The sequence below is a fragment of the Daucus carota genome, chromosome 2, assembly GCF_001625215.2.
Source record: "Daucus carota subsp. sativus chromosome 2, DH1 v3.0, whole genome shotgun sequence".
Classification (NCBI taxonomy): Eukaryota; Viridiplantae; Streptophyta; class Magnoliopsida; order Apiales; family Apiaceae; genus Daucus; species Daucus carota.
Window position 1 is genome coordinate 28,464,368 of NC_030382.2, and position 72,089 is coordinate 28,536,456.

The 72,089-nt window shown below is 38.7% G+C and overlaps 1 protein-coding gene, 1 non-coding gene and 1 pseudogene across 2 annotated transcripts; 2 read left to right on the top strand and 1 right to left on the bottom strand.

Moving 5' to 3' along the window:
• Positions 1-12,602: 12,602 nt before the first annotated feature.
• Positions 12,603-12,674, top strand: TRNAQ-CUG (transfer RNA glutamine (anticodon CUG)). Its single transcript has one exon. It is a non-coding gene; the product is annotated as a tRNA-Gln (tRNA).
• A 682-nt stretch (positions 12,675-13,356) lies between these two features.
• LOC108206293 (uncharacterized) lies at positions 13,357-23,629 on the top strand. The gene is made up of 4 exons (XM_017376540.2): positions 13,357-13,795; positions 14,824-14,923; positions 21,900-21,990; positions 22,220-23,629. Exons 1-4 carry the CDS (start codon positions 13,523-13,525, stop codon positions 23,319-23,321), a joined length of 1,566 nt encoding a protein of 521 aa, XP_017232029.1. The 5' UTR covers positions 13,357-13,522; the 3' UTR covers positions 23,322-23,629.
• LOC108207036 (cytochrome P450 703A2-like) lies at positions 16,989-18,911 on the bottom strand (annotated as a pseudogene).
• Positions 23,630-72,089: the final 48,460 nt, after the last annotated feature.

Genomic DNA, 72,089 nt, shown 5'->3' on the forward strand with positions numbered 1-72,089 from the left:
ACCCGGAATGACTGATCAAGTATATTATCAAGCAAAGGATTCAAGGAATTATTTCAGTTCGAGTCGTTCGTGAACCAGACCAGTGCACAGGACATCAGGACATACGAAAGTATTCAGTGAATTCGATCAACGAATTAATTGATCAAGTCAATAGAGCTGCTCCAGAATACATTGCTAAAGGAACTTATTAATTAGATATATATATATATATATATATATATATATATATATTAATTGTGAATATATATATATATTAATGCTATCCCTATATATATATATATATATATATATATATATATATATATATATATATATAGGGGGAGGTTCAAAAGAGACCGATGGTTTAGGAGAGACCCGAGAGACCTTGAATCTTACCGTTGATTTCATTCTCATCCTATGGTCCAGATTTTTTACATATCAATTAGTATATATACTTATATTAAGCTAGAAGGGCAGTATTTGGAAAATTAAAAATACAAAATCTGCATACATGTAACATACGTATTTATAAATTTATTTTGTCTCTGATTGATTGAGCTTACCATATCTGAAAAGATTGCGTAAAAATATCCAGCACATTCCTCCAATAGTTGCCATATATCCGATTTCAACTTCTCCATTTAAATGATTCCATATATTTTCAATCTATTAGTTACAATTGGTTTTGGAACTCATTCAAGTTTTGAAACTCAAATCATCTCTAAGTTTTGTTGTTTAGAATGAAAGATTTATGAGAGGAATCGTCAGCGAGGTGATGATGAACCCTAGTCTTTTGACTTGAAATTTATCCTTGAGTTTGCTGATTTTTAAAAATTAAATTCATTTTGATGATTGGTTTTGTTATTGACGTGAGAATAGTCTGTGATTTTGTTATTGGAATTGAGGCTCTGGAATTGATATCAGAAAATCTTAGTGGTGCAGTGGGAAGAATTGCTTAGAATACCCATATACATAAGAAAAGTGAGAAGGTTGCTGATACATGGAAGGAACTTAGGACTAACCATTCTGAATGAGAGGTTGTGAAAACTCAACAAAACAGAAAATTCCTCAATTGTCTCACAGCTTCTGGAAACGCACAAAGATTTCATGATACTTTGATAATTTTGTAGCAACATCTATGGATACATAATCGAATGAGAGGTCATTTGCAAATGAACTATTGATGGATGAATTTCTGATGAAACTTAATGAAGTAGAAAGTATGAAAACTTTCAAGGCTGTGATGATCTAAGGATATTAAAATTTTGACAAAAAGAAAATTGTAGCTAACGTGCATAGCTAGCTGTGATTGTAAAGAGATGTTGTCATCGTACTTCAAAAGGTAGCTATAGAACACTTATTAGATCATAATAATTGAACATATGTAAAAAAAATTGGACCGAAGTTTTTCGATATAATAGGAGTTAATTATAGTAGAACATTTACAAGAATAGTTCATTAGAATCTTAATTGATCCTAACAAATACTTTGTAGAACTCATGTTTAAAACTCGTTTGAATCTTAATGTTCTACTAATTCTAAAGCACCTGAACAAATTTAACAAGCTAAAAAAAAAAATATAAATATAATATTGAGATAAAATTTAATAATAATCTAATTAGAAAGATAAAATATAAATATAATATTGAGATAAAATTTAATATTTTTCCTACAGGATTTATTTAAACATGAAATTTATATAATATTCACTTAGATATTTTTATTGCGCGGTGTTCTTTAACGTTTTCACTAGTAGATTAAGTTTTTTTGATAACTTAGATTTTTATCAAATATCGTAAAATCGTTCGTGTTCTTTAAAGTGTTGTATGTATATTTTATGTATATCTAATGTATTTAATTATTTTAGTCTCACTTAAAATATTTAAATATTTACCCAAAATTATAGGAATATATAGTTAAAAATACACGTGCAACAAAATTGATAATTATTACATTATTGGCTTAAAATATTTTCCTACGAGGGTTCTCTAAAGTATTGTTTAAGTATATGCGTATTTCAATTTGTTATTCTTTGAAAATATTCTTTTAATTACTATGCTTATCAGATTTTTTATGAAATATTGTATAATATTTTATGATCTTTTATTCTTGTTCTCTTAGTTATAAAAGTTTTTTAGCTACATATTAATATTTAAAAATAAAATATTTACATATTTTTTTAGTGAGTGGATTCGTTTAAGTGTTATTAAATTTATATATATATTTAGGTGTGTAACAAAATTGAAATTTATTAAAATATTCGTTTAGATATTCTTTTTGCAAGGTGTTCTTTATCTGTTCACTCATAAATTATTATTTTTCATTGGAGTCCTTTCAAGTGTTCTTTAAAGTGTTGTTTAAAAATTAAAATTATATATATTTTTAATCATGTTTTAGGTAAGATTGTTCTATATAGTTGATGCATAAACAAAACTCGTCGAATGAAAGACTTAAATTGATTTCTGTATTTTGAGGAATAATATCACGACAAAATTTTATGCAAGATTCTATGAGAATAATTATTAAGTTTATAGATTCTACTACTAGATATACAGTCATATTATTTATAATAGAAAAAAATATACATGGTTGATTTTAATCTAGCCGGTCTCCTAAAATTAAATATAATTAGATCGATCAAGTTCCACTTAAAAAAAAGAAATGCCATCATCCTTAATCTATATATTCGTTTAGATATTCTTTTTGCAAGGTGTTCTTTAACTAAAAATATATATGTAACAAAATTGAAATTTATTAAAATATTCGTTTAGATATTCTTTTTGCAAGGTGTTCTTTACCTGTTCACTCATAAATTATTTTTTTTCATTGGAGTCCTTTCAAGTGTTCTTTAAAGTGTTGTTTAAAAATTAAAACTATATATATTTTTAATCATGTTTTAGGTAAGATTCTGTTACGTGTTTTATATAGTTGATGCATAAACAAAACTCGTTGAATGAAAAACTGAAATTGATTTCTGTATTTTAAGGAATAATATCACGACAAAATTTTATGCAAGATTCTACGAGAATAATTATTAAGATTTTATAGATTCTACTACTAGATATACAGTCATATTATTTATAATAGAAAAAATATACATGATTGATTTTAATCTAGCCGGTCTCCTAAAATTAAATATAATTAGATCAATCAAGTTCCACTTAAAAAAAAGAAATGCCATCATCCCTAATCTAATATGGAATTTTTAAATGGTACATTAAAAACATTACTGAAGAGTATTATAAAACACTTAGGAGAATCTATAAAACACTCTAGAGATTCTATATAAAAAAACTATCGAGCTACTGCAAAAGTCAGGCACTTCTAGCCTCACCTCCTGTTCTTGGTACCATTTGGGAACAAATCACCCACAAAAATATGGAGTGAATCACTCTTTGTTACACAAGAAAGTGAGACAATTCATCACACGTACACTATCAAGAACTCAGTTTGACTTTATGAATAACACAAACTAAGTCCATCAATCTATACTGGGCCATATGTTGTATATCATCAAAACAATGCTTCCTTCTTGATCAAGATGATAGCCATTTCTCCAAATTGCTAAAGTATTCTCTATTATGTTCGACACAATTTCTTACGCTTACAGCAAAGACCAGACCTCAAAATAATATGCTAGGTGTCCCATGATTCATGTCCCATGATTCCATCTGGTTACCAAACTAACGAGCTCAAATCTCATAATGATGAAGCCATTCCTGTAATTATCTACATCAGCAAAACACAGACATTAAAAGATGGTTATAGTGTAAGGATTTATGCTTATCAAAACATATTAGTCATTCAAACAAAATCTTAAAACACCTAATAGAATCTGGGCCACAAGCATGTAAAATTTTCATTACAAACACTATAAAAAATCTCGAGGATGTAAAATACATCATCAACAAGAATCTCGAGTATGTAAAAAAAAACATCAAGTACAGTACCTCAAATAGCCATTCTCTCTTCAGAGCTTTTAGTTATACTTGCAGCGTCTGTATAATTTTATTAAATTCGCTGGTATAAATTGTGTATTATAACGCATGAAAACTGATTGAATATATTAATTGATTTCCAAATATTCTTGTCATTAATGAAATCCCTAATTTCACGTTAATTCCATATAAGATAAAGATATACAGCTTGTACAATACAACAGATACATGATAACGCCCTTAAATTTTCAGAACAATTACATGATTGCCATTATTATATGTATAAACATATTTATTAAAATAGTTAATTATCAACGGTGTAGATGGTGGTCTCTTGGGTCTCTTGATCAGGGAGGTCTCTCTAGAACTCAACCCATATATATATATATATATATATATATATATATATATATATATATATATATATATATATATATATATATATATATATATAGGGGAGGGTTCTTGTACAAACTTACAAACTTACAAACTTTATTTATTCAACACATATATAACTTGAGTTCAACATTTTCTTAAGATATTTTGTTGAACATCAATTAAAATTGTGTTGGAGAAGTACATAAACTAATTTTTCAATGTAAGAACTAAGTTAAACGTATCATATAACCCATATTTATCTTTCTAGACCCTACCCATACCCCAGAGGTATAGTTTAAGCATCTTTATAAATATATTCAACACACTGATAATTAGTGTTCAACACCCTATGTTGAACCCCAGTTACAAATGTGTTGAATACACGATTTATCTGTGCGTTATTTTTAAAATTGTGATGTTTTTTTAAGAATTTTTAACATGAATACTTTCCATAACTAAGGATTAACACGATGAGAGAATAAAAAAAATTCAAAAAAAAAGTTTGTAAGTTTGTAACTTAAAAAAGTTTTTATTTGATCCTATCCCTATATATATATATATATATATATATATATATATATATATATATATATATATATATATATATGGATGAATATCAATATAAAATGAATAGTACACGTAGTACACGAATCAGTAACAGCGCAGAAATAAAAGACAAACAGAGCATCAATCGGTTGAATACATTAATTGGGGATTGAGTAGCTCACTTCTAGTTCACGGATAATGCAATAAAAAGAAAGTACACAAACAAAATAGATACAAGGATACGGGGTTCTGGAGTGCTTATCTCTAGAATTGACAGCCAAAGGATTGGTGGAACATATGAATTGCACGCCGCTTAAATCACTTGCTCGAGCAATGTAATCTACAGTGCTTGTTTCATATTAGGAAAAAAGAAAATTTCAAGAACAAAGCTACATTCCATAGCTTATCCTTATACACTTCAGATTAATTAGATTAAGTGCATGTTTGGTTTACATTTAGATTTAGATATCGGGCTCGCTAACCTGTGCCCGAGGTTAAAGTGCATTTAATACCTCGATCGTTGTTGACATTTGATGGGATTGAATAATACTTACCGCCTTCTACTTGCTGCCTTTCACTTTGTCCAATAAATATTAACTCTTCTATTTCCCACCAACTTTTAACACTTTCTTTTTTATGCTTGATGTTCTTTTATTTTTCTAAAAACCACACAATTTTACTTATATTTATAAAATTGCATGCAGAATAAAAAATTTATTTTAATATAATATTTATTATAATATCAATTTATTTATTTTTATCAAAATTGTTATTAGCCTCAAAATCATGAATATATTTATGTGCCTATGAATCACATAAAATGTATTTCACATAATTAAAAATTAATATATTAATTTATACCCAATCTTTGATTTTTTTTATAACTAGAAAAATAAAAAATATGTGTGTAAATTTATTTTAATATTTTTCATCAAGCATATAATATATATTAATTTATTGATGATTAATACACATAAGTGTATATTATATTTAAATTTAATGACAAATCTGATATGGATATATAATTAAAAATACACACCAAAATTAAGTTAAAATAAAATCAAGATAACAAATTTTAAATTTAGGTCTAAACTCGATACACTCATAAGAAGCACTTAATACACTTCATCGTTTCAAAGACAACACATGATTCATATCTTTGTCCTTCTTGACCTCAGGTTTCTTCTTTTTAGCACGACGATTGACATTGAAATTTTCTTTTCCTAGACAACTAGTAACATTGTGCCCAGTAATCTTGAAATAGCTACATTTTTTGATTTGTTTGGCCAGTTCTTTCCCACCTTTCATTCTTCCATTTTTTGGACGTCCTTTTGTTACTTAAGCAGGAGGGCATTGGATAACAAGATGTTCCCCCTTGGACACCAATATCATCACACCTTTGTTCAACACCAATGTGTTCACCCACAGAATGTGTGACTATGTTTGCTTGACATTCATCACGACGCCAACGCAATGGTAAATAGGTGACTGGAATTTGAAAACAATCTTCATGCAGAAACACATTTAATATATGACGACAAAAAATTCCCTAAAATTCAAAATTTTTACAACTGCAAGTGATCATATCACCTTCCCAAGTAACTTGATGTTGGATGATTTAGTGTAATTAAATTAACTAGTTGATCAATGTAATCATAATATTACATCGAACAAGTCAGGAGAGTACGGAGTGTATGCTTTGTTCGAGTTTATTATGATTTTAGTATTAGTACTTATGAGGCATGTTCATTGGCATTAGACACATCTATTAGAAAAGAAGTGTCTATTGGTATTAGATTTGTCCATTGACATTAGACACATCTATTGGGATAAGATGTTTCTATTGTCATTAGACAAATCTATTTAGATTAAGATGTGTTTATTGTCAAAAGACACATCTGTTGACATCTATATATAGATGTGGCATTGATCATTTCAAGGGGATGGTTCATTTGAAATACACAACAAAACACATTCTCTCTTCTTGCAGAATTTCTGACTTTAACCGATTGAATTATTTGGTGAACTACAAATAACTTCAATCTGAAAGTGTTCGCACGACTTCAGAAAAATCCAAGTTACTACCATATCTACAACACTTGATGCGTTGGTGAATGTAAACTGTTGTAATACTTCACTCTGAAGGAAGAATGATCAACTTTCAATACCTTATATTGAGTGGCACGCTCAAACTGCTCTTGTAATTTTTTAAAAGAATATTTTGTGAAAATATTATATACTTGCTCCTCAAGCGGTGATAATGTCCTCAAACAAGAACCTCAGTAAGCATCCAACATGGTATGTTGTAAATTTCTCTGCTCAATATCTTCGATTGCAAGGTCAACCTAATATGTCCAAAATCAAGGAAAAATGAATAAATATATATTCATTTTGAACAAAGATAGATAAATAATATATTTAAAAAAACTTACCCGTTTAATTAATTGGGTAAAACATAACCGCGAATTCGTAAAACTTTTCACAAAACTATTAATACTTTCAGACCATCCTGTAGTTGTCATGCCACCAAAAAAATATCCGCGAAGATAAGATGGAACCCAAAAATCCTTAATTTGGTATAAGCCTGTAATGTGCTTATTGTCTTGTAAATTGTATTTTGCAATCGTGGAAGGCCATTGGTGTTCAAAATCTTCAATGTTGTCCAGCTTATAAAGCTTATAAAAATCACCACCCCAATCAAAATATTTATTTCTGAAAATTGAGGTAAACCAGCTGCTAAATTTAGAGGTTATGTGCCATATACAAAATGCATGCTTTGTGGTTGGCATCTCAACTTTGATTGCTTGTGCAATACAAGCATCCTGATCTGTAATGATAGTCTTGGGTGGTTTCCTCAGTAGTTTGACAAAAGTCTGTCAATCACAAGCATTTATAAAAATACATCAAATAATAAATTAAATACATTAATATATATATATATATATATATATATATATATATATACATTATATGTGCATATACAAATATATTACCTTCATCAACCACTGAAATGTAGTCAATGTCTCATTCCGAAGCAGAGCACACCTAAACAATATTGTTCTTCCATTATTATCAATACCAACAAATATACCAAAAGGCATGTCATAAGAGTTAACTTTGTAAGTTGTATCAAATGCAATAGCATCTCCATACTTTTGATACCAATCAAAACAATGTGCAGTGACCAAAATATATGCTCAACCAACCTTGTTCATCAACTGTATAACTATACTGAAAACGTGTATCTCCAATTTTTTCAAGTTTACAATGATCTCGTAGACTCATGACATCACTTTGTCCACTATTTTGACGGATTTTAGCCAAAAAATTATGAACATCTTTACGAAAGAAAGGAAGGTCTCCATATCGTAAATTCTTTTTTAACTCCATAACACGCATTATTTGTCGCACAGAAAGATCTGTTTCTTTATATAATAAAATTTGTTGTTCATCTACTTTACTGATTGTACGATAAGAGGGGAGAAAACGCACCTGCTCAGGTGGAAACAAGTTATGATTATGATGCTTCACGAACTTAGTGACATGTCATTCTTGAGGAAAAATCTAATTTTTTTTTAAGGTGACTCGCATGGTTGCCTTGCATCCGCATCTTGTTGATTCTCTATTTCTTTGATCCTTTTCTAGATAAACAATTTTTTTATCTGGAAAACCTTCCCGATGGCAGAAGAAGTCTCGCTTGTTTAGTTCACCAGTTTTTTTTGTGTTTAGTGAATCTTCCTTTGCGAATTGAAAATTCAGTGCTTCTGGCAAAATTTTCATAGATATTATAGGCTTCTTCTTCGTTGAGAAAAGATTGACCAATGAATGACTCATTATCCTGAACTACATGTTCATCTCTGTCTTCTCCAAGTATAACTGTTGTAATATCATCATTCTCAGGCATTTCATTCAAATCAATCATGCTTGTACGATTGATGCTACATCTCAAAAAATAAAATAAAGTAACTAAAATTTTAATACAAGAAAGTATATACATATATACATAAAGTTATAGGTACCTCTGTATATAAGAACTAATCTTGCGGTTTAGATCTCAGAAGGTGGATTTGGCTTTTCAGCCGAAAGAGTTAAATAGTTGATGGATGGGAAGATACAAATGCATACTCAATAGATACTGTATAAGACTAACCACCAGAGCAAATGAAAAGACACTATCTTTTTTGGCGTTTAAATCTTATGTTATTTTAATTTTAGTTCATATTTTGATTGATAATTTTTTAATTCACAGGAGATTAATAATTTTAGTTTACACACATACTTGTTATTTTTCTAGTTATAAAAAAAATCAAGGACTAGGTATAAATTATTATATTAAAAATTTTAATTATTTTGAAATACATTTTATGTGATTCATAGGCACATAAATATATTCATGATTTTGAGGCTAATAACAATTTTGATAAAAAAATAAATTAATATTATAATAAGTATTATATTAAAATAAATGTTTTATTCTGCATGAAATTTTATAAAAATAAGTAAAATTAAATGTTGTTTTTAGAAAAATAAAAACTAGAATAACAAGCATAAAAAAGAAAGTGTTAAAAGTTGGTGGGAAAGAGAAGAGTTAATATTTATTGGACAAAGTGAAAGGCAGTAAGTAGAAGGCGGTAAATATTATTCAATCCCATCAAGTGTCAACAACAATCGAGGTATTAAATGCATTTTAACCTGTGCCCCAGGGCACAGGTTAGCCAGCCCATTTAGATATTTAGGAAGTAATATTTGATAAAATTGTTTGGTTGAATTAATTGAAGAAGTGTAAATTCCTTGAAATTTTAAATACCTACAAATCATGGGAAGTTACTCACCTAGACCCCCTTGATAACTTGTAATTCCTGTAAAAATTCAAACCTATCTATCAACCTGACACAAATTTTAAACGGCATGTCTATGAATTTGAATGGTGTGATTGGTGTAGTTGTTGCAAATGCAGGGGTCCATCATTATTAAAAGTGTAAGCCAATCAAAACCATCCAAATTCATAAATTTTGGTGCTTGGTATATGCCCATGAGCACACCATGGAAAAACTAAATTTTAAATTCCCATTTATCATAACTAGGAACTAACTTCTTATTGATAACCATACAAGCACTAACAAGTATAATTAATTAGTTCAATTAGTTAAGCGAGGGCGATTGAGTACACCTGGTCACGTGAATATTGCTAGTCCCTTGTGGTTCAAGTAGGGCTGAAATCGAATCCGAGTAATTCGGGTTCGAACTCGGATTACTCGGATTCAACTCGTGAAACACGAATATAATTCGTATTCGTATAAAAAACGAGTGAATTCGAATTCGGTTTTATAATTCGAACGAATACCGAGTCGGATCCTACCATTATGATATTTAGACATATTTATTTAGAGTAGTTCGACTACATTAAGAGTACTCGAATATACATATATAATAAAGATACTTGAATCAAATTCGTAAATCATGTATATTATTATGTATAATATACATCATATAAATAATGTATATATATATACACACACTACAACTGATTTCATTTTAGTTATAGTAAATAATTATACACGTATTCATAATTTTTTTAATTATCTTCTACGAATTCGAATACGAATGTACAAAAATGAGTAATTTGGTATCCGTTCGAGCCGAGCCAGATCATATACGAATATTGATATTCGAACTCGAGTCGAAACTGAACAAACTTATATAATTTTATTTCGAATCCGGACCGAAACCGAATGAGTAAATATACAAAGTGTAATTCCTTTTCATTTACAAATCTATACAATACCATTAAAGCCGAAACATTAAAAGTTTGGTCGGTGGGTACTTGGGCCGAGTTATGGGCCTATTTATATAATCAATTAAGCATCCTTTTTAACTAAAGATATTATCTTTTTATATTTTCTAACTAAAAAAACTCAATTTTCTAAAAATAATATTGGACAACATGGCAATTACCCTTTCTAACTAAAACAGATTATCTTTTCACATTCCTAACTAAAAACGGATTTTTCTAAACATAACACATGGAACATACGTATAAAAAAGACAATATTATTATATATCTATACTATATTATTAAAAGTAAAACATTAGTTGATAACGGGCCAAAATACGGCCTATCTATATAACCAATTATTCTTTGTAACTAATATAAAGTATCTTCTTTATATTTTCTAACTAAAATAACTCAATCTTCTAAAATAACATAGAGCAACATAGTAATTACCTTTCTAACTAAAACACATTATTTTTTTTAGATTTTCTAATTTAAAAAGGCAGATCTTCTACAATTAACACGGGCGACACATACATAAAACTATAATATTATTATATATAATTATTAATAAATAACCGGTGATATTCTTCAATTAAAATACACTAACATTATTTTTTTAATACTTTAATGGTCTCACTAGGGAGAGAACCCTTAGAACCATTACCTTATTTCTAGTATTAGTCAGGGTTCTGCAGCAGAACTCTACATGAAAAAAAATGTCTTATTTATGTATTATATTTTGAAATTATTTTTGAACACACACAACGATGAAAAAAACATGTATTTAGATTTAAATCCTGAAATTTTTTGAAAATATAGGGTTCTGCAGCAGAACCTTAGTGGTTCTATGGTTTTATTTTAAGCATTGGTTCTGTCTTGAGCGCGACTCTATAAATCTATACTATACTTATATTAGAGTTAAGTTCAATGGAGACCACATTTTTTTTGGAGACCCGGAGACCATCTATGTTCGGCAGTTAAAATATTTCATAAAAACATTGCAAAACGTATAGTTTTGCAAATCATGTTCTACGAAATCATTATTTCATTTAAAATCTTGAATATCATATAAGTTTTACATGTGGAACATTACAAAATGTTTTGTTCTATGAAATATGTTTAGTTTGCAGAACATTTGTTCAACTTGCAGAACATACATTATCAACTTATTAAACATAGATGATCTTCAACAATTTTAATGAATACATGATATTTGTAGAACATATTTTACAAAATAATGTATTTTATAGTGTTTTGATTGCAGAACATACGTGGTCTTCGAGGTCTCTGATGAAATAGCGGTCTCCACAGAACTTTACTCACTTATATTATTATATCGCTAAAGCCGAAATAGGAAAAGTTCAATTGGTCGGTCGGTCGAGCTTGGCGAGCCGATTGGTATTCGACCCTGGACCTCTTTAATTTATAACATATTATAATATTTTTTTTTTATTTTCTAATTAGACTAAAATATTATAAATTATATCAGTATGATGGGTCGATATTTGAATTTACACGTCTCTTTAACTTATAATATATTCTATACGATATTGTTAATCATGAATAACAAAATATTGATTGGTTGATATATATATATGGGTTTATAGGTCTTCTTAAATTATAACATATAAAAAATATTTTTAACATCCTCATTAAAATATATATGTTCGACGTAATTTTTAATCCGCTATTTGACAGATTTAACTACTAAGAATTTATTCGGCTATTAAATAAAATTTTTATTTAATCATATTATTCTATCAGAATTTTATTTTCAAAAAAAATTGTTAAATTTAAAATATATACAATAAAATAAAAAATATTATAACCGACGTGCGTTGTACGGGTTATAAGCTAGTTGTATGGGTTATAAGCTAGTTATTTAATAAATGTATAAACTATATAGAGAATACGCTAAATGAAATGGAACTAGCTGTCCGTACCGTTACTGAATTTGTTATAAATACTTGCTCATATTAACATGTGGTTCCATGGTCTAGCGGTTAGGACATCAGACTCTGAATCTGGTAACCCGAGTTCAATTCTCGGTGGAACCTTTTTTTCCCGTTTCTTTCTTTCCACGACCTCTTATTATTATTTATTATTGGTATTATTAAACAATTAATTTAATAAAATTTGTATCAAACTCATTTATTTATGATTTTCTTTTTGTATTTTCTAACCCTCTTAAAGATGTATATAAGTATTTTTTCATCAATTAATTAAAATATTTTTAAATAAATATATAAATAAATAATTTATTCAAAATAAAAAAGAAGTTTAATATATATATATATATATATATATATATATATATATATATATATATATATATAACCTTCCTTTCTTTTTTGAAATTATATAGGACCTTATTCTATTATTATTAAACGAATTCTTTTTAAGAAATGACTATTATTATCGATCAATCTATCAAAGTTTGTATTCTCTTATTTTTCTCATTCATTTATAATATTTAATTATTAAATTTTTAACCTTGTTATGTACTCCCTCTGTTTGGATTTAATGGACGTTTTAGAAAACTTAACTTGTCATTTAATAATAGTCGCTCTCATTTTTCAATGCCAAGCACTACTCCCACTTCCTGTATTGACCCTATTCAATGCTTCAATTTCACATCAATTCAAGTAAGTATATAAAGACTATATTCAATTACACCGGGGTATAAAAGAAATTTTGTTGAGCATTAATGATAGTCCACCTGAAAAGTTATTTTTTCTTAAGAATCGTGCATAAATCTTAAACGACTGTTAATTCATAACAGAGGGAGTAATATCTAAGTATTAAATTTTTTATCGGGAAGAAAAGTGGTTTAACTATGTGAAACTTTGTATGTATCTGCTTACTCCGCGCAGTACTGTTTTGAAGTTTGTGGAAACTGAAAAGAATGGCAACGGAAGCGGAGCGCACGAAAATCGAGGAAGCGGTGGTGGAAATCATAAGAAACGGCGACCTGGAAACACTGAGTGAGTTTAGTATCCGAGTTATGCTCGCCGAGCGACTCAACATCGACTTTAGCGGCCTGGAATCGAAGCTTCTAGTACGTCGAATCGTGGAGTCTTATTTGCTTTCGTTACCGGATGAAACAGAAAACGCGGTGGAGGTCGTCAGAGAACAATCGAATAAGGCGCCTCATTGTATTAGCTATAACATTTGTGAGGTCAGTATTAATTTATGTTTGTGAGAGAGATATTGTAAATTAGGCTTGCTAATTGAACTTATGAATTATGTTTTGTAAAGCTGAAGTTGTTAAATGAAAGAGAGAGAGATATTGTAATTTAGCTGTGCTATTTAAACTTATGAATTAGGTTTGGCAAAGCTGAAGTTGTTATATGAGAGAGATAGATTGTGATTTAGCTGTGGTACATGTACTTATGAATTAGGTTTTGCAAGGCTGGAGTTGTTATGAGAGAGAGATAGAGATTGTAATTTAGCTGTGCTACTTGAACTTATGAATTAGGTTTTGCAAGGCTGAAGTTGTTATATGAGAAAGATGGCGGATACATAGTGTTGGCAATTGGATGCTAGGATATGTTATTTGATTGGAAATACTCCCTCTGTCGTCGCCCATGATACATAGTGTTGGCAATTGGATGCTAGGATATGTTATTTGATTGGAAATACTCCCTCGTCGCCTTTTATATGACCATTTTGACTTTTGACTGGTCAAATTGATTATACTTTGATTGAAATTTATATGTACTCCCACTGTCCCATTTTAACTGATGTTTGACTTTCTAGCACGTATATTGAGATGTAAAAAAAAATATCTACACTTAATAAAATAATTCAATTCTTATATCAAATAAAAGTTTAAGTTCTAAATTTTTATTTGATATAAATTTTATAAAAAATTATTATATTTAGATGTGACTTTTTTAACATCTAAAAATACGTGTAAAAAAGTCAAAAGCAGTTAAAATGGGACGAAGGGAGTATTAAATAATTATGAAAAATAATAAAAATTATATCATTAGAAAATATATTCAGTCTATTTAGTATGTATCTTTCAGATTTTAAAAATAATGAATATATAATTTGTAAGGTTTAGTCAAAAATAGGTCAATTTGACTCCTTGAAAACCAAAATGGACATGTAAAAGGGGATGGAGGGAGTATTAGGTTTGTTTTTTCTAGTCATTTTGGTCTGTCATTGAAGTAATTTGTGTACCTTTTTTCTTATTGATAGCTGTCGAACAGGAGGAGCGTGTCAGTTAAGAAATTTCGAGGAGATACTTTGGTGTGGTTCAGTGATTTCTATGAAAAAGATGGAAACCAGTTTGATGGAGGTCAGGACTTGCATCTTTTCTTTATTTTTTGTGTTTTTTCAGCTGTTTTGGTTTAAGTTTGATCTTAAAATTTTGTTATTCTTCTTTAGTAGTTTGTGGGGAAAGCTATATTAACTTTTAAGACTTATTAGTGGGCAAGGCATCGAGGTACCCACTTAAGTGATAATATGCTAGCCTAGCAAGCTGTTAGCAAGCTGTTAAGGAGAATGCTATTATAACTTCTAAGACTTATAATTCTAGATGTTTACGAAACTATCAGAAAATAGTGCCCACTTTGGATCTCCATTGAAGCTATTTATTAAATATCACGATTCTTGATAGGTTTTGAGTTGTATATAATGTAGGATAGCATATGATCCTTTTTTTGCTTTTTACATGCTAGCTATATTGTAACCACGTGACTGAGCAACAGTGTGAAAGGTTTTTGGGACTGGTGGCTACTTGGCTGCTTAATGTAAGGTTTTTGGGACTGGTCACTACTTGGCTGCTTCATGTTGCTGTTAGTTACCCTGCGTCTGTGTAGAAGGGGTATGCTAGTTTTGTCTTGCAAAAGTTTTGGGCTACACTTAGCAAAAGAAAAAAGGCTGCGCAATCTGTAGCTGTGCTATATGTTTCTTCTGTAGGAGATCGAGAGTAAATGGATAATGTTAGCCAAATCAAATCCTCTTAACATATACCCTCATGTGATCATATATATGTAGATGTAACCTTGACTCGTAATAATGCCTGATGCTTTCAATTATGAATGGCAAACAAGTTCGTGTTTGGCTACAGAACTCCTATAAAGGTATAGTCACAACTGTAATTACCTACCACTCTTCAATATTTCTTTTACGTGCACTAAATGGAAATATCTTGAAATCAACTCCATGGTTTATCTCAACTCGGCTCCCATCAGTTGGTATATGCCTGTCCGGTCGGAACTCATTAAATTTGTCCCATATTTTTGAGTTTCGGCCAAGTCAATGTGTGTTGATGAAGACACGTGTCTTTGCGGGAATATCATATCCATTAATTTTGGGGCACGTGTGGATTCATGGGTATAAGAAACGGTCCTGCTAGATGCATGTGGAAAACTTCATGGATGACACTGTAGGTAATTTAGTTGAGATAAATTAGATTCCAAGACCATTATATTCAGGCCTACAACTGAATCGAGCTCTTTTTGGATCTTGAGCATGACACGTGGATGCTTAGTCACTTCAGCCATAGCGCATTCATTGGTCACGGACTCACGGCTGAAGTATTCGTAGCAACTAGGGATGAGCATGGTGCGGTTTGGTTCGGTTTTGACCGAAAACCAAACCGTAACCAAATTTATGTGGTTTCTAAAATCCAAAACCAAAATCAAACCAAACACCGTTGGCGCGGTTTTGGTTTTTAATTTTGGTTTCGGTTTGTTATGGCGTGATTTCGGTTTTAAAACCAAGTGCCTCGTCTAGATCTTCTATTTTGTGCCAAGTTCTTTTTTCAAGTACTGAAATTTAACACAATAACATGTTGACAGAATGGGGGAGAGTAAAGTTGCAAAGTTGAAAATCTAACCAAATAACATGTTTCAACCTTTTTAAGCAGAAGGTTTGATAAGTATTTGTGAATGCAGGCATAATAGATAAATGCAAAGGAATATGGAGGTCAGAATAAGATGAATGATTGAATTGGATTTAACCCTTTTTGATCTCATACACTCTTTTAGTTTCAAAGCCTCTACTTTATAGATATTTATGCAATCTCTAGCAACCGTCCATCTAGATGGCATTTTAAACAATGGTTGTGCTTCAGTCATTAATTCAACAAATCCCTCATGTTGCACAATACTAAAGGACATGTTATCTTTAATACACATCAAAGCAACTTTCTTTCTCAATCTTTCTTGATTATAAGTGCGGGCTTCAATCTTATGACTTTTACCGACCTTATCCAGCCCCTCATTAGATAATTTTGAAAAGCTCAATTTTTTTTTTTTTGATTTTTATCTAAACCAACACGTAGAGGAGATCAAGGACAAGTATGTTTTAAATGACCCATAATGATGACGTACCATTTGCTTGTGTGTTACAAGAGACTATAGTTTTGCAATACTCGCATTTTGCCTTCTTCCCACCCTTTGCCTTGGTTGGTATTTCATCAAAGTGCATCCATGCTTGTGAAGCTCTCTTTTTTCACTTTCTTGAATCTTTATCATCCTCTACGTTTAATGGATTCATAAAATTTAAAGTTTTCGACAATTAAATCCCAACATAGCACGAGAAATAAAAATATAAGTATGTAAGATTGTAAGTATATACCTCTTTTGTAGCTTCTACATTTTTCTCATTTGTAACTTCCAACGGGGTGTGCTCCATTCCGATTCAATTGAGTGTTTTTGAGTTTTAAACTCCAATTTGGCAGAAGAATGTAAGAGTACACGCAGTCACGCAGTGCAGCAAGAGACGAAGCAGAGTGCAGACTAGAGTGGAGAGTATAAAACCTAACCTGAAATTGTCCGATCTGATGGATGGTAAACAAAGCTACCGAAGGCCTGAAGCAGTGGCTGGGCTGGACTTCAAAATTAAGCCATATGAAATTGTAAGTTGTAGCCTGTAACTCACTAACTGTGATTCTGTGAGTAATTCAATCATTAAATATAATAAAATATTAATATTAATATTATTATATATATATATTTTTAAATTTATATAATTAATGTAATTTGGTTTGGTTCGGTTTGTATTTGGTTTTAATTTTTTAAAACCAAACCGCAACCATATTATTTATTTGGTTTTTATTCGGTTCGGTCTTTAATTGGTTCGGTTTTTAATGGTTCGGTTTGTCCGGTTTTGGTTCTGGTTGGGTTTTGCTCATCCCTAGTAACAACACCTATCATGTCCTACATTAAAATAAAAGTTATAGAAGATTCTCCATATTAACATAAGCCATGTGTCAGTGTGTCACAAGTATATACACAGTCAGAGACCATGAATGAATCATGCGCCATAATTAACTTCAGACAAATGATTTTTTTAGCTAATAAGTTGGGTGACTGTTGCATATGAATTGAATGAACACATTGAATAATGACAAAGAAATGATTATCGTGATTGTTGGAACTATTAAGAACCAAAAAATAGATTGAATTCTATTTTAGCTAATGCTAGCTATAGATTTCTTGCACTATATCACATATTAATACTTTTTAAGACAAAGGAGAATGACCTAAATTAGTGCCTTGATTTCAACATCATCCATGTGGTGTTTACCATTTTCTCATGGTAAAGACAATAAAACATCAACGAAGTCCATATCTCCATCATCTACGTGTCCTTTAATTTATTTCTTTGTTCTATGTTCTTTAATTATCCTCTTATGAAAATTATCTACTCTTTTTTCTACTTCCCTCATTTTTTTCTCAAACTCGTAAGGGTATACTAATATCCATATTGGTAGATAGTCACGCAGGTAAATTAGTCCCCAAAGCCAAAACAATTTGTGGGTCATGTGCATAAAATCCGTCGATTTCTTCTAGGCTTGCTGATCCAGCACCAAAATATTATTTTCCAAGTAAAATCCTAGTTACATTATTCATTGGAAAAGCGCCCAAAACTTTGCGTGAGTTCACTGGCTTACCGGTTTGAGCCAAGACCCATACATCCTGAACAAGATGTTGGGCTTCATCTGTTCGATGCTTAGCCAAAGAATCAAGCCTCTTTGTTGTGAGTAAGTTTTCTATACAAATACTTCGCATCCACTTCCACTTTGGGCCAAGTGGCGCTAATGCTACATCACCACACCCATAAGCAAGATGAATGGCATCTAAAGTCCGAGGTCATGGGGCAAAAACATCCTGCCGAAGAAGTATTTCATGGAAGATATCAGGATCAGTGGTGGTAATGCCATCAACAATACTAGGTACACGAACGGTCCATATTCTTACGAAAGGAAGCAATGTCTCGATGTGGTAGCTGGCCCAACCGGAGTGGTTACCAACAATGGGCCATCTTGGAGGCCGGGAGGGAGTTTATATTTGGTTTCAAGTTTAAACTTCTTGTATGGATGTAATTTGGCTACCAAAATTGAAGAAAAAAAGAATTGAAGCTAAGAAAAACTGTCATATTTAACTCTAATCGAAGTACCTACGAAAGGAAGAATAGCCACGTTTAGCTAGTTTATAAGATGAAACTAAGTCACAGTATTGACATGAGTTTCGCTTCTTGGTAATCTGAAGCTTTAAAATAGGAGTGCATTAGCTTAACCATATTCTTGGCATGGATCATAGATGATTTAGATTCATACTTCTTTTGTGTCTTAGAAATTAGGAATAGTATTAACCAATAAATAAGCAGTTGACAATTTTGAATGAAAATTTTTCTCTACAAATGTTAGAGTTTTTTGTTTTTTATTTTTTAATAACTAATCAAACACATTAGTCCTATTGTGTAAAATATATATGCTATTCACGTAGCACTATTGTGTGTGTGTGTGAGAGTAATTAGCACATCACATGTGGAACCTTGTAAACCCGAGTCCATTCTTACTTAGACCTTACACCCTATATAGTATGTCAACATGATTCCCTTGCCGGAAAAAGCACTGTCAGATGCTAATATGCTCTGATGTGGACTTTCATTTGTTTAATGTAGATTTATTGTAAATAGGGACCAAATTTACTAATATATGCTCGTTTTACAAATTCATTGGTATAGTCAAAAGTAACCAATAACAAGAAGAAAGTTTTTCTCTGCTTCGAGGAAGTCTTTTACTGTTTTATTCTTAACAAAAAACATATTACAATTCCCCAAAGATTTGTTCAAAATTGAAAAAAAGTTATGATATGGAAATGAATTGTTTATCACAATAAGTACTTAACTAGAAATTTCATGACTACAGAATTTCCAGAAAACTTTATTGTTATATGAATAATGAATTAATGATTTAGGCAAGATTCAAAACGAAGAACATTAAAAATACATCACCGCCATACCATTAAAGCTTAATGCAGCAAGTATGACTCTAGAGGCCAGTGTGTCGAACTCAACCTTGACAATTTTGACACCAATTTGGAGGTTTAGAATCAATACTATATATATATATATATATATATATGGGTTGCACTCCACACAGAACATTTTAAAAAAAGAACAACACGGAACACTATCATAACACTTCATTTTTCACGAAAAATGATTTGTTAAGACTATAATTACATAGTTAGGAACCATTTAAACTTAATATATGAAATCTAACATCCAAATTCATCCACATTATTAATATGAAATATTATGGAATCCTGAACAGAATCCAAAATAGAATCCGGAATAGAATCACATATATATTTTTTCCACAATTAATTTTACATAGAATCATGTTATTTTTAACCCCAAATTTATTTTTAAACATGAAGGATACTATTATTATTCATAATAAAACATTAATCAACTTAAAATTTGAAAGTAATTCAAGTTTTAAATGAGATTCTATATATGATTCTGAAGTGTTCTGTGTTGTTCTTCTTTTAAGAGTGTTCTTTTTTGAGCAATGGCCTATATATATATATATATATATATATATATATATATATATATATATATATATATATATATATATATATTGATAACTCTGTTGAGCTTGTGAGCTTTGGGCTGATGAAGAGGTCTTTTGCCTCGTTACTGCCTTGTAGTTTGATAATACACCTTTGTAGAGTTGTCAAGTCGGTTGACTAGTCGCGACTAGTCGATTAAGCGATGAAGGGATGTCGAATCAACATGTCAACTAGCTAAATGTCGATATTTCGGTCGCCTGCGATCGACTAATCAATTTGAGCTGCAGATTGAGCATTTTGTTTTTTTTTTATTGCCGACTTCTTATTGTTTCCACTTTCCTGCAGAATGTGTTTACTGATATGTTAATTGTTGCACTCTTCAGTTTTGATTTCTGTGATTGTTTGTTCTGCACTTTTGCAGATTTCTGCTCTATTTTCTGCAGATTATTGCCTCCACTCTGTTTATTTGTATTCTGTATTGTGCATAAATAATTCTGCTGTATAATTTTGTTGTGCACTGCACTACCAGTACCATACTTAATTACAAATTAGAGCATATCACAGTATCACACAATTGTTATTTGTTAATTGTTACATATTTTACATGATCACAAGTACTTTGCTTTGTTGTTATTTGTTAACTCTTTCCAATTTTCCATCACTCTCTTCAAGTGTTAGATCTTTAATTCCTTAGATTCTGGAATATAATATTGTGAAGGTGTTAGAACTTAGAAACCTAAATCACATAATGTATATATATTATATTTAATATATAATAATATATTATTTTTTACCGATTGGTCTGTGGCTAGTCTACAACTAGTTGACTAGCCGAAGGTCCATCGACTCGCTTCGACTTACCGACGTGACAACCATGATAAAAATTTGTTGAATCTTTTGCACCTGTGATGCTTATTTTAACTGCTGGGAGCCCTATCATATGATCACATGTGTGGTAGGCGACTGATTTCGCTGGCTGTGGTCATTCGGGCTATTTTCTATGAGCTCCCAGTTGCCTGTTTTGCATTCTACCTCAAATTAGACACTCGGCCTTTGAGGCCAGTTCTGGAAGGGCATCTGGTGTTGGGTATGTTGTGGTTTGCCAGATTGCTTACATAAGGGGAATATGTCACACACATGGGTTTAGGAACCTTTAGCAGGAGAAGAGCACAAGGCTATTGGAATTGAAATTTGTATAGGCAATTCAGGCATCTGTGTTAGTATGTAATGTGAGAAAATACTGTGCAGAAACTCTAAAATCGCATGTACATATGCTTAAACACAAATATAAACGTTCACATGGCCAATGTCCATATGATGAATGATTTGACATTTTTGTTCTAGGATTTTACAAGAAGTCAAACATTTACTTTTCATTCCAGCCTTGTCCTATTTTTTTTAGTCAGTTATATTTTTTTTATTAGCTCTAATATTGTGATCTTGCTGCTCTCATCTCAGGGATTAGTTTGACAGAAAGCCAGTGGTCTGCATTTAAACAAGGCATCTCTGCTATAGAGGAAGCCATTCTGAAGATAAACTCGCAAAAAAGGTCAATATTTGTTATTCATGAAACCACCCATGTTTATAGGGGTGAAAAGATCATGGAATGATGGTTTTTCATTTATAAAATTGATTTTGGTTTCTGTTAACATGTTTTTACCTGCTTGATGCCTTGATCTTGATTTTTTTTGATAGTAGTTTGAGAATATGGAAACATTTTTACTTACACTTCAGCTAAAGAGTATTTACTTATATTTTGCTCTTTCAATCAAGTTCAGAAAGTGTGAGGTAAAAAAAAAGTGCGAGGCAATATCTAATGAAGTCTCGGCTGTTGCTCCTCAAGGGGAAATTTCTATTGAAGGGAAAGAGGCTAATGTAAATAATAAAGTCTCTATTTTTACTCCTGGAGGAGAAATTTCTACCAAAAGGGAACATGCAGAAGCAGGTGAATCTAATGCATCAACTGCCTCTGGTCTTGAAGAACATATTCCTTCCATGCGACACCAGAAGCATACGGATCCACCTGATTCAGTCGCTAATATCTCTCCTAATGGGCAAGGGAAGTATAATTCATCTCCCGCCTTTACTCCTCAAAGAATCATTCCAATTCCAAATACCCGTCTCAGCGGGAGAAACTATAGTTGCTGGATGCGTCAGATTTCATTTGTCTTGAATCAATTGAAAATCGCATATGTGCTCACTCAGCCGTGTCCAGACACTACCCCGCATGATGAGGCATATAGTGAAAAAGCTGCCCAAGCCAAAGCTGCTGCAAGAAAGTGGGTTGATGATGACTATCTTTGCCGTTTGACCATCTTGAACTCCTTGTCTGACCATCTTTACGATCAGTATTCAAAGAGAATGCTTAGCTCTAAAGAACTGTGGGAAGAGCTCAAGTCATCTTATGATGAAGATTTTAGAACAAAGATTTCTCATGTTAGCAGATATATGCAATATCAGATAGTTGACGGGGCCTCAATTCTTGAACAAGTCCAAGAATTTCATGAAATTGCAGATGCTATAATTGCTTGTGGAATGAGGATTGATGAAAACTTTCATGTTGGTGCCATTGTTTCTAAGCTTCCACCATCGTGGAAAGAATGTCGGATGAAGCTGCTGAAAGAGGATTGGTTACCGTTAAGCAAGTTAATGTATACCTTAAGAGCGGAGGAAAATTCCCGAAATCATCACAGCTCAAATGAGTCGTCCACGTACTCCAGACCTGGAAATAAGTGTGTTTCTGAAACAATGAAGAGAAAAAGGCTATGCTACATGTGCGGGAATGAAGGACACATGTCTAAGAACTGTGGTCTCCGAAAGTGGGTAGAGTCTAGTAATGGAAGGAACAATGCCAATGTACCTGTAATTGATGAAGGGTAACAAGATACTGAAAAAGTAGAGTATTTCGATCACTCGGTGCCAACCTCAATAGATACAATTATGTCAAGTTTCCCTGTTAATTTTACAATAATTTTTGTATGTCGTTCGGAAAAAAAAGTTTAAATGAAAAGTAGGGTGAACATACTGCAGATTTTGGACAGTATTTTAGTCTTTGAACGAGAAGGATTAGGGTTGCCCTGCGATTCAGAATAGATTATACCTGAAAAATTACGGGTAGGATCAAAATAAGTTTATCTTAGTATATTGAAGTTCATACATATGAATTTAAAGTGAATTTTTACAGATTATACATCTGCGGTGGTTTTGTATTTAGGAGGATCATCTCCAAACTGGCCGGTAAGAGTATTTTGAAAAGATTCATCAAATTATGAGCTATTAAATAGAAAAATAAAGTCGTACTTTTTTTTTTTAACGTAGGAACCCGCAGCCGCTACCCTTTGGGTGCGCACCGAGTAAACTCACGAGCCCAGGTAATAGCTTGTAAACCACGTGAACCAAGGTAAACTGCACTCAACTTCAAATATAGTTTCAAGTGATTTATTATAAAAGTAAAAATATTTTCTCTCTTTTATTTAGTGAGTCTTTTTATGATGGGAAAATAGATTTTTACGTCACCCAACTTATTGCGTATTTAGAAACTTACCACTAAACTATAACTTCTTTTCTTTTTGTCACTAATTTTAGGTTTGGATTTGTTTTTTGTCACTACCGTTGGGTTCAGATTTGATTATTAACACTACATTATTCTTTTTAGCATTATTATAATATAATGGTAGTCCGTAATATTATGGTAATAGATATGTGTTCAAATCTTTACATGTAGTAGTTCATATGTGCCGTAGTTTATCTTGCAGGGCGAGAGTTTGACAAGCATTTTAATGCTCTCAAAAGATTTTGTTTCATAAATTATTTTAACTTTTTTTTTGAATAAAAATTTTACGTTTGAATTTTTATACACAAAAAGGAAATCTCAAAATTATGTTATGGAACTATGTTTTATAAGAAGTGGGAACCTCGAAATACATGTCAAGAAGTGGGAAAGAAATATAAATAAATGAGATGGACGGAGGATTAATTATAATCGGGAATAATTATAATTAGAATTCTAAAAATTCATTAAATTATCAAAATCAATGACTTCAAACAATTTATCATCAACAATAAATTCTCAAGTAAAATTGAGTAAAGTGATACTATATTTTTGTGGAGTTTAACCACTAATTTAGATATCGTATAAACCTAAAATCAAAGTTAAGAAATTCTATAATTGTTCATTGTCTCGTTTTGTTATAGTATACGTCCTTATTTTTGTACAATAGTATAAATAATTGCAGATGCAATCTAACCTTGATTTTTATAAAACAATATATAATATAGAGAATAGAAAATCATAATTTTTATTCAAAGATAAAATAAAATAATTTATAAACTAAATTTTTTAGGAGTTGTAAAAAATGCGTCTCAAACCCTCGCCTCCAAAGTAAACTACCTAGAAAACATAGAGTATTATATATAAATGTAACGCCCCTAGATCTGTATATCCCGGATTTAGGCCGTTACACTAGTTTAGCATACCTGTCTTATGTTACGTAACTCATCCCACAAGTCCAGGGTCGATTTTACACTTTGACACAGTGTATCATATTGTTGTGAGAGGAATTGATACAACACCCCCAGAACCGTGTGGCACAATTATAGGGATATCTATTACAACTACGAAAATCACGGCTAGCTCTTAGGGGCTACCGTTAGCACAAACTAAGAAAAACAAATGAGAAACAAGTGTGTTTAAGGGCTGAGCTTGCAAAGAACCAAACAACGAGGCCGGAATTATGGAATTCCGCCCTACGATTGCCCGGAAATATATGTCACAAAGGTTACACGTGCCTCTCTTTAGAGTGTAGAACTCGTGAAAATGATCCAAGTCCCTTTGCAAGGTGCCTACATACCCTATATTTATAGGGATCAAGCCCATGTAGTTCTCGATTTAGGACTCTGAAGAGATAAGCTCTTATCCCCTCTAGTTTAGGATAAAACAGCCTTCTTTCAGTAGTTATCCAGCGGTATCCCACTCCAAGTAGGTCACTTGAAGCCTTCATCTTCAACATATATCCAAATATTCTTGAATTATCATCCCCGATTGTAATTATCTCCATAATGCACGTATTTATCTCTTAATTTGTAGATAAATAATAGCTGATACACTCCCAATATGCCTCCAATACGTCCCCCTTGAAACAAGGAAGAAGAGTCCTGTTTGGAGTCTGCCTGCCATTCTGCCCAGGCGGCGGAAGCCCTGCCAGCGGCATCCCCTAGCTGCAGCCCCGTAACTGCAAGCCAGGGTGCACTTAGCGGTAACCCCTAGCAGCGGTAACCCCTAAAGCGCCTTCAGGTGCAACCCCATTCTGATGGCAGTCTTCATTGTGCTTCCAATGCAAGTCCATATACCTTCTTGTATACCTTCAATGATCCACCCAGCCATGGTGAAGCCCATTATTCTTAACCAAATGATTCCAATAAGCCCAAGTGAAGCCCAAATAATATGATGGGCTATAAAATAAGCCCAGGGAGATTTTATGACACAACAACTACCCCCCGGTTCCTTGAAGTATTAAATACGAGAGGAACCTAAGAACGGTAACCCTCAATCAACCAGCTGCAAGCCCCTAAATTATGTCAGAGATTAATCGTAAATTATTTCTAAGCTTACGTGGGCGTAGCCCGGTGTAAGAAACAAGAAATAATTTAGACATAATTCCCACACATAATTATAAAACCAATTATATTAATTCAATTCAACCACCGCAAGCCTTGAATATTTATTCCCAAAATAATAAAAATTATTTTCCACGAATATGTCCGAGCTTCCGCAATTTTTATTCCACCTTTCTAGTTTCCCGCGTGTGCCATGTCAGTTTGTGATAAGGCTAATCCCAAAGATTTCGGGGTTTAATTTAAATTCAAATTGGTTTGAATTGCAACAGAAAATCCCTAATTAGGTGGTGCAGCCGTAGAGTCCTAGCCTGCCTCTACCTCTTCAGCCACCCACCTAGGCCTCGGGATGCCCTGCGTCATCAAAGCCTTCTCCACGCCCAGCCAGTCACGGCACGCCACCTGGCGTAGCTGTCCCCCACTTCTCACTGCTATATATACACTTACACACAGCCTCGTTCCACTTTTCTTTTATCTCTCAAACACTTCACTCCACACTCTCTCTTCCGACCGAAGCACTTCTAGGCACGCCTTGCTCTTTCTCACCGGCGTTCACTTCCCCGTCTCCGTTTCCAACTTCCTACCAAAGGTATGCTCTCTTCGAGCCTTCGTTTTTATTTTTCTTTTACATTTGCACCATGTCTGCAACTAAACGTTTATATGATCCATGCCTGTTTGTCTCTTTTTCTCTTGACTGTTCACCTCGGTATGCGTGCGCACACTCACACTCGCCTTGCTTGATGTTATCATGCCCGATTAAACTGCTAATTTACTCTGCATGCTTGTATAATCGAATGCACACACTAATTCTTTGAATTTACACACTCCACTGGTTTTAATTGATTCCAATTAGGCCCTGATTGTTTCCCAACTGGGTTATCGCCCTTGGTGTTGTTGCATTGCTTTGAGGCCATGATCGTAGCCCTAGATTGTAAACCCTAGGTTCCCAATTGCCTCCAGGGGGAACCCCTCTTTCACAATCGAACCCCCTTTTCGTGCCCTTTATCTGCCGTGAATGTATTGTTTGCGTGATTTGCTTGCTATACTTGCTTAGCTGGTATCTTAGGATTGTGATTGGGCGTTGATTGTTGTGGTTGAGATTAGGGCTAGGATTAGGCTTCCCGCTCTGGGTCCCTTGTTGGGCTTCCCGAAGAAGATGAACCGTCATCCGTGGCCTGTGCTGCTTCCTGTGAGGGATGTAGTCCCCTTATACTTTAGGGCTCCAACTGAAGCCTTTTCATTCCTTCTTCGCACCCGTAGGGCTCCACCTTTGCAGCCCAATCTTCCGCAAACCCTTTCTCCTTCTCCCTTTTTGTTTTTCTTTCTTTTGACCTCTTCACACCTTGCTGTGTCCTTTCGTTAACCCATCCTTTCCTCTTGTAGATGTCTCAAGGATCCACGTCCTCACGTTCTTCACAGTCTGCCACAAGCAAGGCTCCCGTTGTCGTCGTTGACGCGGGATCCTCTCCTAGCCTGGACCTTCAGCCTGCTCAGCCGAGTTTGGGGGTTAGCTCCAGGACCCGCTCCAGGCGCAGCTTAGTGGTGAAGGAGCTCAACTGGACCACCTCTGAGTCCAGTCAAGCGGATATAACCCCGGGCCTCCCGCTGGACCCTGCTGCTGAAGCCCTCGAGGGGAGCCCCGAGGAGGCTGAACGGGAGGCTGAATCTTCCGTGGAGGTGATGGAGCCTCCAGCTATAGTCCTGGCTTGCGAGCACATGGACTCCATCATGACTCCTGCGAGGTTGCAGTCCCTCTTGGAGTCCTGCAACCCTGGCTGCACCCTGGGGATCCCGAAGCCAGGAGAGAGGTGTCACCGCTTCGACACCCTCAAACCGGGCACCGGCTACCCCAAAGCCGTGCTTTCCGCTCAGTTCTTCAGGCTGGGCTTGTCTCTCCCCCTCCATCCTTTCAATCTGGAGGTCTTGGACTTCTATGAGGTCTCCCCCATGCAGCTTACCCCCAACTCCTACCGCATGGCGGTTTGCCTCTACATCCTCTATGACATCCACCATGGGGTGAGGATGTCTGCCTTGGAGTTGGGTTGGTTCTTCCAGCTGAAACTTACTGGGAGGACCCCAGGGTTCTTCTACCTCACTGCCTGGAATACCCATCACAAGAAGGGCATCAAGGGTAACCGTCAGTCGATGTCAGACTGGCAGAAGCTCTTCCTTTACTGCTACGACTGCCCAGTCTACAGAAAGGACTTCAATCTCTCCCCCAGTAAGCCAGTTTTTTCCCTCGTTCATTGTCTAGTCTAGCCTTTTAGGGTTCCCGTTTAGTTTCCTTATGCTTGTATTTGTTGTAGACATGCCAGTGCAGACTCCTTTGGCGGGGGAGTCCCTTGAGAGGGCCGAGCACGTGTTGGGGCTGTCCACCAAGCTAGGTGACGGCTCCAGCCTGCTTACCCCAGAGAACCTGGAGAGGCTCGGTTTTTCCACTACGGTGGTAGATGCATCCCCCGTTGACGAGGGGGGTACAGATGTGGAGGCGACGGGAAGCCCAGGTTTCCTCTTAGCTTGCACCCTTGAACTTATTTTCCTTATATGATATTCGCTTTATAAATTTCCTTCTTGCATGCTTTATAATTTTATGCCATCTGCTATGCTTGCATCCTGCCGTTTCTCCATTATTAATTGCATAGTTTCTGATTGTTTTTCCTTGTTTCTTTCCACAGATATGGCTGCCAACATTCCCAGATTTGTCAAGCGCTCCACCAAGTATGAGGACCTCTTCGGAGAGGCCTCCGGTTCACAGACTCCTCTTCCCGTCAAGCCACTCTCCCAGCTTCCCGCTCCTTCCCTCGACCAGAAGAAGGCTTCTTCTGGGAGCCGCAAGAGGGAGACCTCCAAAGCTGGGGAGGTAGGGTCTTCAGCTGAAGGCCGCTCTAAGAAGCCCAAGGTGGCCTTGGCGCGTAGCTCTCCTGCCTCCTCCTCTTCTCAGAAGACTCAGCTCTTCCAACGGATGCTCTCCGATCAGATCCCTGAGGCCACCATCCGGGAGTGGGATAGACTCTCCATTGCTGAGGCCACCCGCGACAAAGTGGTGGCCAATGCTAAGAGCCTGTTCCTTGACCTGAAGATGGGGGAACACGTTGCTGATACTGCCCGAGTCAACGAAGCCACGAGGGCAGAGCTGAAGCAGGCCAAGGTTGATCTGGCCTCCACCGCCAAGGAGAGGGACGCCTTCCAAAGGGCTAACCTCAAATTCAAGGAGGCAGAGACTAAGGCCCAGCAACTGAAGGATAAGGAGGATATGGTGGGAGGGGGCTAGAGGAGGAGGTTGATGGCCTGCGTAGGCAGGTTAAGGAGCTGGAGTTGCAGGTGAAGGGGCTTCAGGATGCGGCAGCCGCTGTCAAGGCGGGCAGGAAAGACCGGGAGGCTACCATCTTCGAGGCTGGAGTCGCTGCAGGCATCAAGGACTGCGTTAAGTCGGCCTACAGGTTCTTTCCTGAGAATGACTGGGCGAGACTGGGACCCGATGCTGCGGTAGCCCTGGAGGAAGCGAAGGCCGAGGATGAGGCCGGCATAGATAAGGCCCTGGCTGCTTCTCAGGGTCTTTCCGGCGATGGCGGCGACAAGGGGGTTACGGCTGAAGACGAGCCGAAGCCCGCGGAGCTGGTTTCTGCGGGTCTTGTGGTGACGCCCCCGGAAGGGGTTCCGGCCGTAGCCCCTGCGGTAGCCTCGCAGGATCCCCCAGCCGTTGATGAGAAGGACTCCTCCTCCCCTGCTGCTCTTTGACCTCCTTTCCCCCTATTTTAATCAACCTTTTTAATTACGAATATTGAATTTGTGCTTGGCGCTTGTCGTCACGAATTGAATATTTTTTGGATGAGGGTGCGGGCACCTCCGAATGCTCCGCAAGACATTTTTAAGGCTACAAGGGCCTCCCCCTGTTGGTGTGGGGAGGAATTTCCCCTGTAGTTTATTTTCTATGTAGTCGCTTTCACTTCTTCATTCCTTGCCTTGTATGCCTTTCTTGTATTTCCTTGGATATTTTTGTGTTGGTCGCTTAACTCTTCCATGCAGGTAAAAAGAACGAATATAGGGGATAGCCCTTTGGTCGAAAGCGTACACATTGTTCGCTTTCTGGGGGGTTATGATCCTTGGGACTTTGTTCTTCAAGGTCGTTTCCTTCTTTGCGAATGTATGTTGATGTATATGTTTGTGTTAACTCCCCAATAGCGTATGTAAAAGCACTTAGTCTTTCCTTGTAATAATCCATTTAAGCACAGTTGAATCTGATCTCACATGCGTGAGAATCTAGGGACACCGTTGGATGTGAGCCTTAAAACGACCCCTAAGTGTAAGCCTTTAGAGTAGTCTCCTCGTATAAGTTCTGGGGCAACTTTACAACGTAGGCTTTGCGATAATTCCTCCAAGTAAGTTCTGAAATAATTCCACGAAGTGAGCTTTCTAGTAATCCCACCAAGTTAGCCTTGTAATAACTTCACCAAGTAAGCCTTGTGAGCCTGGATAGGCTTTAAACTCGAAAGCCTCGATAAGCCTCGACGGGCTTTAAACCTTGAAGGGCTACTGTAAGCCCAAAACCATGAAAGCTTGAAAAGCTTTAGCCTTGAAAGCCTTGATAGGTTTGAAACCTTGAAAGCTTTGATAAGCTTTAGCCTTGAAAGCCTTGATAGGCTTGAAACCTTGAAAGCTTGAAAAGCTTTAGCCTTGAAAGCCTTGATAGGCTTGAAACCTTGAAAGCTATGATAAGCTTTAGCCTTGAAAGCCTTGATAGGCTTGAAACCTTGAAAGCTTGGAAAGCTTTAGCCTTGAAAGCCTCGATAGGCTTGAAACCTTGAAAGCTTTGATAAGCTTTAGCCTTGAAAGCCTTGATAGGCTTGAAACCTTGAAAGCTTTGATAAGCTTTGATAAGCTTTAGCCTTGAAAGCCTCGATAGGCTTGAAACCTTGAAAGCTTTGATAAGCTTTAGCCTTGAAAGCCTTGATAGGCTTGAAACCTTGAAAGGCTTGAAACCTTGAAAGCTTTGATAAGCTTTGATAAGCTTTAGCCTTGAAAGCCTTGATAGGCTTGAAACCTTGAAAGCTTGAAAAGCTTTAGCCTTGAAAGCCTTGATAGGCTTTAAACCTTGAAAGTTTTGATAAGCTTTGATAAGCTTTAGCCTTGAAAGCCTCGATAGGCTTGAAACCTTGAAAGCTTTGATAAGCTTTAGCCTTGAAAGCCTTGATAGGCTTGAAACCTTGAAAGCTTGAAAAGCTTTAGCCTTGAAAGCCTTGATAGGCTTGAAACCTTGAAAGCTTTGATAAGCTTTAGCCTTGAAAGCCTTGATAGGCTTGAAACCTTGAAAGCTTTGATAAGCTTTAGCCTTCCCACCGGTGCAGCCAAGTTATCAAGTTGTGTTCACGAGTTTTAGTGTTTTCGATTTCCAATTTCAAATTTAAGCTAAGTAATGTTAATGATATGCCTACTACTACCCCCCGAGTTCTTTAGCATAATTTTAATTATGGTGGAGAACTAGATGCAATTGAAACCCTAAATACTTTTTAAAGCATACATGAAGTATTCAATTAACAATCATGGTAAGCAAGCAAGCATATACAACATTTTCGTAACGGAAAGCTGCGAAATTTTATTGAATCACATGGTAAAAATTGACATAGCATAATATTGGGGGGTGTAACGACACTACCCCCCGAGCGTCCTAGCAAATTAAGCAAATAGTAGCCTGATAATTTTCCTAAAAGCATAGCGATTACAACTAATAAATCGCCTTTATTTCCTGACCCTTAAGCCGAAGCCTACAGAAATACTACCCGGGTGAAGCTACTGGTAATACCTCTTTAAGTGTTGGGCGTTCCATGCCCGTGGTATGAGTCTTCCATCCATGTCTGTGAGGTGATAGGTACCTTCCCAAAGCACTGTTTTGATGATATATGGGCCTTCCCACTTTGCACCGAAGGCTCCATGAGCGGGAACCCTCATGTTAGGCATCATTTTTCTGAGAACTAGGTCTCCCGTTTTGAGGGGTCGAACCCTTACTTTCTTATCAAAATATTTACGGGTCCTCTGTTGATATGCAGCAAGTTTCAACTGAGCCGTATCCCGTACTTCTTCAATCAGATCTAAGTAGAGCCTGTGGTTGACTTCATTATTCTCAGGGTCGTAGTTATCCCTTCGAAGAGATCCTGCTCCAACTTCTACGGGAACCATGGCTTCACACCCGTATGTTAGGGTGAACGGGGTTTCGCCAGTGGTAGACCTTGGAGTGGTATTGTAAGACCACAACACCATGGGGAGTTCCTCTGGCCAGCATCCCTTTTTCTCTTCCAGTTTGGCCTTCAGGGTGTGCTTAATAATTTTGTTTACGGCCTCCGTTTGACCGTTGCTCTGGGGGTGGCACACTGCTGAGAAGCCATTCTTTATGCCAAGGTTTTCACAGAAATTCATCATTTCATTGCTGTCAAACTGTTTCCCATTGTTTGATATGAGCTTGTAGGGAACCCCGTATCGACAGACGATCGCACGATAAACGAAGTCTACCAACTTCCTTGTAGTAATGGAAACCAGGGGTTCAGCTTCAGCCCATTTAGTAAAGTAATCTACAGCCACGACTGCATATTTCACCCCTCCTTTCCCTTTTGGTAGTTCACCAATCAGATCTTACCCCAAACAGCAAACGGCCAGGGGCTTGTCAGGGTCTTCAGGGGTACCGCAGGGCTCTTGTTTGTATTAGAGAATCTTTGGCAACTGTCACAGGCCTTGGCGAAGGCATGAGCATCCTTGTGGAGGGTAGGCCAGTAGTAGCCTTGACGGAGGATTTTGTGAGCGAGGGAGGCACCCCCCGAGTGATTCCCACAGATTCCTTCATGCACCTCGCGCATAATGTATTCACATCTTACCCCAGCAACACACCTGAGGAGGGGCCGATTGAATCCCCTTTTGTAAAGGATTCCATCATAAATTACATACTGGGCTGCCTTGTACCTCAATTTCCTGGCCTCATCCTTGTCTGTAGGCAGGGTTCCGTTGGCTATGTATTCATGGATTGGGGTTGTCCAAAGGTTAGTTTCATTAGCTTCAACGTCCATGACTTCAATTTTGGGAATGCTAGGCTGATACTGGATTTCGAGGGGGATCACCCCGAGCATGTGTGCATCCCTCTGAGAGCCTAATTTGGCTAAGGCATCGGCATCTGCATTCTCAGATCTTGGTATTTGCTCTAGCTTGATTTCCCTGAATTTCCCAATTAGTTCCTGGGCATACCGCATATAGAGATCGGTGCGGGGACCCCTAGCTTGGAAGCCTCCTCGGATGTGCCAGACTACCAGCATAGAATCACTGTAAACATGCATGTTTTCCACTCTCATCTCCAAGGCCAGCTTCAGGCCAGCTATTAGGGCTTCATACTCCGCGTCGTTGTTGGTGGCTTTAAAGTTGAAATGAATGGAGCTTTGCAGCTTATGGCCTTCCGGACTGACTAAGACAATGCCAGCCCCGACCCCATTTCCATTTACAGCCCCATCGACGTACAGGTTCCACCAAGGGGAACAATTCTCGGGTATGGCTGTTGGAGACTGGGGTTCAGGTATGCATTCCATCCCTTTGACTTCAAAAGTGGGTGGAAATTCCAAGATGAAGTCAGCTAGCGCTTGCCCCTTTATGGCGGTTCTTGGCTTGTACTCTATGTCAAACTGGCCTAGCTCGACTGCCCATTTCATTATTCTTCCAGAGGCTTCCGGCTTGTGCAAGACCTGTCTGAGAGGGAAGGATGTTCGTACTTCAATCTTGTGAGCCTGAAAGTAAGGCCTTAGTTTGCGGGAAGCCAAAATTAGTGCGTAGGCTAACTTCTCCATGTTTGAGTAGCGGGTTTCAGCATCAAGTAATCTCTTGCTCACATAGTATACTGGCTGTTGGGCTTGCTCTTCCTCCTTGATCAAGACAACACTAATTGAGAACTCGGAAACCCCTAGGTAAAGGATCAAGGCTTCAGGAAGGCAGCCTCACATTCTGTCGTCCATTCAAATTTTTGCCCCTTTTTTATGGCTGCAAAAAATTCTCTACATTTATCTGAGGATTTTGAGATGAACCGGTTTAGGGCGGCAACCCGGCCTGTAAGGCATTGCACCTCTTTTACATTCCTAGGCGACCTCATTTCAATTAAGGCCTTGATCTTCGCAGGGTTAGCTTCGATTCCCCTGTGATTGACAATGAAGCCCAAGAACTTGCCGGATTCAACCCCGAATACGCATTTTTGGGGATTCAACTTCATCCTGTAATCCCTCAGTATGTCGAACATTTCTGATAAGTGTGTAACATGATCATAAGCTTCCTTTGATTTTACTAGCATGTCATCCACATACACTTCCATCGTTCTCCCAATCTGATCCTTAAATATCTTATTGACCAGCCTTTGATATGTAGCCCCAGCATTTAGTAAACCAAACGGCATGCCTATATAGCAATAAAGCCCCCTGTCAGTGATGAAGGAGGTGTGTTCCTGATCTGGTTCGAACATGGGGACCCGATTGTAGCCCGAGTAGGCGTCCATGAAGCTTAACAGTGCATGCCCCGCAGTGGAATCCACCAATTGGTCAATTCGAGGGAGCGGGAAGCTGTCCTTAGGGCAAGCCTTGTTTAGATCAGTAAAGTCTATGCAAGTTCTCCACTTTCCGTTAGGTTTCTTCACCAACACTGGGTTTGCTAGCCATGTGGGGTAAAAAGCTTCTTTCACTAGGCCTGCCTTCAATAGTCGGTCTACCTCTTCTTGAAGAGCGACAGCCCTTTCCCCACTAATTGGTCTTCTCTTCTGTCTGACTCCCTTCCTGTCTGGGTCAATATTGAGGTGGTGGCACATGACTTCCGGGTGGATCCTGATCATATCCGAATGGTTCCAAGCGAAGACGTCTAGATTATTCTTTAAGAATGCGGTCAGGGTTTCCCTTAGGTCCGGCCCCAATTGCTCCCCAATTTTTAGTTCTTTAGTGGGGTCGGACTCATCCACCAAGATGGACAGGGTATCCCCAGCTGCTCCAGTCTTCACCTGGGTTTCCGGCATCCTTGGGTCGAGGTCGATCTCAACGGTAACCTCTTTGTTGCCACCCTCTTGGGGTTGCGTACCCAGGATTTCATGAACGGGAAGCCGTGTTCGGTTTCCGAGTTGATAGGTTACCATAGCACTATTGAAGTCACAAGGTGCCTCACACTCATTTTCTTGCTTTTTATTTTGGGGCTGCTTTTGACCATCCCCTTCAAAGTCACTGTCAGTAACATCTTCCACAATCCCTTCAACCAGGGTTTCAGCTGTATCAATGTTTTTCACTGGGAGTGCATCCGTGGATGCAAGCCCTTCATGCACGGCATGTGAGGCTTCTAGATAAGGGTCTTCCCCCGGATGTTGCACGATAATCACCATGTTGCAGGTTGCTTTCACAAACTTTATTAAAACCCTTCCCTGAGCCTTGGTTTCGGGTTCCTCTTCTATATCCACTTGCTTGTAACAGCTTTCCGGGATGTCTTCATCCATCTGTTGGGCTTCTTTACAGGCTTTTACTGCGGCCCTCAAAGCCTTGCTGTAGCATTCCCGGGAGTCAGCTTGACATCCCCGTACGCATCCTACCCCATTGGGGGTTGGGAACTTCATTGATAAGTGGTAGATTGAGGTCAAGATTCGCATATCCCTTAAGATGGGTCTGCCCAGGATCCCGTTATAGGAGATGTCTTCATTGACTATCATGAACTCTGCAACTTGAGTGGTAGCCCGGGGTTCTGTTCCAAGGGTGATCGGGAGTCTTACCCTTCCAACAATCTGGACGGCATTTCCCGTGAAGCCATACAACTCATTATAGCAAGCCATCATATCTTTATCCGCCATTTTCATTCTTTGGTACGCACTGTAGGCCAAGATATTGACAGAGCTTCCGTTATCTACAAGAAGCCTGTGTACATTGACATTTCCGATCACGGCTGTTACCACAAGGGCGTCGCTATGAGGATGGTGTACCGCGCGCGCATCCCCCTCAGTGAAGGTAATGTCCATGGTCTCCCCTTTGAACATTTTGGGAGGCCTTTCAGACAGATGGCACACATTGGTTAAGGGCGGCCCTCGGGCTTCCCGTACATATCTCTTCATAGCACTGCGTCCCTGGCCTCCCACGAAGGGTCCTCCGATGATCATTCGTACACTACCAGCCCGGGTGTTACGGTTGGCTTCCTGGTTATTTGTCCTTTCATCTTTCTTTTCCTTATATTTCTTAGCCTCTTGGGCTACAAACTCCGTCAGGTATCCTGTTCTGATAAGATCCTCTATGTGGTCTTTAAGATGAACACATTCCGCCGTGTCATGTCCGTTCAAATCGTGGAAAGCACAATATTTTCCCTGATCTTTCTTTCCAGGGGGTCCACTTCGAAAGGGCTTCCGGAAGAGTCTCGCCTTGTCTCCGACCTCAAAAATGTGATCTATAGAAGCTGTCAGTGGTGTGTATTCGTGGTACCTCGCTTCTCTTGTCTTCCTCATTGTCAACCTTGACTTGTCGAAGCCCTGCGTGCTGGTTGTGTTCACGGTAATGGGCGAGGTCTTGCCATCTCGGCTCGAGGATTTTTCACCAGCAGGCCTTACGTAGGGATTCCTCTTGTAGGTGTTCCTCCTATCTGGGCTGTAAGACCTATCCCTCTTGTTTTTCCAACTGCTACGGCTTTCAGACTTTGACTCCTTCTTCAACTTAGCTAGGGATTCCTCGATCACCTTATGGGGTTCAGCCCTAGCAAAGAAGTCAGCTAGGGTTTCAGGCTCCCGCCCTTGCAACTCCTTCCAAAAGTCTGTTCCAGGCCTTACCCCCGTTATCAAGAAGTTCTTCAGGGTTTCCTTTGAAGTCGGCCTAACCCGGGGTACCTCTGCGTTGAAGCGCTTGAAATACTCTCTCAATGTCTCATGTTCCTTTTGCTTAATATTAGCCAGAGTGTTGGCAGGTGGGGCGTAAGTGACGGAAGCCCTGAATTGTCCCACAAACAGTTCGCACATTTTCCTCCAAGAGCTGATGGAATCAGCGGGAAGCCTCTTGAACCAGTGATGAGCGTCATCCCTGAGGGTTGCAGCCAACAAGCGACATTTTGTGAGGTCTGGAATCTGGTAGACCTCCATCTCAGTGTCAAACCGGCTAAGATACTCCACGGGATCCGTGGTTCCGTTAAATCGCAGGTCACCAACCCCCCTGTAGATGCGAGGTAGGGGTGACTCCCTAACCTTCTTAGTAAAGGGTGACTTTACGGTAAGCTCGGCTTTCGACTTCTTATCGGCTTTCACCTTCTTTAGGGCTTCCAGCAGTTCTTCCATCTTGCATTTATCATCCCCATCATCAAGTGCAACCTCATAGTCATCATCCAGGGGCTGATCTTTCTTTTTGCTTACTTCATTATCATTGTGCGACCCTGAGCTTTCCTCATCGTCATGAATGGAGATAACCTTTGACGGCCTTTGGTTTTTATCCTTTGACTGAGCTTCGGACATGGGCTTCTCATGTCTTTGACTGGGAGGAGCCCTATGTTGCGAGCCTTCAGGTCCATCCCCGTTAGGGGCCTTGTTGCCAAGCCTGTGCCGCAAGTCTTGCTCGGTCAGTTTCCTCCCAAGGCGGTCGAACACACTAGCAGCCTGCGACTGCTCTCTATCATCCATTTCGGGGTTAGCTTCTTTCTCAGGGTTGCCACCTTCCTTCCTGCCGCCTTCTCCACCGAAATCTAGTTTGGTGGGAGTCACCTTGCTAGCCTTTTTCGACCTTGCTGACTTTCTTTTCAAGGAGGCAATCCTCCTACTCATTCTCTTCATTTTTGCCTTCATCTCTTCGCGGGTTAGTTCCCCGCTTGGAACATCACTTTCATCCTGCGTAGCGCCTTCCGGCGTCTTGGGGTTTTCAGTGTTTTCGGGAATTTCTGTCATCTCTCCTCTCTAAGATCAGTAACCCCCTCCTTCTAGCGCCAAAAAGTGTTGTGAGAGGAATTGATACAACACCCCCAGAACCGTGTGGCACAATTATAGGAATATCTATTACAACTACGAAAATCACGGCTAGCTCTTAGGGGCTACCGTTAGCACAAACTAAGAAAAACAAATGAGAAACAAGTGTGTTTAAGGGCTGAGCTTGCAAAGAACCAAACAACGAGGCCGGAATTATGGAATTCCGCCCTACGATTGCCCGGAAATATATGTCACAAAGGTTACACGTGCCTCTCTTTAGAGTGTAGAACTCGTGAAAATGATCCAAGTCCCTTTGCAAGGTGCCTACATACCCTATATTTATAGGGATCAAGCCCATGTAGTTCTCGATTTAGGACTCTGAAGAGATAAGCTCTTATCCCCTCTAGTTTAGGATAAAACAGCCTTCTTTCAGTAGTTATCCAGCGGTATCCCACTCCAAGTAGGTCACTTGAAGCCTTCATCTTCAACATATATCCGAATATTCTTGAATTATCATCCCCGATTGTAATTATCTCCATAATGCACGTATTTATCTCTTAATTTGTAGATAAATAATAGCTGATACACTCCCAATATGCCTCCAATACGTCCCCCTTGAAACAAGGAAGAAGAGTCCTGTTTGGAGTCTGCCTGCCATTCTGCCTAGGCGGCGGAAGCCCTGCCAGCGGCATCCCCTAGCTGCAGCCCCGTAACTGCAAGCCAGGGTGCACTTAGCGGTAACCCCTAGCAGCGGTAACCCCTAAAGCGCCTTCAGGTGCAACCCCATTCTGATGGCAGTCTTCATTGTGCTTCCAATGCAAGTCCATATACCTTCTTGTATACCTTCAATGATCCACCCAGCCATGGTGAAGCCCATTATTCTTAACCAAATGATTCCAATAAGCCCAAGTGAAGCCCAAATAATATGATGTGCTATAAAATAAGCCCAGGGAGATTTTATGGCACAACACATATCATTTCAACAATAAGTACAAACTACTGTTATTATTATCATAAATAAATTTCGCACCCTTGAAAATTATCGTACTATTTACTATTATTTTTCACTCTTAAAATAATCTGAAACAAATACTAATAACTTAAATCATCGACTCGCGCAAAATTGAGTAATTAAATATATAATCGCGTAATTACGTACTTGAAATTTTGAGGTCGTTACAATAAGGATACAAATATATATATATATATATATATATATATATATATAATTTGCTAGTAAATTTCCCGATGAAATACTTGACAAAACCCAACTTCAAAGATTTCTAGGATCACTCAACTACATAGGAGAATTTTATAAAGATCTTAGGAAGCAATGTAAACCATTATTCGAACGATTGCAAAATAATCCCCCGCCTTGGACTTCTATCCATACTTCTATTGTCCAAGATATTAAAAAATATGTTAAGACTCTTCCTATATATATATATATATATATATATATATATATATATATATATATATATATATATATATATATATATATATATCAGATCATCATTATATTGCAGATTATCACTACGTTTTAATAATACTAAAAAAATAACATAATGTTAATAATCAAATCCAAACCTAACGTGACGTAAGAAAATATAAACCTAACTGTTGTGCCATAAAATCTCCCTGGGTTTATTTTATAGCCCATCATATTATTTGGGCTTTATTTGGGCTTACTGGAGTTATTTGGTAAATGATATTGGGCTTCACCATGGTTGGGTGAACCAATGACATTGTACAAGGAGGTATGCGGATTTGCATGGGAAGCATAATGGAGGCTGCCATCAGAGTGGGGTTGCACCTGAAGGCGCTTTAGGGGTTACCTCTTCTAGGGGTTACCACTAAGTGCGTCCTGGCTTGCAGCTACAGGGCTGCAGTTAGGGGATGCCGCTGGCAGGGCTTCCGCCGCCTGGGCAGAACGGCAGACGGACTCGAAGCAGGACTTTTCTTCCTTGTTTTTAGGAGGACGAATTGGAGGTGGATTGGGAGTATATCAGCTGTTATTTATCCATCATTTAAAGGATAATCGTGCTTATTTGGAGATAATTCATGAATATTCGGATATACATGCAAGATGAAGGCTTCAAGTGACCTACTTGAAGTGGGATGCCGCTAGATAACTACAAGAGGAAGTTGTTTTATCCTAAACTAGAGGGGATAAGAGCTTATCTCTTCAGAGTCCTAAATCGAGAACTAAATGGACTTGATCCCTATAAATAGGGTATGTAGGCACCTTGCAAAGGGACGGTTGGATTCATAAACTCACGAGTTCTACACTCTAAAGAGAGGCATGTGTAACCTTTGTGATGTATATTTCCGGGCAATTGTAGGACGGAATTACATAATTCCGGCCTCGTTGTTTGGTCCTTTGCAAGCTCAGCCCCTAAACACATTTGTTTTTCATTAGTTCATTTTAATTTATGTTAACGATAGCCTCTAAAAGCTAGCCGTGATTTTCGTAGTTGTAATAGATATCCCTATAATTGTGTTATACGGTTCTGGGGGTGTTGTATCAATTCCTCTCACAACACTTTTTGGCGCTAGAAGGAGGGGTTTACAGATCTTAATGAGGAGAGATGTCTGAAATTCCCGAAAACGCAGAAAATCCCAAGACGCCGGAAGGCGCTACGCAAGATGAAAGCGATGTTCCGAGCGGGGAATTAACACGCGAGGAGATGAAGGCAAAAATGAAGAGAATGAGTAGGAGAATTGCCTCCCTGAAAAGAACGTCAGCAAGGTGGCAACCCTGAGAAAGAAGCTAACCCCGAGATGAATGATGGAGAACACTCACAGGCTGCTAGTGTGTTCGATCGCCTTGGAAGAAAACTGACCGAGCAAGACTTGCGGCACAGGCTTGGCAACAAGGCCCCTAACGGGGACGAACCTGAAGGCTCGCAACGCAGGGCTCCTCCCAGCCAAAGACAGGAGAAGCTCGTGTCTGAAGCTCGGTCAAAGGATAAAAACCAAAGGCCGTCAAAAGTTATCTCCATTCATGATGATGAGGAAAGCTCTGGGTCGCACAATGATGAAGAAGTAAGCAAGAAGAAAGATCAACCCCTGGATGGTGACTACGAGGTCGCACTTGGTGATGAGGATGATAAATGCAAGATGGAAAAGCTACTGGAAGCCCTAAAGAAGGTGGAGGCCGATAAGAAGTCGAAAGCCGAGCTTACCGTCAAGTCACCCTTTACTAAGAGGGTTAGGGAGTCACCCCTACCGCGTATCTACAGGGTGGTTGGCGACCTGCAATTTAACGGAACCACGGATCCCGTGGAGTACCTTAGCCGGTCTGACACTGAGATGGAGGTCTACCAGATTCCAGACCTCACAAAATGTCGCTTATTGGCTGCGACCCTCAGGGACGATGCTCACCACTGGTTCAAGAGGCTTCCTGCTAATTCTATCAGCTCTTGGAGGAAAATGAGTAAACTGTTTGTGGGACAATTCAGGGCTTCTAATACTTATGCCCCGCCTGCTAATACTCTGGCCAATATTAAATAGAAGGAGCATAAGACATTAAGGGAATATTTCAAACGCTTCAACTTAGAGGTGCCCCGTGTTAGGCCAACATCAAAGGAAACCCTGAAGAATTTCTTGATAGCAGGGGTAAGGCCTGGAACAGACTTTTGGAAGGAGTTGCAAGGACGGGAGCTCGAAACCCTGGCTGACTTCTTTGCTAGGGTGGAGCCCCATAAGGTGATCGAGGAATCTCTAGCCAAGCTTAAGAAGGAGTCGAAGTCTGAAAGCCGTAGCAGCTGGAAGAATAAGAGGAATAGGTCTTACAGCCCAGAAAGGAGGAACACCTATAAGAGGAATCCTTACGTAAGGCCTACTGGCGAGAAGCCTTCAAGCCGAGATGGCAAGACTTCACCCATTACTGTGAATACAACCATCATGCAGGGCTTCGACAAGTCAAGGCTAACGATGAGGAAGACAAGAGAGGCAAGGTACCATGAATACACGCCTCTGACAGCTTCTATAGATCATATTTTCGAGGTTGGAGACAAGGCGAGACTCTTCCGGAAGCCCTTTCGAAGTGGACCCCTTGTAAAAAAAAGACCGAGGGAAATATTGTGCTTTCCACGACTTAAACGGGCATGACACGGCAGAATATGTTCATCTTAAAGACCACATAGAAGACCTTAACAGAATTGGGTACCTGACGGAATTTGTAGCCCAAGAGGCTAAAAAGTATAAGGAGAAGAAGGCCGAAAGGGCAAATGACCAGGGAGCCAACCGCAATACTCGGGCTGGCAGTGTACGGACAATCATCGGAGGACCCTTCGTGGGAGGCCAGGGACGCAATGCTATGGGGAGATACGTACGGGAAGCCCGAGGGCCGCCCTTAACTAATGTGTGTCATCTGTCTGAAAGGCCTCCCAAAATGTTCAAAGGGGAGACCATGGACATTACCTTAACCGAGGGTGATGCGCGCATGGTACACCATCCTCACAGCGATGCCCTGGTGGTAACAGCCATGATTGGGAATGTCAATGTACACAGGCTTCTTGTCGACCACGGAAGCTCTGTCAACATCCTGGCCTACAGTGCACACCAAAGAATGAAAATGACCGACAAAGACATGATGGCATGCTATAACGAATTATATGGTTTCACAGGAAATACTGTCCAAATTGTTGGAAGGGTAAGACTCCCAATCACCCTTGAAGTGGAACCACTGGCTACCACTCAAGCTGCAGAGTTCATGATGGTAAACGAGGACATTTCCTATAACGGGATCCTGGGCAGACCTATCTTATGGGACATGCGGATCACAATCTCAATCTACCACTTATCGATGAAGTTTCGAACTCCTAATGGGGTAGGATGTGTACGAGGATGTCAGGCTGACTCCCGGGAATGCTATAGCAGGGCTTTGAGATCTGCAGTAAAGGCCCGCAAAGAGGTCCAGCAAATGGATGGAAGCATCCCAGAAAGCTATTACAAGCAAGTGGAGATAGAGGAGGAACCCGAAACTAAGGCCAAGGGAAAAATCCTGATAAAGTTTGTGAAAGAGACTTGCAACATTATGGTCATTGTGCAGCACCCAGGGGAAGACCCATATCTGGAAGCCTCACATGCCGTGCATGGAGGGCTCACTCTCATGAATACACCCCTGGTGCAAAATGTTGATACAGCTGAAACCTTGGTCGAAGGGATTATGGAAGATGTTACTGACAGTGATTCAGAAGGGGCTGGTCGAAGGCAGCCCCAAAATAAAAAGCAAGGAAATAAGTGCGAGGCACCTTGTGACTTCAACAGTGCTATGGTAACCTGTCAACTTGGAAACCGGACACGGCTTCCCGTTCATGAAATCCCGGGTACGCAACCCTAAGAGGGTGGCAACAAAGAGGTTATCGTTGAGATCGTCCTCGACCAAAGAATGCCGGAAACCCAGGTGAAGACTGGAGCAGTTGCGGATACCCTATCCATCTTGGTGGATGAGTCCGACCCCTCTAAAGAACTAAAAATTGGGGAGCAATTGGGGCCGGACCTAAGGGAAATCCTGGCCGCATTTTTAAAGAATAATCTGGACGTCTTTGCTTGGAACCATTCGGATATGATCGGGATTCACCCAGAAGTCATGTGCCACCACCTCAATATTGACCCAGACAGAAAGGGAATCAGACAGAAGAGAAGACCAATTAGTGGGGAAAGGGCTATCGCTCTTCAAGAAGAGGTAGATCGACTATTGGAGGCAGGCCTAGTAAAAGAAGCCTTCTACCCTACATGGCTAGCGAACCCGGTGTTAGTAAAGAAACCTAACAGGAAGTGGAGAACGTGCATATACTTTACTGATATGAACAAGGCTTGCCCTAAGGACAACTTCCTGCTCCCTTGAATTGACCAACTGGTGGATTCCACTACGGGGCATGCACTGTTGTGCTTCATGGACGCCTACTCAGGCTACAACCAAATCCCCATGTTCGAACCAGATCAGGAACACACCTCCTTCATCACTGATAGGGGGCTTTATTGCTATATTGGGATGCCGTTCGATTTGCTGAATGTTGGAGCCACTTATCAAAGGCTGGTCAACAAGATGTTTAGGGACCAGATTGGGAAGACCATGGAAGTATATGTGGATGATATGCTAGTCAAATCAAAGGAGGCTTATGATCATGTAGCTCACTTATCAGAGGTGTTTGACATACTAAGGGATTACCATATTAAATTGAATCCCCAAAAATGCGTATTCGGGGTCGAATCTGATAAGTTCCTGGGCTTCATTGTCAATTACAGGGGAATTGAAGCTAACCCTGCGGAGATTAAGGCCTTAATTGAAATGAGGTCGCCTAGGAATATAAAGGAGGTGCAATGCCTTACAGTCGGGGTTGCCGCCCTAAACCGGTTTATCTCGAAGTCCTCAGACAAATGCAGAGAATTCTTTGCAGCCATAAAAAAAGGGCAAAAATTTGAATGGACGACAGAATGCGAGGCCGCCTTCCTAAAGATGAAGGAGCAACTTGGGAGCCCGCCGCTGTTAGCAAAACCAACGGGGGATGAGGCCTTAATCCTTTACCTAGGGGTTTCCGAGTTCTCAATTAGCGCTGTCCTGATCATAGGAGGAAGAGCAAGCCCAGCAGCCGGTATATTACGTGAGCAAAAGACTGCTCGACGCTGAAACCCGCTACTCAAACATGGAGAAGTTAGCCTATGCACTAATTTTGGCTTCCCGTAAACTAAGGCCTTACTTCCAGGCTCACAAGATTGAAGTGCGAACATCCTTCCCTCTCAGACAAGTGCTACACAAGCCCGAAGCCTCTGGAAGGATCATGAAATGGGCAGTCGCCATCAAAGGGCAAGCACTAGCGGACTTCATCCTAGAGTTTCCACACACTTTTGAAGTTGAAGGGATGGAATGTGTACCCGAACCTCAGTCTCCAATAGCCATACCCGAGAATTGTTCCCTTTGGTGGAACCTGTACATCGATGGGGCTGTCAATGGAAATGGGGCTGGGGCTGGCATTGTCCTAGTCAGTCCGGAAGGCCATAAGCTGCAAAGCTCTATTCATTTTGATTTTAAAGCCACCAACAATGACGCAGAGTACGAAGCCCTAATAGCGGGGCTGAAGCTAGCCTTGGAGATGGGGGTGAAAAATATGAATGTTTATAGTGATTCGATGTTAGTAGTCTGGCACATCCGAGGAGGCTTCCAAGCTAGGGGTCCCCGTACCGATCTCTACATGCGGTATGCCCAGGAACTAATTGGGAAATTCAGGGAAATCAAGTTAGAGCAGATACCGAGGTCCGAAAACGCAGATGCAGATGCCCTGGCTAAGCTAGGTTCACAGTGGGATGCACACATGCTTGGGGTGATCCCACTCGAAATCCAATATCAGCCTAGCATCCCCAAGATTGAAGTCCTGGACGTTGAGGTTGAGGAGTCTGACCTTTGGACAACCCCAATCCAGGAACACATAGCCAACGGAACCCTGCCTACAGACAAGGATGAGGCCAGAAAATTGAGATACAAGGCAGCCCAGTATGTGATCTATGACGAAATTCTTTACAAAAGGGGGTTCAATCGGCCCCTCCTTTGGTGTGTTGCTGGGGTAAGATGTGAGTATATTATGCGCGAGGTGCGTGAAGGAATTTGTGGGAATCACTCGGGGGGTGCCTCCCTCGCTCACAAAATCCTCCGTCAAGGCTACTACTGGCCTACCCTCTACAAAGACGCTCATGCCTTCGCCAAGGCCTGTGACAGCTGCCAAAGGTTCTCTAATACAAATAAGAACCCAACAGTACCCCTAAAGACCTTGACAAGCCCCTAGCCGTTTGCTGTTTGGGGTATACACCTGATCGGAGAATTACACAAGGGAAAAGGAGGGGTGAAATATGCAGTCGTTGCAGTAGATTACTTCACTAAATAGGCTGAAGCGGAACCCCTGGCTTCCATCACTGCAAGGAAGCTGGTAGACTTCTTTTATCATGCAATCGTCTGTCGATACGGGGTTCCCTACAAGCTCATATCAGACAATGGGAAGCAGTTTGACAGCAATGAGATGATAAATTTCCGTGAACACCTTGGCATAAAGAAAGGGTTCTCCGCGGTGTGCCACCCTCAGAGTAACGGTCAGACGGAGGCCGTAAACAAAATTATTAAGCACACCCTGAAAGCCAGACTAGAAGAGAAAAAGGGATGTTGGCCAGAAGAACTTCCAATGGTGTTGTGGTCTTACAATACCACTTCAAGGTCTACACCCTAACATACGGGTGTGAAGCCATGGTTCCCGTGGAAGTTGGAGCAGGGTCCTTTCGAAGGGATAACTATGACCCTGAGAATAATGAAGTCAATCACAGGCTCTACCTAGATCTGATTGAAGAAGTATGGGATACAGCTCAGTTGCAACTTGCTGCGTATCAACAAAGGACCCGTAAATATTTTGATAAAAAAGTGAGGGCTCGACCCCTCAAAACGGGAGACCTGATTCTCAGGAAAATGATGCCTAACATGAGGGTTCCTGCTCACGGGGCCTTCGGTGCAAAATGGGAGGGCCCATACATCATCAAGACAGTGCTTTGGGAATGTACCTATCACCTTACAGACATGGACGGAAGACTCATACCACGGGCATGGAACGCCCAACACTTAAAGAGGTATTAGCAGTAGCTCCACCCGGGTAGTATTTCTGTAGGCTTCGGCTTTGGGGTCAAGACAATAAAGGCGGTTTATTAGTTGTAATCGCTATGCTTTTAGGAAAATTATCAAGCTACTATTTGCTTTGTTTGCTAGGATGCTCGGGGGGTGGTGTCTTTACACCCCCAAAAATTATGCTATGTCAACTTTTTACCATGTGATTCAATAAAAATTTCGCAGCTTTTCGTTACAAAAATCTTGTATATGCTTGCTTGCTTATGATGATTGTTAATTAAATGCTTCATGTATGCTTTAAAAAGTGTTTAGGGCTTCAATTGCATCTAGTTCTCCATCATAATTGTAATTATGCTAAAGAACTCGGGGGGTAGTAGGCATATTGTTAACATTACTTGGCTTAAATAATAAAATAAAATTGGAAATCAAAAACTTGGGTAACACAACTCAACAACTTGGCTGCACTAATTGGAAGGAAAGCTTATCAAGGCTTTCAAGGTTAAAGCTTATCAAAGCTTTCAAGGTTTCAAGCTTTTCAAGATTGCAAGGTTTTGGGCTTCCAGCAGCCCTTCAAGGTTCAAAGCCTATCAAGGCTTTCAAGGCTAAAGCTTATCAAAGCTTTCAAGGTTTCATGTTTTTCAAGCTTGCAAGGTTTTGGGCTTCCAGCAGCCCTTTAAGGTTTAAAGCCTGTCAAGGCTTTCAAGGCTAAAGCTTATCAAAGCTTTCAAGGTTTCAAGCTTTTCAAGCTTGCAAGGTTTTGGGCTTACAGTAGCCCTTCAAGGTTTAGAGCCTATCAAGGCTTTCAAGGCTAAATCTTATCAAAGCTTTCAAGGTGTCAAGCTTTTCAAGCTTGCAAGGCTGCATTTATTGGAAGTAGGGCATATCAAAGCCCTTCAAGGTTTAAAGCCTATCAAGGCTTTCAAGGTTAAAGCTTATCAAAGCTTTCAAGGTTTTAAGCTTTTCAAGCTTGCAAGGCTGCATTTATTGGAAGTAGGGCTTATCAAAGCCCTTCAAGGTTTAAAGCCTATCAAGGCTTTCAAGGTTAAAGCTTATCAAAGCTTTCAAGATTTCAAGCTTTTCAAGCTTGCAAGGCTGTATCTATTGGAAGAAGGGCTTATCAAAGCCCTTCAAGGTTAAAGCCTATCAAGGCCTTCAAGGTTAAAGCCTATCAAGGCCTTCAAGGTTAAAGCTTATCAAAGCTTTCAAGGTTTCAAGCTTTTCGAGCTTGCAAGGCTGCACGTATTGGAGGTAGGGCTTATCAAAGCCCTTCGAGGTTGAAGGCCTATCAAAGCTTTCGAGTTTAAAGCCTATCAAGGCTCTCAAGGCTTGCTCCGCGGAATCACATCAAGGCTTACTTGGTGGAATTATTGCAAGGCCTACCTTGGGCATTAGTTTGAGGTTCCCACTTGGAGATTACGTCGAAGCTTACGCTCAAGTGTGTCACTCAAGGTTCGCAATTGGGGTTTATGCTTGAAACGCTGATGGTAGACTAGCGCATAGACCCAAGATTACATGTGCTTAAGTGGATTATTACAAGGAAAAGTTAAAGACTTTCAGACTACGGGGGAGTTAGCATAATCACAACCGCATTCTCGAGGAAAGAAACAACCCCCAAGGACAAGGTCTCAAGGGCCGCAACCCCACAGAAGTTGGTCAGCATACATTCTCAATATAAGGGATACCCCTTATGTTCGTTTTTTTCACCTGTATGGAAGGGTTAGACAGCAAGTACGTACAACGTCAAGGAAAAACATGGAAAAATCATACAAGACAAGGAGTGGAGGAGGAAAAGCAGTTGCATAAAAAAAATAAAGTTCAAGGGAAAATTCCTCCCCACACCAACAGGGGGAGGTCCCTTGAAATATTAAAATATCTTGCGCGACATTCTGAGGTGCCCGCACCCTCATCCATGGAACTCAATTCATAACGCAAAGCGCCAAGCAAAAATTCATGATTGACAAAAAATTATAAAAGTTTGATTTAAACACCGGGGAGAGAGTATTAAGGGGCAGCTGGAGAGGAGGAGGCCTTGGGAGTATCTTCGGCAGCTTGAGCATCTGGGGAAACCGCGTTCTGGGAGGGGGCTGCAACTAGGGCCTCCACCTGGGCCACCACATTAGATTCCGGAGGAGGTGCCTTCTCAGCCTCCTGTCGGTTTTCAACCTCAGTTTCTCCCTCAAGGGTACCCCCAAGAACTTCCTTGGCACCGGCTTCGACTTTCCCAGAGCTGGTGGCGTCTTCAACTTTTGCCTCCAGAAGGGCGAGAGCAGCATCGGGTCCCAACTTGGCCCAATCGTTATCGGGGAAGAAGCGGTAAGCGGACTTAACGCAATCTTTAACCCCTGCGGCAACCCCTGCCTCCTCTCCTCGCGAACCCTGGCTTCCGCCTCCTTCAGCTCCTGATTGGCCTTCCGCAGAAGATCCCTGTCCTTGACGGCGGAAGCTAGGTCCACCTTGGCCTGCTTCAAGTCCGCCCTCATCGTCTCATTGACCCAAGTAGTATCCGCAACGTGCTCGCCCATTTTCAGGTCGAGGAACAGACTCTTAGCATTGGCCACCACCTTATCACAGGTGACCTCGGCTATCGAGAGTTTGTCCCACTCCCGAATGGTGGCCTCAGGGATTTGATCGCCCAGCATCCGCTGATAAAGCTGGGTCTTTTGAGAGGAAGAGGAAGCGGGAGAGCTGCGGGCCAGGGTTAACCTGGGCTTCTTGCTTATACGGGCTTCCGCGTAAGACCTCGCTTCCGCCGTCTTGGAAGGGTCCCTCTTGCGGCTTCCAGAAGAGGCCTTCTTCTGGTCAAGAGAAGGAGTGGGAAGCTGGGAGATCGGCTTGGCAGGAACGGGAGCCTGGGAGCCGGAAGCCTCCCCGAACAGATTCTCGTATTTAGTGGAGCGCTTGACAAATTTGGGGATGTTGGAAGCCATATCTGCAAGAAGGGAAGACAGGGAAAGCGATTAAAGGCCACATGATTAGTAAATGGAAATTTAAAAGGATGCAAGCATGACAGATGGCAAAAAAGCTATACAACATGCAGGATGTATACCAGAAAATTCACGAGACACATATCATATAAGACAAATAATTTCAAAGTTGCAAGCTAAGAGGAAACCTGGGCTTCCCGTCACCTCCACATCTGCACCCCGCTCATCAACGGGGGATGCATCCACCACAGTGGTGGAGAAACCAAGCCTCTCCAAATTATCTAGAGTAAGCAGGCGGAGCCATCACCTAGCTTGGTGGAAAGCCCCAGCACATGCTTGGCCCGTTCCAAGGACTCTCCCGCCAAAGGAGTCTGCACTGGCATGTCTACAACAAATGCGAATGTAAGGAAACTAAACGGAAAGCCTAAAGAACTAAGCCCACAATGGACAAAGAGGAAAGCTGGCTTACTGGGGGAGAGATTGAAGTCCTTCCTGTAGACTGGGTAGTCATAGGAGTAGAGGAAGAGCTTCTACCAATCCGACATTGATTGTCGGTTACCCTTGATGCCCTTCTTGTGATGACTGTTCCAAGCAGTAAGGTAGAAGAACCTAGGGGTCCTCCCGGTGAGCTTCAGCTGGAAGAACCACCCCAACTCCAAGGCGGACATCCTCACCCCATGGTGGATGTCGTAGAGGATGTAGAGGCAAACCGCCATGCGGTAAGAGTTGGGGGTGAGCTGCATGGGGGAGACCTCATAGAAGTCCAGAACCTCCAAGATGAAAGGATGGAGGGGAGGAGACAGACCCAGCCTGAAGAACTGGGAGGAGAGCACGGCGTTGGGGTAGTTGGTGTCCGGCTTAAGGGTATCGAAACGATGACACCTCTCCCCAGGCTTCGGGGTCACCAAAGTGCAACCATGGTTGCAGGACTCCAGGAGGGATTGCAGCCTAGCAGGAGTCATGATGGAGTCCATATGCTCGCAAGCTAGGACCACAGCTGGAGGCTCCACCACCTCGACAGAAGCCTCGGCTTCCCGTTCAACATCCTCGGGGTTCTCCTCGAGGGCTTTATCAGCATCATCCAGCGGGAGGCCCGGGGTCCCGTCCGCCTGGCTGGACTCAGAGGTGGTCCAGTTGAGCTCCTTCACCACCGAGCAGCGCTTGGAGCGAGTCCTAGAGCTAACCCCCAGGAGTGGTTGAGCAAGATGGTGGTCTGAGCTGAAGGAAGATCCCGTGTCAACCACGACCACATGAGCCTTGCTGGTAGCAGATTGAGAAGAATGGGAGGATATGGATCCTTGAGATATCTACAAGAGGAAAGGATGGGTTAACAAAGTACTCAACAGGAGGCGAAAGGGTCGAAAGAAAAAAGAAGAGAAAAGAAAAAAGGGTCTGCGGAAAGCTGAGCTGCAAAAAGTGGAGCCCTATGGGTGTGAAGCAGGAAGGGAAAGGCTCCAGTTGGAGCCCTAAGGTGCAAGGGGACAGTCTCCCTCAAAGGGGAATGGTATGGGCTACGGACGACGGTTCGTCTTCTCCGCTTATCAACGGGAAGCCTAACGAGGTACCCAGAGCGAAAAGTCCAACTCCAATCCTAACCTTAACCTCAACAATCAATGCTCAATCGCTATCCTAAGCTACCAGTTAAGCAAGTACAACACGGCAAATCACAAATAACGCATTTAAAGCAGATAAAAGACACGAAAGGGGTTTCAATCGCAAAAGAGGGGTTTCCTCTAAAGGCTGATTGGGAACCTAGGGTTTGTAATCTAGGGTTACGATCAAGGCTTCAAATCAACGCAACAACGCCAAGGGCGATAACCCAGTCAGGAAACAAACAAGGTTTTAATCGAGGTCAATCAAAGCCAGTGGTATGTGAACATTCAAGAAATTGGTGTGTACAATCGACTACACAAACATGCAGAGCAAACTAACAGTTCAATCTGACACAATGGCATCAAGCAAGGCGAATGTGGGTGTGTGCACGCATGCCGAGGTGGACAGTAAAAAAAAGAGGGGCGATAATTAAGCACGGATCATATAAACATTTAGCCGCAATCATGGTACATATATAAAGGAAGAATAAAGGCGAGGGCTTGAAGAAGAGCATTCCTGTAGTCGGAAAGCGAGGACGGAGAAAGAGTCGAAAAGAACGCCGGAAAAATGAAGTGTTCTGCGCCTGGGATGCTTCGAGTATAAAAAGTGGGAGAGTGAAGAGTTTGGAGTTAAAGAAATGTGGAACAAGGCTGTATGTATGTGTATATATAGCAGCGGGGAGTGGGGAACAGCCCCGCCAGGTGGCACGCTCTGAGTGGAGAGACGTAGAGGTAGCCTTCTTGATGCAGGGCTTCCCGAGGTATAAGAGGTTGGCAGAAGGGGTATGTTGTGAGAGGAATTGATACAACACCTCCAGAACCGTATAGCACAATTATAGGGATATCTATTACAACTACGAAAATCACGGCTATCTTTTAGGGGCTACCGTTAGCATAATCTAAAGAAAAACAAATGTCTTTAAGGGCTGAGCTTTCAAAGAACCCAACAACGAGGCCGGAATTATAGAATTCCGTCCTGCAATTGCCCGGAAATGTACGTCACAAAGATTACACGTACCTCTCTTTAGAGTGTAGAACTCGTGAGTAAATTAATCCGAATCCGTCCCTTTGCAAGGTGCCTACATACCCTATTTATAGGGATCAAGCCCATGTAGTTCTCGATTTAGGACTCTGAAGAGATAAGCTCTTATCCCCTCTAGTAGGATAAAACAACTTCCTCTTGTAGTTATCTAGCGGCATCCCAGTTCAAGTAGGTCACTTGAAGCCTTCATCTTGCATGTATATCCGAATATTGATGAATTATCTCCACCCGTTTGTAATTATCTCCATAATGCACGTATTTATCCCTTAATTTGTAGATAAATGATAGCTGATATACTCCCAATATACTTCCAATTCGTCCTCCTAGAAACAAGGAAGAAGAGTCCTGCTTCGAGTCCGCCTGCCGTTCTGCCCAGGCGGCGGAAGCCCTGCCAGCGGCATCCCCTAACTGCAGCCCTGTAGCTGCAAGCCAGGATGCACTTACAAAATCCCCTCGCAGAGGTAACCCCTAAAACGCCTTCAAGTGCAACCCCATTCTGATGGCAGCCTTCATTATGCTTCTCATGCAAGCCCGTACACCTTCTTGTATGCCTTCAACGGTTCACCCAACCATGGTGAAGCCCAATACCATTCACCAAATAACTCCAGTAAGCCCAAGTAAAGCCCAAATACTATGATGGGTCATAAAATAACCCCAGGGAGATTTTATGGCACAACAACTACCCCCCGGTTCCTTGAAGTATTAAATACGAGAGGAACCTAAGAACGGTAACCCTCAATTATCCAACTGCAAGCCCTTGAATTATGCTAGGGGTTAATCGTAAATTATTTCAAAGGTTACGTGGGCGTAGCCCGGTGTAAGAAACAAGAAATAATTAAGATATACCTCATACAAAATTATAGAACCAATTATATTAATTTACTGCAACCACCGTAAGCCTTGAATATTTGTTCCCGAAAATAATTAAAACCATTTTCAAAAATTGTATCCAAGTTTTCACAAATCCATTTCCGCCTTTTCAGTTTCCCGCGTGGGTCACGATAGCTTGTGATAAGGCTGATCCCAACAATTTCGGGGTTTAATCTCCAAAATTCAAATTAATTTGAATTGTAACAAAAAACCCCAAAATAGGTGGTGCAGTCGTAGAGGCCTATCACGCCTCTACCTCTTCAGCCACCCACCTAGACCTCGGGAAGCCCTGCATCATCAAGGCTGCCTCTGCGTCTCTCCACTCACAGCGTGCCACCTGGCGGGGCTGTTCCCCACTCCCCACTGCTATATATACACATACACAAAGCCTCACACCTCTTTTCTTTTATTTCTTAAACTCTTCACTTGCTCTTCCTCTTTCAACCGTGTAAGTCTAAATGTAAAGACAATCCTATCTGTTACATAGGGATGATAACTCAACAATTAGACATGACAAGTAAATAACACTACGCCTGCACCGGAATCGGAAGATACGAAGACAAAGGTTGAAGAAGCCATCTATAGTCTTGAAGGAATAAGTTCACTGGAAGAAGTTCATTAATATGTTCATGCCTCAGTGAAGAATAAAGATTGAAGTATTCAAGATTGTGGAAGCAATAAAGATGTTGTTTAAGTACTCGGAAGATTGCAGTGCAACCCCTGAAGCAAGATAATTCTATATATCTTGGTTGGTTATTTATAATCAACAAACTGAAGTATAAATTAACCCGAAACCGACTGATCAACGTTTGCTGACAAAGACGGTACAATGTTTGACTTCAGTGTTAGTCGCTTGTGAACCAGACCAGTGCACTAAGCGTCAGCACGTACGGAGTTTGCAAAGCATTTATCAATCGAAAAATTGATCCAGTCATAACAAGTCACTTGTTCCAAAGCCAATCCAAGCCAAATGCCTAGTCTCCATCAGCTATGCAAAAGCTTACTGCTCAACTGCCATATGTCAAGCTTCCACAAAAAGCCATATCAGGAAGTGACCTATATTATATGTGTGCACTTATATATTTGTATATGTACAAATATAATTATATATGTATATATGTATATTTAATTAAATATAATATATATAATATATATGAATATATGTTTTTAAAACATATTTATATGTATATATATTTAAATAAATATATATGTATATAGTATATGTATTATATTTTACATAAACACTTATATATTTAAGTGTGTATATATATATATATATATATATATATTATATTATATTATGTGCATAAATATATCTATATTTAGAGAGAGTTATATATATCTTTATATATATATATTTATATTTATATTTACACATACTTATATGTATATTATATATTTAAATCTATTATTAAATATTGATGGGTCCCACCACTTTACCTACTTTTAATCTAACTTTACTCATTTTTCATACATTGTCTTAGTCTCCGTGTCCCCCTCCAATGTAAACAATTGACGGGGACGGAGGGAGTATATGTTTATATAAATATTATATATATGTATATATTTATATATACTTTTATTTATATATTTATGTTTATATTTATATTTATAAATAACTATATATATCTCTATATATATTTATATATATTTGTATTTATATTTATATATAATTATATATTATATATATTTAAATATATGAGAATATATTTAAATATATGTACATATATATTATTATATGTTCATATAAGTAATATATATGTGTATATAGTTATATTTACATTTATTTATTAATATAAGCACAATATAATATAATATAATATATTATATATATTTTGCATGCATGGAGATGATGATGTCACGTGTCAACTCTACCCTAGGGTTTGCATGTGCATGAACCCTAGAGCACATGATGTATTATAGTTGTGGTATCTACTGCTAATGCATGGCGCCACTTGGAGATGGAAATAAATCTAAGGCACACTTAGTATACACCGTACATGAAGGAACAAAGAAGTGCCAACTCTCTACTGCACTGAAGGCGAAGCACTGTGACTGTGAGTGAATGTGGCGCGAGTTATGTATTAGCAAAAATAGACTAAGGCACTGCAGCATACAATATACATGGAAAACATATAGCGCAAGTTGGTTAACATGTTAACCAGGAGAGAGAAGAGTGAGTAGAGTGAAGCTCACAATCAAGGCGCAAGTTTGGAGACACGACATGGAAGTACAGGAGGCTCCTTTTAGGCGCAAGTTGGTTAAGAGATTTAACCTAGAGTGATAAGAGTGTGGTACAGATATATGGAGCGCAACTTGCATGGGCAGAATAGTAAAACCCTAAGTGGTGCTTCTTGCTAAGAACAACGTACAAGCCAACTCCATCCCTAGGGCAAACTCTAATCAAGCGCAAGTTGAAGGAGAGAGAACAGTGTGTCACTGGCGCAACTTCATGTCTCTGGTAACTATGGTAGGCGCAAGTTTGTATTCCTTGGATTAATTCTAAGTCAATACAACTTGTATATTGTGGATGAAGGTGGCGCAAGTTCAACTGACGCCAATTCATGAAGTAATCATGGTTAGTTTGTTTGAAAGCCTATAAATAGTTCTGAAGTGTTTGTCACAAATACACAACACATAAGAGCTGTTGTGCTCTGCACACTACCACACACACGAATAAATATTAGCTTATCTTTGTAATAGATATATTTTTTGGAGCTAGGATTTTGAGTGAGTGTAGTGGTAGCTCTTGTAGCCAACCTTCGGGTTTGGATTTATAGCACCCTTCGAGGTATTCATCAATATACAGATATACCTTGGAAAATATTGTGTGTTGGTTTAATATTTTCATATCCTCAGAAATCGACCCGATATATATCCGGAACACGAAACCCATTACAGGACTGCAATTTATTTATCTGCAAGATTCGACAGAATTTTAAATTGTAGTGAGTATCGTATTCAACCCCCTCTTCTACGATACTTTGGACCTAACAATTGGTATCAGAGCGAGGCTGATTGATATACAAATCAGGATCCTTATCGCACGGAAAATCAAGAACCTAGCTCTTGATATTTGATTAGGGGAAATGTTCTTCCGGTTTGTGTTGCTGAATTTGTCCGTAGACCTAAGCAAGGATTATCTGTTGGATACTGAACTTTGGACCGGGACTTATAAAATTATTCTTTAAATTTTAATAAGTTTATTTTATAAATTTGACTTAATTTATTTTAAACTTATTAATTGAGTTTATTATGAATTAATTAAATTTATCTTATAAACTTAATTAAATTTACTTTATAAATTTACAAAATTCATTTAATAAATTTGCTTAAATTTATTTTAGACTTGTAAAGTTTACTCTTAGACTTTATCAAGTTTATCATAAATTTTTATAAATTTATTATTTAAATTTGTATAGTTTATGATTTATATTTAAGTTAAAATATAAAATATAAATTTAAGAAGGTTTAACTGATTCTGGATATAAGTTCAAGTTCAAGGGTTCAATTTCGTTTGTTCTAGAAGCTATGGTTTAATTGGAGACGAGACAGTTGAATATTTTCAAAAATTAAATTTATCTAATAAGTTTTAATATATTTACTAAATGAATTTGAAATAAAGTTGTTCTAAACTTATTGAGTTTATTATGAATTTATTTTTTAAATATAATTAAATTTACTTTATAGATTTAACTAAGTTTATTTTATACTTTATTTTCTTTCATCTTTTAAAACTTATTTTTAAATTAATTTTTTTGTATAATTTAAACTTAGTTTAAATAATCAAGTCTCCCGTAACCTTTTTTAATTATTCTACTCCAAGACAAATCATATTGACATTTAGTTGAGACAGATCAGGCTGACAAATTACAAGACAAACACCGGGCTTTCAAATACCAGATTCTCAGAATCGCTGATGGAAGTAAATTGATGACCCAATCCAATTGATTTCTCAAAGTATTATTAGAAGCAGTTTTCTATGTTCGACAAAGATGATTGTGATTCGAAAAATATTCTATTGAAGACTAATTTGGTACTACTTACAGTGGATTTTGAAGAAAGTACTTCAGGCCTTGATCTGAGTAATTACTCCTACTTGATTATCAGATCACGAGATCAGGATAGGAACTTGCTTTATGTGTTGAGTGCATCTTCCCAGGGCTCGAAATATCAACTTTGAATGGTACCACTAGTAGTAGGAAAAGAGAAGTTTTTGCAGAAGAATCTTCAAGGGATTTCAATCTAACTCAGTGATTCAGGGATATACAATTAAACAGTGAATTGTATCAATGCTAAATCCATCCAGAATCAACTGAACCAAAGACAGAGTACTGTGGAGGTTTAAGGATATAATTATCGAGTTACTACCGCACCAAATCAGTTTCATGCATTAATGTCAGAATCTTAGGATTGAACAGAAGAGTTTATAGCTGTTGAATCTGAGGAAGCTCAAGTCGATGAAAGTTTAACACTTTTAAAGAATGTGAGGACAGTGCTTCAAGGATTAGTATAACACTATCTGAGAGGTTTAGTCATGTCAGATTCAGATGGAATCCATTGGTTTCAAGTGGAGACTCTTCAGGGCTCAGTTCGATAGGTTGTTTGAAAACTGAGTTGGTCAGCGCACACAATTTTGTTTGGTATTTTTAGCAAAGAAAGGTTGCTATATATATTGAAGCCTCGACAAACAAGGATAATAAGGTTTTTCTGAAATCTAAGTGGATGCTTTGAGCATCATAACAAGTTCTTATGCTACATAAGGAAAGGTGTGAGATGGATCAGTTGCTAAGGAGAAGGATGATTATGGTTATCTAGCTATCCCAGCATTCTCTGAAGATGACTCACCTCACACTTCTCAGGTACGAATTATTTCTAACTATGCAATACTTATTTCTTTATATTCAGAGCATGTTATAAATCTCTGAGTAGAATTGTTTAATACACAAGCACAAGCATGATATCATCACCATAAATAATGTTGAACTAGTATGCTAGATGATTGTTCTGGTAACTAGGATTGATGATAATCTTGTGCATGTGTCTTTAGCAGATTCTTAACATGTGTATGAATATTTAGGATTTGATTATTTGCAATGGTGAGATTAGAAGCTTTCCTTTGAAAAACAACTCTTAGTTTTAGGGGTTATGATCCCAGCATATATAACTTTGTTAAAACACTTAGTTTCAGATTCCCTAGTACAATTGGATTTGCTTATTTATCTGAATTGTTTGTTAAGGAATTTATTTGTTCTATGATGGAATGTCTACCTTGTGTTAGTAGAACTTTTAGAACTTCATGTTAGATCTAAAACTGATTTAGGTAATAGAGACAGTATAATGCCATATAACAACAGATTGGGATTAGTATGAATTGATAATGTGATTATTTATTTGTCCATGATCCTTATGCTCTTAGGAGATTATTGAATATCTGTAATTCTACTTGCTACCTGTTGCACTTATGTTAATTGGTTTAAGTAGAGAGTACTGAATCTTCTGAATTGCATAACTGCATGTCTAGCTCTTGTCTCATCTTTGATTGTTTGCCATGTGTATTCAACATCATGTCTTCTTATTTTCATGTCATGAATGCATGTCTTTGTACTTGCATTAATTTTAGAAAAGCATGTTTGAGAATCACATTAGGGCAATTGAAAGGCACATGTTTAGCCTATTTGTATTTAAGAGTATCAACTCAACAATGATAAGAAAGAAAGTAAAATAGCAAGCTCTATTGAAGGAATCCGTACGAAGAATGTTAAGTGATTTATTAAAATCATATGTCTGAAGAATTTCAGGATGCTGCTGCACACCACTGAAAGAAGTTCATTAATATGTTCAAGCCTCAGTGTACAAATAATATTTTGTAGCACGTCCAGAAGTCCAGAAAGTATAAAGTTTTAATACTTTATTTATTCAGAAGATTCCAATCTATTTCTACTTATGAAGAAGAATTACGAAGACAAAGACTCGACGAACAAGCCACGTCTCAAATGTTTAATTGATAAAGAATATTTGATTGAGCTAGATACAGTTGAACCAGACAGTACATTTGTGTGTCAGCTACTCAGATTAAATATTCTGCATCAACAATAGGTGGTCGTTCTATCAAGACAAAGAATCAGATCTTTTAAAGGAAGTCAGAAGACCTGCTGCTGAAGAAGTGCTCAATATAATTATTCTTTTAATTTATTCACATCTCAAAATAATTATATAAGTCATGTAATTTATTTATTAAATTGATTCACACTTGAATTAATTTAATTTATGAATTTATATGATTAATATAATTAAGTGAATAATTATTGGATTAATTATATAAATAGAAAATTCAATTTATATTGTTTTTGGGCACGGTATGACAATCATATAGATTGTCATACCGCACCTGTTGAGTGCTTACAACAGAAGGTATGACAATACCTTGGTTTGTCATACTGGTTGAATAAGGCATGACAATCACCTTGATTGTCATACCGAATTCAAGTGGTATGACAATCCCATGATTTGTCATACCGAATTCAAGTGGTATGACATTTCTATACATTGTCATACCGTTTCATACCTTAGCCACCAAGTTACATGTCATGCTGCACTGTCATACCGAATTTTATATGGTATGACAATCCTTTTGTGACGGACCCAACATAATTAACCGACTAAAGCATGCATATCGATATATATAATTAAACTAAAGAATTATAAATATTAATCCACAAGTCTAAATCCACACTCCCGGAATCACCAGGAATGAGTATGAACAACATCTAAAGTTATTACAATCCCAAATTGAAATCGAAATTAAGTCTAAGTCATTACTACAGTTTTTAAATCCCAAAAGTTCAAAAGATAACCACTAGGGAACTACGAGTTCCCAACCTGCTCCATCATACGGCGGTATGCAATCCCATTCCCTGAGGTGGATTTACGTGCGGTCTGCTTGAATCGGGCCATTCTCGGGTTTCACTGAAGGGTTATAACAACAACAATATATATATGAGCAAAAAGCTCAGCAAGTGAAAGCAATATATATAGCAGTTCACAATATGCAATATAACAAGTGCAAAAGCAACAACAGATATCACAAGGTATAAACACAAGTAAAGGTGCAATGTGGGATATCAATTTATTGGAATTGGAAACACACAGCGCTACGAGCATTGAGGGGTGATCAGCCCACACCAAGCTCCGAACCACATAAAGTGATTCAACCAGGGAGGATCCTCGGCACACATTGGCCATAAACAGACATCAGGCTCCCCGCTACTGATGCTGCAAAAATTGACTGGCGCCTCAGTCTTAATATAAAATTATTATCCAATTCCTTTTAAGGTCATTTCAATTTAAATCATTTTCAAAAAGGGGTCTTGATCAAAGACAAGTTATAAGCAAGGGTGTTTTCAAAATACAAGTGATCTTTCTAAAGTAAAGGATGTTATTAAGATCAGGGTTCCAAAAGAGGTAATTCAGTTTAATGTGGGGTATCAAGTTCTCATTATTCATCAAGGGACTATTGGAGTATAATCATGTGGGTGTAGGGTAATAACATATGAAAAAGGTACTTCAAGTATTTAGGGTATTATTGGAATCCAAAGTTATGATCATGAGGGGTGATAAGGTAATTCAGTCCTAAGTAAACAGTAATTCAACATTCACAGGGTATACAATTGTAAAGCAAGTATAAAGGAAGAGTTTCACTTGCCTGGATAAAGCTTACTGAACTCTTGTATAGATGCTTCTAGGGGTTCCTTGCCTGGCCTCCTACTTGCACCTATAATTAATAGTATCCTCGTCACTATAATGCTAACTACCCTTTCGTGTATAAACATATATATATATATATATATATATATATATATATATATATATATATAAATATATACATATATATAAAATATACACTTAAACTTAATTAAAACAAGTAACATAATCATCAAGTAATGCACATAACAAGTAAAGCATGGCATTTGTTACTTAACTAGTATCACTTAATGATCCTCTAATTATACATAAATCACTTAAGCAATTAATCAAGTAGCACATAAGGTCTAAGACCAATACCTCCTAACTATACTCTACTGACCTTAACTTAACCAATTATTAGTAGGGCACACTTGTGCCCCACCTCCCAAGACTTACAAGTGAAGTGCAACCTAAGTGACTCACTAGTATGCTTACCTTGGCGACACTTGGGTGCCTAGATAAAAATAATGCATCTATACTAAGTGAATTGACTTAAACTAACTTGAACTATCTAATATGACTTAAAACTAACTCATGGACTCAATATGAGGTCAAGGCCTCACTGATGACACACTCAAATGCAATGCATCTTAAGTTAGTACTAGAATGTGACTCCATGTGTGACACTTGTGTTCTTTAGTGGAAATGAGGCATCTCCACTTAAGGTATTGACTCTAAACCAATTTCTAAAGGTTGACAGAATCCTAAACTAACATTATGAAGTGGTGTGACTCAAAGACCTTGCCTATATGGGTCCATAAAGACTAGTGTACTTAAGGTGACCATTCTGCCTTGGCAGTTTGACACCGCCTGGGGGTTTTGGCAAAAACAAGTGTTTCCACCATGTGCATTGGTGAAATTATGATTCCTATGGATACCTAAGACTTAAATCTAAGTTGTGCACTTGTAATGACACTAAGGCCTTGCTCAGGCCTCCTTGGGCCTCCATGCCAAGTTGGCACAGAACACCCTGACATGCTGTGTGGATTGCCCTGACTTTACTAACTTGCAACTCACTAAACTCACTCAATACACCAATCCAATGATTCAAATAGCTTCCTAAGACTTCCCTAAACTCATATAAATCAAGGCCCCATGAGGGCCTCATCAATGACAAGGTTTTTAACACTCAAAAGTACAAATGACCCAATTGTGCCCTGTTCTGGGGTGTAACCTGAAATGTGTGTGTGCATCTATGTAAATGATGGTTTTTATGACTTTTATGGCTACTGAAGACTTGTATACATCAAGTCCCAACTCCAGGAGACTTGGGCCTATGAGGGCCTAAGCATGACACATCCAATTCATTAGTTTTCTAAGGTGTAAAAATCTGCCATGATGTGTGTGTGTCTCCTTCCACCTTAACACCCTCCAAAACTCCATATACCAACAAACCAAGCCACAAATCCTACTCTACAATGTACATACACCTACTGACTAGCTACGCCAAGCAAGATATCACAAAATCCAACCTCATATAAGCATAAAACCGAGGCATTTATAGAGCAAAAACAGAGCAGAATTTCATGAGCAGTTTTTAAGCACTTTCCAAGCCAATGCACTTACATACAAGTTTATTAATCATCAAAACTAAGCATAATACATCAAGACACCATCTACATTATCATTTTGTGGCAAAAGCCGAGGCATGCATTGATCAAAACCATGTTAAAACTCCAAATCATCACATATAGCATCTATTCGAATCATCATGGCATGGAATCACTAGTTTCACACTTTTCTTGTATAAATCATAACATGCAAGGTCTAAAACTTTGTAAAACACATTGTAAGGGATCAAAATTTCTTGAAACCATAAGCATATCATCAATTCATCACAAAATTTCATCCACAAAACCCCACTCCATTCGGCTCCCTAAAAGGTCATGGCCGAATGGTTTGAAACCAAAAGCATGGCTTGACAATGGGAATAAATACTCCCTCAAGACCATGTTTTGTTCAAATCTTTAAGCCATCCATGAGTTTAACTTGAATCCACAAGAATCCAAGTCAAATTCTCTAGGCTCTTTGACATGCAAGTATAAACTAACCTCCAAAATGAAGATACAAAGCTAGGTGATGAAGATCTTGACTTGCTTAACTTGAATTAATGAAGAAGATGAAGAAAAAATGATAGAGAGGGAGAGAAATGGGGTTCGGCCGAGAGGAGAGGGGAGGGAGAGAGAAGAGAGAGATGAGAGGGTTTTGGGTGAGTGTGTGTGAGAAATGAGTGTGTGGTGGAGTGTTTTGACTCCTCTTTGACTAGTCCAAAGTGGTAGTGGGATGTGGAAGTTACCAACTTGTCCTTCTTGCTAGTGTTAGAGAATTTGCATGCAAGGGTAGAGTAGGCATTTGATAATTAATAAAAGTGTGATTAAAAGAGTATTAAAAGAAAGAGTTTTAGTAAATAAATTACAAGTCTATAAATCATGAAATTAATATCACAAATAATATGGGATTTTAGAAGTTTAATAAAACAGTTTTCACAAATTTTGGACAAGGAATGAATTTAAAAGAATATATGCGATTTAAGCTCTAATATTAACATTACACATAATTATAAAAGCACGGATATAATACACGTAAAATCTCGAGAAGAGTATATATATCAAGACGCTATTTTACAAGTTACAATCTATCGGTTACTCGCAATTATTAAATATCACTAAATTGTATCGATATCTATTATTATTAAATCGGGTAGCGACAACGATCACATTTATTAATATAAAGTCAAAACCGTCGCAACTAGTAATATTATTTAATCGCGTAGCGAGAATTATTCACCAAAAGTCATATAAGTATATTTTAACGATATACGAAAGTCACATAACAATAAACGAGTCAAATTCACATAACTTAGCAATTAAAACACGAAATTTTATATATCACCAAAATGAAATACTGTAATATATATAAGTCAAATATTACAGGCGTTACATCCTTCCCCCCCTAAAAGGATTCTGACCCCAGGATCTAAGTAAACAAATGACGATACTTATCTAACATATCACTTTCTAATTCCCACGTTGATTCTTCAACCTTGGGATTCCTCCACAAAACTCTAACTAAAGGAACTGTCTTATTCCTTAACACCTTATCCTTTCTATCTAGAATGCTAACCGGTTGCTCGATATAAGACAAATCGGGCTCTATCTCAACTGGTTCATTCTCTATGATGCACTTGGTGTCGGGGTTGAACTTCTTAAGCAATGAGACGTGGAAAACATTGTGAATGTGCTGCATTTGAGGCGGTAAGGCTAATTCGTACGCCACTTTCCCAATTCTGCTTAGAATCTCAAAAGGACCAATAAATCTTGGACTCAGCTTCCCTTTCTTTCCGAATCTTGCTCTTCCTTTCCATGGTGACACTTTCAGCAAAACGGCTTCTCCAATTTCAAACTCAACATCTTTTCTGTGCGGGTCAGCATACTTTCGTTGTCTATCTTGAGCTGCAATCAATCTGCTTCGAATCACATCTACAGCTTCTTTTGTTTGTTGGATCAATTCTGGACCAATTACTTTCCTTTCTCCAACTTCATCCCAATATATCGGAGATCGACACTTCCTTCCGTAAAGAGCTTCGTACGGGGGCATTCCAATGCTGGCATGATAACTGTTATTATACGAAAACTCAACCAAAGGCAAATGCTCGTCCCAATTTCCTTTGAAGTCTAAAGCACAAGACCTTAACATGTCTTCGATAGTTTGAATTGTACGCTCGCTTTGTCCGTCTGTTTGTGGATGATAGGCAGTACTCATCTTGAGTCGGGTTCCCAAATGTTCTTGAAATTGCTTCCAAAATCTAGAGTTAAAACGAGGGTCTCGATCTGACACAATATATACTGGAACTCCATGACGAGTAACAATCTCTTTCAAATACATGTGAATCAGCTTGTCCATTGAATATCTCTCGTTGATTGGCAGGAAATGAGCCGACTTGGTCAATCGATCAATGATTACCCAAATAGCATCATGATTAGATTTCGTCCCTGGCAATCCAACTATGAAGTCCATTGCAATGTGCTCCCACTTCCATTCTGGTATCTCTAAAGGCTGTATCAATCCACTTGGCTTCTGATGTTCAGCTTTTACTCTTTGACAAGTGTAGCATTTACTGATCCATTGAGCAATTTCCTTCTTCATATCTGGCCACCAAAAGTTTTGCTTCAAGTCTTGGTACATTTTGGTGCTTCCGGGGTGAATAGAAAACTCTGAATTGTGAGCATCCTTCAAGATTTCGTTCTTCAATTCCTCCACGTTTGGTATCCAAATTCTTGATGAAAACCTCAAGATTCCTTGGTTGTCTTTCTGTGTGCAGATTTCTTCTCCGGTCAACTCATTCATCTTTTCATTCATCACTTCTTCTTGGCACTTCTTTATCTTCTCTATCAATTCAGGCTGAAAAGTCATGGTACAAATCATTTCTGTAGGTGCACTTGGAGCTCGAATTTCAATTCCCATCTTCTCAAATTCCTGTGATAGTTCTTGAGCCATGGTCAACATATTCAACCTTTCTTTGCGACTTAACGCATCTGCTACTACGTTCGCCTTTCCGGGATGGTAATTAATCGTGTAGTCGTAGTCTTTAATCAATTCCAACCATCTTCGTTGCCTCATGTTCAACTCTTTTTGCGTGAAAATATACTTCAAGCTTTTGTGATCCGTGAATATTTCACACTTCTCGCCATAAAGATAGTGTCTCCAAAGCTTCAAAGCAAACACAATTGCTGCCAATTCCAAGTCATGAGTTGGATATCTTTGTTCGTGTGGCTTGAGTTGTCTTGACGCGTAGGCTATCACTTTCCCGTGTTGCATTAAGACACAACCTAATCCTTTATATGACGCATCACTGTAGATAACAAAATCTCCTTGATCATCTGGCAAAGCTAGAACTGGAGCTGTGACTAACTTCTGTTTCAACTCTTGAAAACTCTTTTCACATTTGTCGGTCCATTCAAACTTTTCATTCTTCCGAGTCAGTCTTATCAACGGTACTGCAATCTTTGAGAAATCCTTCACAAACCTTCGATAATATCCGGCCAATCCCATGAAACTTCTAACTTCATTTGGGGTCTTCGGCCTTTCCCAATTCATCACAGCTTCTATCTTCGCTGGATCCACTCGAATACCTTCACTTCCAACAATATGCCCTAAAAACTGCACTTCTCGTAGCCAGAATTCACATTTAGAGAACTTTGCATATAACTTTTCCTTCCTTAAAGTTTCCAAAGCTATCCTCAGGTGTTCAGCATGTTCTTCTTCATATTTCGAGTATATGAGAATATCGTCGATGAATACAATGACGAACTTGTCTAAATACTTCTTGAATACACGGTTCATCAAATCCATGAAGGCGGCTGGTGCGTTTGTCAATCCAAATGCCATAACCAGAAACTGGTAATGCCCATACCGAGTTCTAAAAGCGGTCTTTGGAATGTCTTCCGGCTTAATCTTCAATTGATGATATCCCGAACGCAAGTCAATCTTCGAAAAGTAAGTTGCTCCTTTGAGTTGATCAAATAAGTCGTCGATACGAGGCAAAGGATACCTATTCTTGATTGTCAACTTTTTCAATTCTCTATAGTCGATGCACAATCTCATGCTTCCGTCCTTTTTCTTCACAAAAAGAACTGGAGCTCCCCACGGGGATCCACTCGGCCTTATAACTCCTTTATCTAACAACTCTTGCAATTGCTTGGCCAACTCCTTCATTTCTACCAGTGCCATTCGATACGGTTGCTTTGAAACTGGTTCCGTGCCGGGTGCTAAGTCGATAGAAAACTCAATCTGACGGTCGGGAGGCAATCCAGGAAGATCGTCAGGAAATACATCAAGAAACTCGTTAACTATCGGAATGCTTTCTATATTCGGGGTTTCTTTAGATCTATCAATCACATGAGCCAAATAACCTTCACAACCTTGCCTTAACAATTTCTTTGCTTCAATTATCGTCAAAAATGTCTTGGTTTGTTTCTGCCCTTTAAACTCTACTTTCTTGCCTTGAGGAGACTTAAGGATTATCTTCTTCTTCTTACAATCTATTTGAGCACCATTTTCTGCTAACCAATCCATACCTAATATGACATCAAATTCTCCTAATCGAAAAGGTATAAGGGAAGCAGGAAAACTAAAGCCAGAAATCTCTATAGTACAGCGGGGGCAAATACTTCTAGCAGATACTTGTTCTTGATTAGCAACAATGATCGAAAGAGGTTCATCTAACGGTTCAATTGCACAATTCAACTTGCCAACAAAAGATTCAGATATGAAAGATCTAGTAGCTCTAGAATCAAATAGCACTTTAGCATGGGTGTTGTTGACAGAAAGCGTACCTGCCACAACCTCAGAACTCTGAACAGCATCCTTGATATTCATGTTAAATGTCCTTGCTTGAGCCGGATAAGAGGGATGGTAAACAGGAGTTGCAGACTCAAAGACTTGAGTAGAAGGTAGTTGCAGAATCGGAGCAGAAGATGTCATTCCTTGATTGTAAGGGGTAGCTGCCAATTGCATCAACTTGCTGGTTCCAGGAGCTTTACAATCTCTTGACACGTGACCGGTCTTTCCACACTTGAAACATGTAACAGAAGGCTTCGGGTTCTGGCACTCGTTCGCATAATGACCCTTCGAGTTGCACTTGAAACAGACAATATCGGCCTTATTACAATTTCCCGTGTGCTTCTTGTTGCAGAACTTGCATTCTGAATTTGCTTGTTGACTCCTTTGACCACTCGGTCCTTGAATCTTCTTCAAATTCCTATTATCTCCCTTCTTGAAACCTCGGGGACCTCCTTGATTCTGAAATCCAAACTTCTTGAAATTATTTCCACTTTGGCTCCCTTGAGCCGAACCTTCACCTTTACTCACAAACTTTCTCTTCTTGTTATCCTTCTCCTTCTGGTTCTGATCACTTTCTCCTTCAATTACCATTTCCTTCTGGACCACTTCAGCATATGTGACCAATTCAAAAGCAGCCACTCTGCTTCGTAGCCAAGGCTTCAATCCTTGTTGAAATCTCTTCGCTCTTTTCTCGTCTGTGTCCACATAATCTCCCACGAACCTTGCTAATTCTGTAAACTTCTTTTCATATTCCCCAACAGTCATTCCCTCTTGCTTCAATTCAAAGAACTTTAACTCCATCTGAGTTTGCATATACCTTGGAAAGTACTTGTCTAAGAAAATCCTCTTGAACCTATCCCAAGCAATAACCTCACCTTCTTCTAAAGCACGGGCTGACTCCCACCAATAGTTTGCTTCATCTTTCAGAAAATAGGAGGCATATTCAACTTTCTTATCATCGGTTACAACAGCCAAAGTGAAAGCCTTCTCCATCTCCTTTAGCCAGGATTGAGCTTCAACAGGGTCTTGAGTTCCTCGGAACTCGAGTGGTTTCACAGCTTGGAAAGATTTGAAAGTAGTAGGTGGTGGTGGTGCTTGTTGTTGTTGCTGGAGTTGTTGTTGAAGTAATTGTTGTTGTTGAGCAAGGGTAACAGATTGTTGGTGAAGAAGTTGCATAAGTTGAGCCAAGGTTGGTGGTGGTTCTTCGGTATTTTCATTGTTGGTGTTGCGGGCTCTTCGAGGAGGCATGATTCTGAATTTAGACAAGAAAAGCTTATTCACAGTTCAATATATGCATACAAGTTATACCAAAGGGGAAATATTGGGTACAAAGGTATTATTCAAGGGTTATTCACAATATCAAGGTATATTATTATTATTATGGCATGATGGTATGTGTGTGTATTATTAGAGTCTAAGGTATCATATTGCAAAGGTTTAATTATTCGGTCAAAGTCATATTCATGGCATATTGGCATGGTTTAAGCATGATCAAATTCAAAAGGTTTAACATGGCAATTCTATCTAAGCATGGTACACGTATAATGACAAAATGAGATAAATAGTCAAAGTGCGAGATTAAACATTAGTTCAAATGATAAGTACGGAATAGTACGAACGGAAAATAAAGTGCGAATAAAGTCTTCCTGAAACAATCCGGGGGTACAAGTACGAATGAAAGTCAAAGTACGGATAACATGATAATAAAGATAAATAGACTAAGGAATAGTCTAGGGGGATGGTGATGATGCTGGTGAAGCTGGTGGACTGGCAACTGGCTCACGGAGACTGCTAATCACACGGCGGAGCTCGTCAGTAATGGCGGTCAAAGTGATACGGCTCTCACGCTCGCGGTAGGGTGGAATAGCTGCCAAACGGTCCTCGGCCATGCGAATGATCTCCTCGACCCTAGCAATCAAACGGGGACGGTTGCCCTCATCATCAAAGTCCTCACGGTACAGCTGGTCAATCCGGTGCTGAAGAATCATGTTCTGGCCCTCGAGTCAGTCAGTAAGCCTCACCATTTGCTCGTAAAGCGGGAACGGAACAGTAGCCGGAAATCCGGGACTAGAAGATGACGATGCCTGCCAACAGTTATATATATATATACGCGGTTATAGTCAAAAGGGTGAGAAAACTTAAAAGATTCTAACGCCCCAAGTCCCACATGATCTAAGTTCATCTTAACCTCTAAATCCTATCTTATGTTCATTTATCCTATGTTGTTCAGTGACTCAAAACCTGTCGCTCTGATACCAATTGTGACGGACCCAACATAATTAACCGACTAAAGCATGCATATCGATATATATAATTAAACTACAGAATTATAAATATTAATCCACAAGTCTAAATCCACACTCCCGGAATCACCAGGAATGAGTATGAACAACATCTAAAGTTATTACAATCCCAAATTGAAATCGAAATTAAGTCTAAGTCATTACTACAGTTTTTAAATCCCAAAAGTTCAAAAGATAACCACTAGGGAACTACGAGTTCCCAACCAGCTGCATCATACGGCGGTATGCAATCCCATTCCCTGAGGTGGATTTACGTGCGGTCTGCTTGAATCGGGCCATTCTCGGGTTTCACTGAAGGGTTATAACAACAACAATATATATATGAGCAAAAAGCTCAGCAAGTGAAAGCAATATATATAGCAGTTCACAATATGCAATATAACAAGTGCAAAAGCAACAACAGATATCACAAGGTATAAACACACGTAAAGGTGCAATGTGGGATATCAATTTATTGGAATTGGAAACACACAGCGCTACGAGCATTGAGGGGTGATCAGCCCACACCAAGCTCCGAACCACATAAAGTGATTCAACCAGGGAGGATCCTCGGCACACATTGGCCATAAACAGACATCAGGCTCCCCGCTACTGATGCTGCAAAAATTGACTGGCGCCTCAGTCTTAATATAAAATTATTATCCAATTCCTTTTAAGGTCATTTCAATTTAAATCATTTTCAAAAAGGGGTCTTGATCAAAGACAAGTTATAAGCAAGGGTGTTTTCAAAATACAAGTGATCTTTCTAAAGTAAAGGATGTTATTAAGATCAGGGTTCCAAAAGAGGTAATTCAGTTTAATGTGGGGTATCAAGTTCTCATTATTCATCAAGGGACTATTGGAGTATAATCATGTGGGTGTAGGGTAATAACATATGAAAAAGGTACTTCAAGTATTTAGGGTATTATTAGAATCCAAAGTTATGATCATGAGGGGTGATAAGGTAATTCAGTCCTAAGTAAACAGTAATTCAACGTTCACAGGGTATACAATTGTAAAGCAGGTATAAAGGAAGAGTTTCACTTGCCTGGATAAAGCTTACTGAACTCTTGTATAGATGCTTCTAGGGGTTCCTTGCCTGGCCTCCTACTTGCACCTATAATTAATAGTATCCTCGTCACTATAATGCTAACTACCCTTTCGTGTATAAACATATATATATATATATATATATATATATATATATATATATATATATATAAATATATACATATATATAAAATATACACTTAAACTTAATTAAAACAAGTAACATAATCATCAAGTAATGCACATAACAAGTAAAGCATGGCATTTGTTACTTAACTAGTATCACTTAATGATCCTCTAATTATACTTAAATCACTTAAGCAATTAATCAAGTAGCACATAAGGTTTAAGACCAATACCTCCTAACTATACTCTACTGACCTTAACTTAACCAATTATTAGTAGGGCACACTTGTGCCCCACCTCCCAAGACTTACAAGTGAAGTGCAACCTAAGTGACTCACTAGTATGCTTACCTTGGCGACACTTGGGTGCCTTGATAAAAATTATGCATCTATACTAAGTGAATTGACTTAAACTAACTTGCACTATCTAATATGACTTAAAACTAACTCATGGACTCAATATGAGGTCAAGGCCTCACTGATGACACACTCAAATGAAATGCATCTTAAGTTAGTACTAGAATGTGACTCCATGTGTGACACTTGTGTTCTTTAGTGGAAATGAGGCATCTCCACTTAAGGCTTTGACTCTAAACCAATTTATAAAGGTTGACACAATCCTAAACTAACATTATGAAGTGGTGTGACTCAAAGACCTTGCCTATATGGGTCCTTAAAGACTAGTGTACTTAAGGTGACCATTCTGCCTTGGCAGTTTGACACCTCCTGGGGTTTTTGGCAAAAACAAGTGTTTCCACCATGTGCATTGGTGAAATTGTGATTCCTATGGATACCTAAGACTTAAATCTAAGTTGTGCACTTGGAATGACACTAAGGCCTTGCTCAGGCCTCCTTAGGCCTCCATGCCAAGTTGGCACAGAACACCCTGACATGCTGTGTGGACTGCCCTGACTTTACTAACTTGAAACTCACTAAACTCACTCAATACACCAATCCAATGACTCAAATAGCTTCCTAAGACTTCCCTAAACTCATATAAATCAAGGCCCCATGAGGGCCTCATCAATGACAAGGTTTTTAACACTCAAAAGTACAAATGACCCAATTGTGCCCTGTTCTGGGGTGTAACCTGAAATGTGTGTGTGCATCTATGTAAATGATGGTTTTTATGACTTTTATGGCTACTGAAGACTTGTATACATCAAGTCCCAACTCCAGGAGACTTGGGCCTATGAGGGCCTAAGCATGACACAGCCAATTCATTAGTTTTCTAAGGTGTAAAAATCTGTTATGATGTGTGTGTGTCTCCTTCCACCTTAACACCCTCCAAAACTCCATATACCAACAAACCAAGCCACAAATCCTACTCTACAATGTACATACACCTACTGACTAGCTACTCCAAGCAAGATATCACAAAATCCAACCTCATATAAGCATAAAACCGAGGCATTTATAGAGCAAAAACAGAGCAGAATTTCATGAGCAGTTTTTAAGCACTTTCCAAGCCAATGCACTTACATACGAGTTTATTAATCATCAAAACTAAGCATAATACATCAATACACCATCTACATTA

Excerpts from the sequence above, each read along its gene's own strand:
- LOC108206293 (XM_017376540.2), top strand. The coding sequence starts at position 13,523 with ATGGCAACGGAAGCGGAGCGCACGAAAATCGAGGAAGCGGTGGTGGAA. Across the intron at positions 14,924-21,899 it reads TGGAAACCAGTTTGATGGAG|GGATTAGTTTGACAGAAAGC; the intron begins GTCAGGACTTGC and ends CTCTCATCTCAG. Across the intron at positions 21,991-22,219 it reads AAGATAAACTCGCAAAAAAG|AAAGTGTGAGGTAAAAAAAA; the intron begins GTCAATATTTGT and ends AATCAAGTTCAG.